This window comes from Mya arenaria, chromosome 6 (genome assembly GCF_026914265.1).
Source record: "Mya arenaria isolate MELC-2E11 chromosome 6, ASM2691426v1".
NCBI classification, from domain to species: Eukaryota; Metazoa; Mollusca; class Bivalvia; order Myida; family Myidae; genus Mya; species Mya arenaria.
In genome coordinates, this window is record NC_069127.1 from 41,407,718 (window position 1) to 41,479,806 (window position 72,089).

At 32.5% G+C, this 72,089-nt stretch overlaps 2 protein-coding genes across 2 annotated transcripts in view; both read left to right on the top strand.

Moving 5' to 3' along the window:
- The first annotated feature begins 4,226 nt into the window (after positions 1-4,226).
- Positions 4,227-53,487, top strand: LOC128238333 (sushi, von Willebrand factor type A, EGF and pentraxin domain-containing protein 1-like). The gene is made up of 19 exons (XM_052954155.1): positions 4,227-4,471; positions 14,646-14,793; positions 15,179-15,336; positions 19,716-19,892; positions 27,639-27,815; positions 31,049-31,193; positions 31,718-31,884; positions 32,728-32,875; positions 33,247-33,413; positions 35,078-35,254; positions 35,721-35,888; positions 37,439-37,615; positions 38,082-38,249; positions 39,799-39,975; positions 40,442-40,609; positions 43,427-43,603; positions 45,545-45,712; positions 48,812-48,943; positions 51,741-53,487. The coding sequence occupies exons 1-19, from the start codon at positions 4,402-4,404 to the stop codon at positions 52,031-52,033; spliced, it is 3,162 nt and encodes a 1,053-aa protein (XP_052810115.1). The 5' UTR covers positions 4,227-4,401; the 3' UTR covers positions 52,034-53,487.
- A 15,062-nt stretch (positions 53,488-68,549) lies between these two features.
- LOC128237798 (deleted in malignant brain tumors 1 protein-like) overlaps positions 68,550-72,089 on the top strand; it is a 24,731-nt gene continuing 21,191 nt past the window's right edge. Inside the window, 2 exon segments of the mRNA XM_052953384.1 lie at positions 68,550-68,762; positions 71,902-72,049. Coding sequence (XP_052809344.1) covers positions 68,693-68,762; positions 71,902-72,049 — 218 coding nt within the window. The 5' untranslated portion in view covers positions 68,550-68,692.

A 72,089-nucleotide genomic window follows, 5' to 3' on the forward strand; every position in this document is an offset into this window, starting at 1 on the left:
ATGGTTATATGTTAGGTAGGTCGAAAGGTTAGACTTTCATCTTTACAGTAAAATTGTTATAGTTTGTATATTTGTTCTTTGATTTAGCTGATATTGGACGACAAAACGGCGTGTTTGTTAAAATGTATGAGTTTAGGTATAATGTTTTTGTTTTCTCTGTGTGCACATAAAATCGCTTCAAATAATATCAAACTATTATGGGGTCACAAGGCATCCAAATTTCACATTTTCTTTTTATAGGATATCTTATAGAGCACAGCTTGCTATTTAAGAATTAATAGAAAAATGCGTAAATATCTGATTGACAAAGAGATCGCAGCGTGTATGTTTATGCACGTGTAACATCGTGCCAATAAGAGATCATAAGTATAATGTTTTAATAACCTATTCTACATTCAACTGAATGAGATATACCATATTCAAATAATGTAGGTTCGTTATCTTGAAAGCAACAACTTCATACAAATACTTGAATAGTTCAATGGTCTTAGCAATATTTACAAGTGCGAATTATGCAATGATATTTCAGATAAATTCTGAGATACTCTTCCAAGAAAGAAAACAATCGTATCCATATGTTCCTTTCCAAGAAGGCAATACGAATTCTGTATCATTATATTTCCGTAACCCGTACGATATAGGCCAGATGAAATAAATCCTTGTATAGCGGTATATTAAAAATATTTATTCTCGGAAATGATTGCAGTACCATCGCTATCATTTAAAAAAAATGCAGATGAGTTTAACCCTTTTACTTTCAAGTACATTACGTAACTGTTTATTGTGAGTTTTGATAATGCTTAACGGTTTGCCATTGTTGTTTAAATTTGAGCATTTAAACCAGTCTTCACCATGAGGACAATGTATTCATCATGAGGACAAGTGTTCGCTAATCAGGCGGTATATAAATGGTGAGCATGAAGACTGTGTATTAATTCTTAGGACCAGTCCTTGTCATGAAATCAATGTATTAATGATAAGAAGTCTTAACTATGAAGGAAGGTACAAATATATATTCACCAGGAAGACCATGCTTCAATTCCTAAAACCATTCTCCATCATGAAAACAGTGTGTTAATGATTTAAAGGTCTTCGCCATGCAGGCATAGTAATAATGCTTACCTCACCGAAGTCTTCACCGTGAATGCAGAGTCTTGAATATCACCATGAAGACCGTGTATTAAAACTTTTCATAACGACAGTATATTTATGAGCACCATAAAGACAGTGTTTAAATGCTTAAAACAAGTATTCACCACGAAGATGTCAAGATTAGTTTATACCATAACAACAGTGTATTTGTGATTAAGACCATGCTTCACAACGAAGTCAGTGTATTAATGATCACCACGAAGTCAGTGTATTAATGATCACAGTAAAGGCAGTGTATTAATGATCGCCGTGAACACAGTGTATTAATGATCACCACGAAGTCAGTGTATTAATGATCACCACAAAGACAGTGTATTCGTCATAAATATACTGTTTTCATGGTGATTATCACTACACGAAGACAGTGTATTTATAATCACCAGTAAGACAGTATGTTTATGATGAAGACCAGTCTTCACCACGAAAATGGTGTATTAATGAATCCGACCAGTCTTTGTCACGTAGACAGTGTCTTAAAAATAAAACAATGAAGACAGTGTATTAAAGATCACCACGAAGACAGTGTATTAATGATCACCACGAAGATAGTGTATTAATGATCACCACGAAGACAGTGTATTAATGATCACCACGAAGACAGTCTATTAAGGATGAAAACCATTATTTGCGTACAAGACAGGGTACTTATGATTAAGACCATTCTTACCATGATACAGTATATAAATGCTTATGCCAAGTCTTAACCGTGTAAACAGTGTCTTAATGAATAAAGTCCTCGTCATGAATACAGTGTATAAATGATAAACACCATTGTTTGACACAAATACAGAGTATAAATAAATATAAATGATTTAGACCACACGTAGGCCTCGAAGACGTTGTACTTATGCTTTTGACCAGTATTCACCATGACGACAGTGTATTTATGATGTATGCAAATGATTTAGACCAGTGTTTGCCACGACAACAGTGTATTAGTGAAGACCAGTTTTCGCAACCAAGACCATTTATTTATGATTAGGACTAGTCATTATAACGAACACCGTGCATTTACTTTTAAGCGCAGCCCGCTCCATGAAGACGGTCTATTAATGCTTAAGACCAGACTTCACCATGAAAAAAATGTATTCATAAGTGTCAACAACTTTTCATAAGTGTCAACAGAAAGCAAAATTATAATCGTATTACCAACGACAGCAGATGTTTCAATCAATAGAAACAAATATGATCGTGATTAATCAAATCAAAATTATCTGGGTCAAAATAACAATATGGGTCGTTAGATATTTAGAGAGAAAGGAATCTCATCTGATGTACAAAAAGAGGCGAGAAATGAATTTAACTCTGTAAATTACATATTAGCAACAGTTCATTCTTGGCCTAAAATTTAAAAAAAAACATAAAAATGTCAAAATTATATCAAATTATTTAATGACCTGCCACAGCGCAAAAGTGGTTGAGGAAGGCCGAAATTTAAAATGTGTCGAAACGTCCATGCCAAATTTAGTTTTGAGGAGAATTTATTTCAAGAGTCTTTTGCGACATCTGTTTGGGTAATAAGGAGATGAACATATTGTAGGAAAGAAGATTGTACAAGATTTTGGATAAAAAAAAACATTTGCATTCTGTCGGAAATATCTGTCGAAAATATAACTATGTTTTTTTGGTGTCAAAATGGCACAGACAACCTGCTCAACAATGGAAGCAAATTTCTGTTTCTCTAATCTTATCGGCGTTGAAACACATCCTCCTTCTTTATCTACAAAAATGGTGACAGCAAACAAATCTCCATTGATATTTATATGACAATACTACATAAACAAGCTCAGTAGCCAGAAGTTTAAACATAAAACACGTTTAATGGCAAAACATAGACTGAAAATGGAAGTTTAAGATGGGAATCTGGAAACGATATTCACCAACCTTTAGATAAAAAATGTGTGTAATTTATGGGTTTTTTTATGTTATTAAAGTATTTCACATTAATGATAATCGGGCAATAAGATACAGTGGCACTTTTTCTTAGATATTTCGGTTAAAAAAGTGTTTTTTAATTGAATAAATAACATGACAAGTATGCAGCTGGGGTCTAGTGCGTTCACTCCAGCATCCTTTCAAATTAACTTTTGATGCCCCTCTGGTAATACATTTAGAAACTCTAATCCACTCGACTGTGACCTGTCAAATGGCATCGAACCTGGGATAATCGACACAATGATTGGCCGTATTTCAAAGCGGAACACTGAATCCTTATCGTTCACTTTGATCGTAAAATATTTAAACATGGGACAGACGTTGTTATTTTAGAATATGAATCATGACTGTTGTTCACATGAAACTAATGTCAATGAGATCGACGTTGCATGGTTTTTTCAACAGCTACCATACAGTGAATGGTTCTTAACCTGTAAATTATTTCATTTTTGAACAATTCGTTTCCCACAAAATTACAATTCTTTAGCACCATAGCCTATTTAATGGCACCACAAGGTTCACAAAATCGAATCTAGTTCACCAAGTTTTGCAAACTTTTTGTTAATTAAAACCTTTAAATAGGTGAAGAAATTGCTAAAAACTAAGGTTATTTTACTTTGTCAACATTATGTTTTAGCAAGTCGTGCAAGTTAAAGACAATCATTTATTGATTTTTTTTCAGAACTTTATTTTAACTTCAGTTTGAAACAAACCAATGCCAATCAGATGTGGAATTACATTCCCTGATTTATTTTATTTTTGCCCATTAAGACCGTTAATAGAAAAAAATAAAACTCATTGTTTACGTCCATTTGCCCTCATTGGCACTTCAACAGAAGACGCATTGAAGCATTTTTAACACATAACAAAATGTTATGGCTCCAATGATTGCCCGCTGTTATGTTTCAACAAATGAATGTAGCATGCTTGCCAAAATATGGAACCTCGAAATTAAATAAAACATATTTAATAATTTTATGTTTTGGTCATCTAAACGACTATTGTACCCCAGGACATGGTGGCCATATCATAACTACCTCATTCACTGTTCGACGTGATGGAAAGAAAAAAACTTCCTCATTTGCATCCTATTAGAGCCAAGGTTGAACGCAAAAAGCGATTGCATCACTTTTATTAAGAACGTACAGGGCTAGTGTGAATGAGCTAGACAATTTCTTGACTAATTTAAGAATCATTAACATCATATTCAGTGATATATATCTGAAATAATTATATATCAGATCCATTATCTATTGGATTTGTGTCATTAAAGTGGTGTGATACTGCTAAAAAAACTGCAGATTGTTTGCCACCATGGAAACTGGCCCGTTTTGGACGCTTTTCATGATAGAGCTTATTTTTATTCCGTGTACAAACTGTCAAGGTAAGAATATTAATCTACTTTCAAAAACTAATCTCAAGTATTATTCCACAGAAAATCATGTAGTATTAAAGAATTAAAACCATAGCTCAGTGCACACTTTATGCCGATACTACAAAACAAAAAAGTTAAAATGCAAATTAGATAATTATGTACTTCATATATCTGAAAGTGACGAATGTAATTTACAATAATACAATATTGTTTGTGGAGCTAGCTAATTGTTTACTTTTAAGCTTGGTCATCATAGATATGGCGATTTATTTAAATATATAATATGATGAAAAACCTGGTACTTTTATTAACTTATCAGCATTGAATCATACTGTCAATGCATACGGATAAAAATCATTATTGATCAGGGCGTGAACCGAGGTTAATAATGATTCTGCGATCCATATGAACATCGTTTTTTACAGCTAATAACTATTCACTGTTTTAATTCATGAACCATAATTTTTTATTTACACACTCGATTTTCCCTTTCGATACCCAAATGTCGAACAGTCTTAATAAACAATTTATGGCTAGAACATAAAAATCTCGCTAACGATTTCCTCACATGAAATGGTTGATTAATACATAAATATTTTTTCTGGATTTAACAAAGTTTTAAATTGCTTATAAGGGTCACATCGTGTGAGTTTCTCATATTTTCGAACCATTTTTCTCTTTAACAATCAACTAACCTTTGCTTAAATAATCACAAACATCACAAACATTTCCAACTTCCTTACTTAGTCAAACAAAAGCAAAACCATATTTGTATAATAAATTCTTTACAGAGGTAACCAATTTTTCCTTCCAATGTCATCATGTCGTTTAAGCATTAAATAACAGTTTCTTGGATAACGTGCATTGGACATATATAGTAGTGTGCACTAGGACTTAATACATATGATGATCAATACATAGAGGAAACCTCCCGAATTCTTCCAATGCAACACAATCGTTAACATAATAATTTACCCCGAGGAATTCCTAACAATATTGAATGTGTACTTGTTCAAGAATATCAAATATTTCCGTACCATATTATTCAACACCGTAAAAAAGTATAGGCTTAACTATAGAATCAAATATTTTAAATATTCAGTTTGAGAAACGTGTCCAAATTCCCTCAGGTAAGCCATTATAGCTTGAATTGACTATGGGCGTGTGCAGCTAATTTTGATTTTGCCAGGATAATTTGGGCGTGAAGATAAGTCCCATGTACTTATATACTGATGTAACATTTACCGGTATGCCATTGAAATACCAATGATCGTATGACCGCAGAGGCCCGCCATTCCTAAACACTATTATGTCTGTCATCTTCTTATTAATAGTCCTACCAGTATTTTCGCAGAATTTTTAATTAAAATTTAGATGTTATTGTACTTCACTAGCAGTGTCAGCGCAGTTCGACACACCATCTGCAAAACATTATGCATATTATATCCGCGATATGCCCAGTAATAACAATACCCGTATAGCCCTTGATTGTAGGAAGGAAGATAACTCATTAATATATAGATTAAAAATTATTGTATTGGTTACGTTCCCTTGTCTCCTGCTAACCCGCTAACAAATAAAGGGTTGTGTAACTGTGCCGTCGCCAACTCGGACGCACCCGCGTAGATTTGAATACATAGACGTCAAAATACGGAGGAGCTTTCCCTGAACTCCTATTTTATGCAAACTGGTAAACAAGTTATGGCGTATCAGTCCATCAAACGCCTTTTCAAAATCGGAAATATAAAATATTATCTGTTGTCGAACAACCAGTCCGAAATCCAGCCTTTGCCTCATCGATTTTGCTAAAGTGTTCTGCCCATGCACATAATCTATCATGTATTTTATTTGAAAATATTTTATTCATAAAATTTATAAGAGAAATACCCCTATTATTTGATGGGTCTTCTTTAGAGCCCAACTTGTGCACTGGGACTATGATACTATCGCTCCAAATATCTGGAAAACCCTTTTAAATAATTGACGCGACACTGGATTTATGGATTCTCTTGTACTTTGGTAAATGTTTTTCATTTTGAAATACTTGCAATAACCTCCCCGTCGGTAATATCCAAATTTAAAATATATTTATATCAAAAGCTATATCGTTCAGGTTTGGTTGATCATCATTAAACAATAGTCCTCAAAAATAGTTCCACAATGTAGCAGAGTCTACGCGCAGAGGTTCTTTTTTCTAATACGTTTGGACATTTTTAATAAATTCCAAAAGGATTTTGGAATACAACTAGACAATACTAACTCATTCCTTTTAGCTTGCTGTTACAATTGCCTTTTAGTGAATTTTGAAATGTCTATGCAGTGAAATATAGTTTTGAAAATCTAGTCAATCGAAATCTTCATGATGCAGCTGACTTTAATTGTTTAGCTAAAGCACAGTCTCTGTCCTACCAGGATTGAGTGTTTGAAATAGCATCTCGATTGTTGAATTTACGCGCATCATATATTGTCCATGTGATAGCAAAAGTATTTTTTATTAAACACTCAAGCAAATTGGGAAAAAGCAATTTCTCGGTGGAAAGTAATTTCATCTTAAGGCCACTACTTTTATATAAATTGGTTTACAAAACCGGCGGGTTTACTTTTCCGAAAAGTACAAAAAAAATAAAAAAAATGAATTTCACTTCATTTTCAAAATGATTTTCCCGACCGTATTGATTTTGATACGAAACGAAAGAAAAACAAACAGATAAGAGTACGAATGCAGTACTCGACTGGTTTGTTGTTCCGTACCCGTATTCGCTTATTAATGGTGATAGCATGTGAGCCAGTCAACTGTTATGGCAGCGATGTGGCAATGGCGGAATTGACGATAACAGTCATTCTTTGTATGAAATAATTAATCAAAATATGCAGGAGTTGTTAAAATAACAATAGCAATAAACATTGGCAAATTTAACAGCCGACACAAACAATAACCGTCACGTGATTGTTGTTTTCCCCCCGCCAATTTAGGTCATGAAAATATTGTTGTTTATAGATCAAAAATAAAAGTGTCAGCGGCTTCCATCGAATAAGTAGACACAAATATCTGTAAATTATGTGTGAGAAAAACATTTAAAACATTTTACGGTTAAATATCAAATAACAGTGCACTAAGTGTGAGTGGTGAAATCGAAAGTAAAATTTCTAAGTTGACACCGGCGACCTAGTTTCACAAGTTTGGTCGGTGGTGTTTATGGATTTTAAATCACAGAATGGTTTGGAAATGCTTGTCATTGAGTCAATGTTAAGCTTGTGTTTATTCTAGATTACATGTTTATTCATGTTTGGGTTAATAGTAGAGTAAAAACAATGAAAAAGTTGAACACATGTGTCAATGACATTTACTTATGCCGGGAGTTGTGTGCAAAACATTTAGATAAAACAACACCGAAATTTTTGAAGAAGTCCATTTCAATTTGTAATAAATTTGATATTTCACTATACATGTGATTTTTTGTAGTAACCAAGGAATACTCTTTAAAATGAAAAATCAACAAGCATGAAGTATAGATGCCCTGTGAACGCATGTATACACAAAATGGCGGAGTTGGGAGAAGATGAAAATATCTGATACATTATTATGGATTTCTCTGTCAGTTTACTATCATTGGTATATAAAGTTAAGTCACATGCTAGATTTATTATTTTGCTATGTGATTTTTATGTACTGAAGTGGTAGTTTGCTGCAAGATTTGAATTTGAAATAGATCTGGTGAACATCCCATGGTAAATATCCCGGTCCGAAAATATCCGGACTTAGCATGGATCGGGTTACACACAACTAGGACCCCGCAATACAGTCCAATTTCTGTGTATTTTAATGCGTTAAATTCGCATTCTCTTTTTTTTCAATTTAATATTGGTCAGTTTTTAAGTGTTCTGCATTCACTTTTGCTTTAGCAAACCCTTAAAGCTAAACAAATGTCTTGCTGAGTGATATTCAATGTATCTTTGATAAAAAGAGTAGTTTATACATGTAAACATGTTTTATAGTCAATTTCATTGATGTTTTATGTGCACAGTTCGTAAGATTTAAAATGTGTGTTTAATTAGAACTTTGACTCTTTGAGTGTATTAAACATGCATTAAAGCTGCACTCTCACAGATTAAAGATTTTAACAACTTTGCGTAAAAATATCTGCAAACAAATAATATAAGATTGCTGACAAAACAAATCAGATCGTAGATTTTCATATTTCCGTTCAAAAATTAATAATTTATTGCTTAAACCGTTACTAACGGTTTAAGAAAAACACATTAAACATCAATTTTTGACCTTAAATATAAAAATCTGCGTTCTGTTTATTTGTCAGCAGTCTTATATAACTGGTTTCCATGGAAAAAATGGCTCGTTCCAAGACAAAAGATAAAAAACGTTCAATCTGTGAGAGTGCAGCTTTAATAGCAGTAATAAATTTTAAAATGTCAAGTAAATGATAAAAGCTTTCAATGTTTATATGTTGTTCTCTGATTTTCACCCTGTAAGAGTATGTTTTGTGACTTTTTTCCTCTTTTTTTTCGACCACCCGGTGGACATTTTTTCCAAACATTCTTGTAAACCAAAAAATAAAAAAGGAGTGGCCTAAGTAATTTGGCTTTCATATGAAATAAATTGCCAAAGGTACATACTATAAATTAACATATTTTCTTTTGATTACAACTAAAACAAGCTAGACATATTATCTATACAAGTGTATGATATATTTTTTTCGGTGTTATTTTTCTTTCAATTCTGCAAACAAAACCGATTCAAATCAAATCATAATAATATTTGGTCACCAGGCATTAAACATACAAAAGAATATGGATTCGCCCGGCATTATACAAAACAAAATAATATGTGGTCACCAAGCATTAAACATACAAAAGAATATGTGGTCACCAGGCATTAAACATACTAAAGAATATATGGTCACCAAGCATTAAACATACTAAAGAATATGTGGTCACCAGGCATTAAACATACTAAAGAATATGTGGTCACCAGGCACTAAACATACTAAAGAATATGTGGTCACCAGGCATTAAACATACTAAAGAATATGTGGTCACCAAGCATTAAACATACTAAAGAATATGTGGTCACCAGGCATTAAACATACTAAAGAATATGTGGTCACCAAGCATTAAACATACTAAAGAATATGTGGTCACCAGGCATTAAACATACTAAAGAATATGTGGTCACCAGGCATTAAACATACTAAAGAATATGGAGTCACCAGTCATTAAACATACAAAGGAATATGTGGTTACAATGCATTAAACATACAAAGGAATATGCGGTTACCAGGCATTAAACATACAAAAGAATATGGAGTCGCCCGGCATTAAACATACAAAGGAATATGTGGTTACCAGGCATTAAACATACAAAGGAATATGCGGTCACCAGGCATTAAACATACAAAAGGATATGCGGTTACAAAGCATTAAACATACAAAAGAATATGTGGTTACAAGGCATTAAACATACAAAAGAATATGGAGTCACCAGGCATTAAACATACAAAAGAATATGGAGTCACCAAGCATTAAACATACAAAAGAATATGGAGTTACCAGGCATTAAACATACAAAGGAATATGTGGTCACCAAGCATTAAACATACAAAAGAACATGGAGTCACCAGGCATTAAACATACAAAGGAATATGGAGTCACCAGGCATTAAACATACATAGGAATATGGAGTTACAAGGCATTAAACATACAAAGGAATATGCGGTCACCAGGCATTAAACATACAAAAGGATATGGTGTCTCAAGGCAATAAACATACCAAAGAATATATAGTCGCCACGCATTAAACATACAAAAGAACATGGAGTCACCGGGCATTAAACAAACAAAGGAATATTCGGTCACCAGGCATTAAACATACAAAAAATATGGTGTATTCAGGCATTAAACATACTACAGAATATGGAGTCGCCCGGCATTAAACATACAAAAGAATATATGGTCAACAGGCATTAAACATGTAAAGGAATATGGAGTCGCCCGGCATTAAACATACAAAAGAATATGTGGTCACTAGACATTAAATATACTGAAGAATATGTGGTCACCAGGCATTAAACATACAAAAGAATATGTTGTCACCAATCAATAAACATACAAAAGAATATGGAGTCGCAATGCATTAAACACACAAAAGAATATGGAGTCCCCGGGCATTAAGCATACAACAGAATATGGAGTCACCAGACATCAAACATACAAAGGAATATGGAGTCACCAGGCATTTAACATACAAAGGAGTTTGGAGTCACTAGGCATTAAACATACTAAAGAATATGGAGTCACCAGGCATTAGACATATGAAATAATATGTGGTCACCAGACATCAAACATACAAAGGAATATGGAGTCACCAGGCATTTAACATACAAAGGATTATGGAGTCAACAGGCATTAAACATACTAAAAAATATGGAGTCACCAGGCATCAAACATACAAAATAATATGGAGTCGCCCGGCATTAAACGTACTAAAGAATATAGAGTCACCAGGCATCAAACATACAAAAGAATATGGAGTCGCCCTGCATTAAACATACAAAATAATATTGAAGTTGCCCGGCATTAAACATACAAAGAAACATGGAATCACCGGGAACTAAACTTACAAAATAATATGCGGTCACCAGGCATTAAACATACAATGGAATATGTGGTCACAAGTGTCTGAAGTGTGGGTATTGAAAGGTGCAGCTCATTATTCATGTACAACGAATTTGTATGTATATACAAAGTTTCTAGCTGTATTTATAAATTAGATAACATTAAATAAAGACAAGTACGTGGGCTGTTCGAAAAGAGTGTGAACAGGAGCAAATACTTTCCACACAAATGATTAATGTAAGAACTATACTATATGCGACACGTCGGATATTTTGAAGAAGTATATAATGTTCCATTTAAAATACTGATAGTATGTCTTTCTTCATTTGGGCAGTGTTTAACAACCACCTCTTTCGGCACGGAACACTTTGACTCGTTCTGCCCTTGGACAACACGAGATATTCAAGTTTTTGTCCAAAATGGCCGCTAGTAGATTCAAATGTAAAATATTCGTACACATATGGGCATGAATAGTATCATTAATGTTCAAATTAATGTGTATGACATGTGTAAATAACAATCTTGATGTTAAGACCACTTTTGAAGAACTAAGTAACATTTTGATGAACTAGGTTTCTTCCAACCCAATGCATGCTAATCCTGACAAATACTTAGCAATTTCAGTTTGCTCAAACGTTGTTTAAACATAAAACAGTTCGATTTACCTAATCACATTATTGTTTTGGAAGAGTAAGTTAAACATTTAGGCGTTTGGGTGGACATTTTTTTTTAAATTATAATGCCTAGATTTCTAAAATGTGCATAGGAGCAGCTAAGCAACTGAAATTCTTCAAAGACTAAGCAAATTGTTGACAGTCAATACTAAGCTTAGTATCTGTAAATATTTAATCAGATCCAATTTCAACTACTATCCTATGGTTTGGCATTTTTGTAGCAAGACAAACATAAGACAAATAAAAAAGATTCAGAGCCTTAAGAACTGAGTTTAATGATTACACCTCAACTTACGAAAACTTTCTTCATAGAGTTCAATTGCCAACATAACATGTGAGCAGGGAAAGATGTATCGCAATTGAAACATATAAATGACTGTACAGGATCTCACATGAATATGTTCAAAACTATGTATTTCTTAAAATGTCATTTTAATCTCAGGTATTTAAACTGTGTAGATGTGCCACAGTACAGACAACTAAATATGTGAAGAAATATTTCTGCTTTGAGGTCAGGTATGGAACAGCCTCCCAAAGGAAATAAGATGCTCTCAAAACAAGCTGAAATTTAGAAAGGTGATCCGCATCTGTACAGGTTCTTCTTGTAAAAGCTTAATGTGCAAATAATCTTATATAACTTAAAAATAAGAAAAGAATAAGAATTATTATTTGTTTCACTGAATATCTTTTATCCTATGTCTCAACAAGAAAGAAGTGTATTTTCAGTGGGATGGCCTACACCCACTGGTCAAGATGTGGCATTCAAATATCAGAAAAAACAGAGGGCATTTTAAGTATAAATACGAAAAATATATAATAAAAAAACAAGGGCCGTTTAATAATTGCGATTGTTTCAAATTTATATACTTTTAAAATATGTTCAACTACTTGTGGTTTGTTTTGGGCAAGTATTTGTTGAGGTTTTATTATTTTACATGTTTAAATAAAATTCGCACAAAGTGGTAGGTTCTGATGTTGTCAGGACGGTGCCCGAGGAAAGATTTGGATGGTAAGTTGTAAGTAGAATTGACCCAATCATAGGAGCAACAATGCCTTTGTACGCTACTGTTTCTGATAATATCAGCAAAATCTAATAGTATTTAAATTACATGATAAAATCAAGTATCTCCTCTTAGCAATACTTCCCTAAAACTTTTACTAGAAAGCTAAATTATTTATAACATTTTAACTAACTACACATCACTCTACCATGCTGTAATGCCCAGGTACATAATACTACTTACAATGTTGCTGTTTAAAAATAGACGATGTTCCTTAATTTGCACTGTTATAAGAACTAAACATTTTAAAGTAGTAGGTCAACATACGGAACCTTGCGCGTGTCGACTGTCCGTACAGCCGCAAAAAACTATTTTATTTATCACAGTGTTCTTATCTTACGTTTTGTAAATGCATTCATGATTATAACAAGGGACAGCTTTTGTAAATATTGGTTCCAATATAGTATCTATTTAAAACCATATCTTCGTGTTGTTTTGATTGTATGTATGTTCGTTGTTCATGTCGGAAAATAGCTCATTGTAAGCATGTACTCGGCTTTCAATAATGGTTCTTGTATCTTGTATCCAGATGGTAGCCAAATGTTTGAAAAAGTCCGATCATATATTAACTTCCCACTTGCTTTGATTGTTTTTCAGAAATTATCTTAATGATATTGTTTTGAATAAAACAGGATAGGGCAACATTTAAATTTTAACTGTTCCTTTTTCAAATAAAACTGTTAACTTACTGAATTCATTATTGATTGTTTTAAATCTATTTAAATTGACTGAGTTATGCAAAGTGTGATATCTAAAGTTGTCCTGTAGTAAAAATGCATCAACACAATTATCTTGAATACTCACGATGTCAAAACTTCTTTTATAACACATGTTTTCAGTGTGATTAAGACATTCCATAATTAATAGATAAATGTGCTTTAGCTTGCAAAGAAGTTTGTTATTTGATTTAAAATGTTCAGTTCATTTTACGTATAAGTACAAATCAGAATCTCAGTTTTCTTTAATGGTTCAAATATCATTTCGGGCATGACAAAAATCAAGTTCTAAGATGGCCGCCAATTAACCCAAATGATGAATTTCATTCAAATGTATATGTGGTCAGAAATTATCGCTTTGTTCCTGTTAACGTCGAAGAACATGTTGACCATACCAAGCTCAATATTGCGTCAAAGATGGCATCCAAAATTGAACAAAATGAACGTAATGAATAAATGTGCACTAATGTTAACCACGAAAAGTCGGCGAGTAAATTTGGCTTCTTCGGACTGAAAGTTGGCCGTGCATTGAGCGATAGTAGAAAATATTCCATGTTCGGAGATCTAAAGCCAAGGCCCCACTTTAAGTGTCATTGTTAAACCATTATTGTACTTCAATTGTTTGACATTCTCGTTATGGATATCAATCTGGTTGCCTTGCATTTATGTTTAAAGCACACTGGTAATAAAACGCTACGAGTTCCATACACATAAAAATACTTTGATATTTTTCAACAGCCTTTTATTCATCTGTTGAGAGTCTTATGGCAAAGTGTTACTTTTGTCAATTTGTATTCCTATTGACCACTCGTTTCATTTGCAAAACCCTTCTAAAAGCGCAACTTGAAAACCTCGTCGCATTGCAGGATGTCTTATTAATATGTTTTCCTTTCATCACATTGGTTGCAAGAGTTCTATTAGAATTTGAAACTGTCATAGCTATACTCAAATTTTATTTCCATTTTGCAGCAGAAACTATTAACACCAGTTTTATTCGACTACCAAACGGCCAGTGGAGGATCTTGCGGTAGCTTTTCACAATGGAATGTTGACATTTACAAAGGCACGATATGATTGAAATTCATTTTTTTTCTTTCTTAAGGTGCACATGCTATTAGACTACGTAACGGTGAAACGCAATATGAGGGTCGTGTTGAAGTACTCCACAAAGGAACATGGGGTACAATCTGTGATGATCATACAGACATAAACTTTGCCAAGGTCGTATGTCGACAGCTCGGATATAATACGTAAGTTATTTTGCTAAATCAGTAAGTGATAAAAACAAAACAAACTTGTTGAATTTTGTCTAGCTATAAAATTTAATATTTATTGTTGTTTTTTTAAACCATTTTGTATTCGCTTTAAGCATTTATTTATGTTAAGGTTCAAATTCAATTAGGAGTTTGGGATACACAAATGAAAAAAATAAAAAGACATCAGCATTTATGTCAATCAAAAATCAGAATCAAGTGTGAGTTTTTATATTTTTAGCATTTGTATTGATTCAGTAGCAAACTAGTTTTTATTAATATCAAAGTCAGCTTCATATATCATGAGTAAAAAGGGTAAAAAATGAAAGCAAATGCAATTTTATCAGATGATTATTTATTTAATAACCTTGTTTAATTAAAGGGACAACGTGACGAATGCCTATTTCGGTGCAGGTAATGGCCAGATTTGGCTGCACAATGTTACTTGTCGGGGGAACGAGACTGTGATCGACTTGTGTATGCTCAGACCATGGGGACAGCATTACTGTGGACATGGAGACGATGTCGGAGTTATTTGTAGTAAATATCACCTTTCAATTCTCCGTTCCGGTATAATAAAATAGAAAAATGCATAATATAAAAGTTGTGTACATATATTAAACGCGCATTAAAAGCGTACATACATAATTTAGCAGTTAGATTCAAAACAGTATAATCGAAAATGTGTATGAATCTAAAAGGGAAAATACAAGCCTTACATAGTAAATACTTAAGGAACATTTATAACAACTCGAGGATCAAAATAATCTCTTATAAAACATAACATATTCACAAAAGCGAAAGCAAAATGTTTGAAAGTATGATTTCTAATAATATCCTATGACCTAGAGGTCTTAGTTAAAGAATGTATGCACACCTGATGATGGCCAAAAGGAAGTAGTAGTAGTAATAGTAGTAGTAGTAGTAGTAGTAGTAGTAGTAGTAGTAGTAGTAGTAGTAGTAGTAGTAGTAGTAGTAGTAGTAGTAGTAGTAGTAGTAGTAGTAGAAGTAGTAGTAGTAGTAGTAGTAAATGAAATTTTATTAATGCATCTATGGTTCAAATTATAACAGTAAATGCACGAAATCACTTTTAAACTAAAAAGGGCACGAATACATGACCAAATTACTATTTATTGAATGAAAGTTTACTATTGAATCATTTACATTAAATAGCTTTGTCTCATATTAGTGCTACACATCACTCCAAGATGAAATATAGTTTAGACTTAGAGTGTTTTGAAAATGATTTGAAAATGAAACTTCCAATAAATCAAACAAAACACCACTTGATGAATTTCATGAATATTTTGAAACATCGGAACTAATGAAACACAAAAAAACGGTCTTCCGATGCTTTTTAATAATTGAAAAGGTGTAAATCTTTTGTCAATGATAAATTGTTTAATGAAAATTATATCGAAACTCGCATCAATATTTGTTTTCAATACTTGCGTATTGAATTATTGTTACATACATAAAACTGGAGTAAAAGGTATTACTATAATTACTTAAACAAAGGAAAATATTCGACTGAAGAAGTTATGTTTCTTCCAAATATAATCATACAAGCTGTAGTGTATAACAATAATTAGAGGTAACATTACATGCAATTTATGAATTACTAGTGGGCTACATGGCATAATGGTACAGTGGGCTACATGGCATAATGGTACAATGACAATCTCTTATATAATTGTTGATATTTACTTTAAGTGAAGCACAAGGAATGCTTACAATCACATACTATTTATTTTCATAAATAAACACCGAACATGAATTCTAAGACTCAAATTAAGGACTCAAGGTGGTAATATCATATTTGAATGTAAACTCTATTAAAAGGATATCAAACATTTGTGAGGTCAAAACATCTTTAAATTTGGGACAGGTTTATTAAGAAACAAACCCTCACACACATAAGAAAAGTCATTATCGGGAACAACTCCGAATTTAAGTGTAATAATGAAACAATATATTACAAAGAATGACACGAAAAGGGGATACTCTATGTGGAACATATCTTCGACTTAAAAAATTATATAGGGTTAATACACCTTTTTGAGGTCGTTACCATCTAAAGGCCCACAAAATGGTTTTCAGCCAGAGTGCGAGAAAAGGTGAATAATCGGTATTATTGCATTAAATACATACCATGAGTAACTTTTATGTTTTAAAAAACTGTTAAATGTCACGAAAATGCAAAAAAAAAATGAGTTCAAATAGCATGTATGTGTGTGACGTCACAAGCGATATCATTTAAGAGTTTTACATTAAGCTCAACATAACTCAACCGTCGCATTTTTGTTTCGACGCCAATTTTTTAGCGTTCAGTCGATTGGAAAGTGTGTTTTTTTAATTTACTGGATTACTTGGAATATTTACACACAATACCTATATCTGGTAATCGATTTATTACCGATGTATTCAAAAATTAACATTTGGTTTTTTTTGGGCAACTAATATAAGTATACTATAGTAGTAGTAGTAGTAGTAGTAGTAGTAGTAGTAGTAGTAGTAGTAGTAGTAGTAGAAGTGGTGTTAGTAGTAGTAGTAGTAGTAGTAGTAGTAGTAGTAGTAGTAGTAGTAGTAGTAGTAGTAGTAGTAGTAGTAGTAGTAGTAGTAGTAGTAGTAGTAGTAGTAGTAGTAGTAGTAGTAGTAGTAGTAGCAGCAGCAGCAGCAGCAGCAGCAGCAGCAGCAGCAGCAGCAGCAGCAGCAGCAGCAGCAGCAGCAGCAGCAGCAGCAGCAGCAGCAGTAGTAGTAGTAGTAGTAGTAGTAGTAGTAGTAGTAGTAGTAGTAGTAGTAGTAGTAGTAGTAGTAGTAGTAGGTGTAGTAGTAGTAGTAGTAGTAGTAGTAGTAGTAGTAGTAGTAGTAGTAGTAGTAGTAGTAGTAGTAGTAGTAGTAGTAGTAGTAGTAGTAGTAGTAGTAGTAGTAGTAGTAGTAGTAGTAGTAGTAGGTGTAGTAGTAGTAGTAGTAGTAGTAGTAGTAGTAGTAGTAGTAGTAGTAGTAGGTGTAGTAGTAGTAGTAGTAGTAGTAGTAGTAGTAGTAGTAGTAGTAGTAGTAGTAGTAGTAGTAGTAGTAGTAGTAGTAGTAGTAGTAGTAGTAGTAGTAGTAGTAGTAGTAGGTGTAGTAGTAGTAGTAGTAGTAGTAGTAGTAGTAGTAGTAGTAGTAGTAGTAGTAGTAGTAGGAGTGGTAGTAGTAGGAGTAGTAGTAGTAGTAGCAGTAGTAGTTAATGTTTTTCGATAGTTTTTAGAGATTTATCAGTGAAATAAAATTGATTTTTCATTATTTGAAACAGTGAAATTATCGTTCTTTCATTGTTTTTAAAGTTTAACCAGTTCTGAAGTCAAGTGTAACATCAGCGCAAACAGGGCTTACCACAATATCAACGACTTAAATTCCGAAATGACGTGTACGTTCGTTATAAAGATAAAGTATATTTTTTTAAATGGTAAAAATAGTTAGGAAGCTTCCATTTATAGGCATTAAGGCAACTGCTTATGAGAAATCTGATGCACAGAGGTTAAATTTGAGTGACCGTAAAACTATTGATCAAACTATTTTCGAAGAATGAAAAATGTGTATTATAGAGAAAGAATGATGGATATTGAAATCTTAATGATAAATAGGCATGAGAGTTTTGAAAATGTGTTTTATTTAAAAAAAATCAATAAATAGAATCAATTACCACTTGATGAATTTAATTAATATTTTCAAACATTGGTACTAATACATTTGGTGGTTATAATATTCATGCCGAATATTTGAATGATACATAGCCATAAGTCTACCACATACGGTCTTACCAGAACTTGGTAAAACTACTTCTGTTAAAATTATAATAAATTATTTTAAATTGTTTTTTCTACTATTTAAACCATGTCAACCCCTTGACAATGATTATCTTTTAAACGCATATTTTATCGAAGCTGTATATATTATATCTTCGCATATATGTGATTCATTTAATACTACTGAATCATGGTTACATCCTTTTGTTCATCCTCTTAACTTTTTCATCTTCTCATTTATATAACAAATAATTTATGATTTTGTTGCATAGACAAGTTGACGTAATTTATTGTAAACACATGAGTTGTTGCGATGCGATGTACAGTATACATGTCATAAATAAATATATCCATCTATGCATCAGTCCATCCCAACCATCCATCCATCCACCCATCCATCCATCCACTCATCTATCTATACGTATATCTATCTTTTATGGTTACCAACACCAAAGAATACAATAATCAGATTAACTGACTGACGCCACTTGGCGTATTAAATGTAAAAGTAATGGTTTTAGCGACGGAAGACCCCTAACAGCTCCCGGTATGAATTCCATATAAATGTGTCATTCAAAAGCAATGTTGTATTATGACATAAATTATAAATACGTCGCATACTGATAGTGTTATGTTTTTCCAAATATGAATTTAAGTAACGTAGAGTAACAACAACCGAATATAACATCAAACAAAATAAATGTAGTAACATGGCATAATGACACCAACACATGCTCTGAAATTTGTATCGCAATTCACGTTATCTGTAGCTCTTAAGGTTTGTTAACAAACAAATTCAATTAATTTTGATTCTCATTTCAATAAATAAACACAGAACATGTTCTAAATTTGACATGTTATTAAACACTAAACAAGAAATTCCATCCAGAAATAGTATTTAACATCATAAATTAAACAGACAACAGGCGGTGCTAACTTTAAATAAAATTAATGCAGTTCAAATTAAATCATAGAAAGCTTGATTGTATGATATTAATGCAAACACATAAATTAAACAAATCCATAAACAATGTTGTCAACATGCAATCTGTTAAAGTCCTTGTAAGATTTGAAGTGTAAGTACAACGTTGCAATCAAGGTGTTATTGTTTGTTGTATTTTTTTTTCACAGGGGCGTGCTCTGTACCGGACGTAAAAGACGCTTCCAAAGATTCTGGGGCAGCGATTGCTTACACAACGATAGTTACGTATACATGTGCAGTAGGTCACATCCATACTAATGGCGATTTAGTAAGGACATGTCAGGATGACGGCCAATTGGACGGTATTTCCCCAACTTGTACTCGAGGTTTGTTAGTATTAGGTTTAATAATTCGCCTACTGGTTACGCTACTGTGTGATTTATCGTAGACTAAACATTCTCGTACAATAATTGAAACCTAAGTCTAAACATTCGCATTTAGTATTGTATTTAACTTATTAACCTTATCAATTTGAATTCGTGTGTCTCCTTTGGCGTCTTTTTGTTTTGTAATATGATCATTGAAACGATGTTGTGCTTATGTCAATGATAATGGTTAACATACATATCGTAATAAGAGGTTATGTGTATTTTGTATTTTTATATGTGTATGTGTATTTTTTTGTTGATTGAATAAAATGATTTGATACCCTTTATAACAGTTCGAACCATTTGTGTTTAAGTATTTACAACTGTTACAATGAAATATAAAATATGAATCTCTTCAACCATGCCTGTTGGGTTTTTTTAACATTCGATGTATAATTTTTACAGTAACTGACGTTTTAATAGCCGTGCTATTTCATTTAATTGATTTAATTTCCAACATTCATATATTGGTCGTTCTCAAGAAGAAAATAACGCGAAAGTTTGTCTGAATAATGAGTATCATGCAACAAGATTTGTACCTGAAATAATATATGTTGTAGGAATTAAATATCAGAGCTAATATTTGAATTATCTAGGTATATCGGGTAAAGATGTGTTTCATCTGTAGGAGGTATATTCAAAAAGAGAACTAAACGGTGAAAAAAAAATCGCTTCCTTTGAAACGCCCATATAATTATTTCAAAAATTATACTTGATGATTGTCACTGCAATCATTCATTATATCTCGATGCAAATTATACCAAAATACGATGTTTTTAATCAATTAAGCACAATGTCACTAGTAAGGATTTCACATTTTAACCCTGCAAGCATTTTCAGGAAAACTTATATTCTATAAAGTATATCACTCCATCAAGGTTTTCAAACATTTCTCGTTTCTTTTGAACGTCTATAAAAGTTTGGTTTCAACTGTTTCATTATTTTTTAGCATAGAAAATGAATTAAAACAAACATTTATCGTTGCCCACCTGTATGCGTATTCATCACAACTTCAATTTGCCGAAACCTTTCAATAGCAATTGAAAACCTAGTGACATATTTGCGTGTCTAGTAAATGTGTTTTCCTTTAGGCACAATTGTTGAGAGTTCTAGTGCATAGTGTTACTCTTGTCAATTTGTATGCCTATTCATCACTCGTTTAATTTGCCTTCTTAACGTGAAAATAGCAAACATGGCCGCATTTGGCATGTCTAGTCAATATGTTCTCCCTTAGCCGATGGTTACGAGTCCTATTTAAATTTTCAAATTGTCATAGTTATGCTTGAGTTTAATTTCGATATTTCCATTTTTTAGGTTCTATCGTCACCATTTCTGTTTGACTATCTTACGGCACATTGAGGGTCTTGCGGAAGCTTTACGCAATGGAATGTTGACATTTTAAAAGCCACGTTAGAATTGAAATTAACAATGTCATCATACATAATCAATATACATAATCAATTATGCACTGTGTATATACATGATAGAGCATTTAGATACAAAAAAAGGAAAGTAAAATCGAGCATTTATATCGACAGAAAAAAATGAAAAGGAATGCGTATGATTCATACAACAATGTAAGCCTTTAATAGTGAAATCAAAATAATCCTATATAAAACATAAAATATTGACGAAGCAAAATGATTGATTTATGATAGTATCATGTTCTTGTCGGCATAGGTTTAGATTGTATATAATTCTTATGATTGTCAAAATGTACCGAAATAAATAATGTTAAAAATATAAACAAAATGAAAGTTTACTTTCAAATAGGCGTCTTTCTACGGCGTACAAACTAATTTTAAACTTTATTTTTTTTTATTTTTAAAAACTTTGAGTAATATTGACGAATCACATCTTCTGAAATGCATTTAAAGATTTAAGGTAGGTTATGTGAGGTTATAAAACTAATAAAGATTGGAAATCTTAGCAAATATCGTCAATCTTACAAAAATTCTGATTTAATGGCGTATAAGCAGGCTAAATTTGTTTTAAATCTTGCGTTTTAGCAATAGATTACAATACCATGGGGCAGGTTTTGGCTAATTAAAATTCGTAGTAAGCCCAATGAGTTTTGGAAAGTACTAAAAGGTTCTACAAGATGCAATTTAAACGATAAGATGTCTCCTGGTGCTTGGTTTGAGCACTTTTCGAAACTTTCGGCAGATGTAAATTTGAATGATCACGGTTACGTTTTGAAATAGAAAATGAGTTAGGAAATCGAGGGGAATTCAAAGATGATACATAAAATACACCGTTTACCGGAGAAGAAATTCTTCAAGCTATTAACGCCCTTGCCGTAGATAAAGCTCCAGGGGCAAATGGTGTACTTGCTCAAAACTACTAATGATTTGACATAACCGTTTTTATCATTTGATCCTGTCTTTTATTCGGGTCAATTTCCTTATAAATGGTCTAAGAGTATTATTTGCCCTATTCATAAGTCTTGCTCAACGTATTACCCTAATAAAACCGATGTATATCATTGAAAAAATTACCCTGTAAAAATTCTTACTTAACAGTAGGCTATACAGTTGGGTAGAAAACAATGGTAAAAAAGATGAGGCCCAGGCAGGCTCCCGATCTGGTAATTCAAGGATTGATCATATTTTTACTTTTAATGCACTGATACAAAATATCTTCCAAAGGTAGAGTTTATGTTTTATACGCTGACTTCGCCAAAAACTTTGATAATATCCATTATCCAGATCTGTATTCATGATTAGCTTATGTTTTACTGGCAATGTTTTTTAACATTGAAAGCTTTGAATGGAAACCTCGCTAGTCAGAACATGGTCTCACACAAAGCTTCAGTTGTTTAAAAGGGACGCGTCAAGGTGACATTTGTAGTCCTCTTATTTGTGTCTTGTATATATGTATATGACATCTGCACATATTTAAGAGACCACAGCAATTCAGGTATCTTTGTATCAAACGAAATATCTGACATACGAACGCTAATGTTCGCTGATGACGTTGCAACCCAAGCGACAAATGAATGCAATTAAAACATAATGTGTAGGCACCGGGATAACAGTGAACATAACAAAACTGAGATTATAGTATTCTTTAACGGTAGACATCTCCGAGGCACTGAAAAGTGGTCATTCGATGTCATGAGAATTATTGTTGATTCATTTTATAAGTATATGGGCTTGATATTTACGCCCAGCTTGTCAAGGTCCAAAGCCTTAAATAAGTTAGCTATGCCAGCTACCAAATCGGTCAATTGGACCCAAGGAATTTAACGTAAATTTGGAAGTATTTACAATGCTAAATCTTTAAGATATTTGACTCTATGTCGAAACCAGTATAAAAAATGTTTAATTGATCCGAAATATGAGGAATTAAATATTATCCTTTGAAAGAACGCGCTCAAAATCAATATTGTAAATGATTTTTAGGCGTAAATAGGTTTGTCAATAATGATGTTCCTTTTGGGAAATGTGGTCGTTGACCACTTTTTAGACTATACATGCAAATTTATGAAGTATTGTTGTAAATTAACTATCATGCCGAATTATCGATATCCCAGGAGCTGTTATCGTATGCTAACACAGCATAGGGAGGCGAACGTGAGCGTCCGAGGTTAGAGAGGTCTTGTTTAAATTTTGGTTTGGTTTTGTATGGGTAAGTCAGGAAGTTGATGATGTGAAGATAAAATTAAATACTTCAATGACATCTGTGCATGTCCAAGTAATATATTTATCTGAGCAATCATTGGTAATAAAAAGCTTTTTTATCATTAACTCACATATAAGTAGTTGTCCCCCTAGCAAAAGGTTTTTCGATCAGAGGAGTCAATTTGTTTGTAACTAAATATTGTGGAATAGATGTATAAAGCGTTGAAAAGTCACAAGTATTTAGCACTGAGACCTTATATCGTCTTCTTTCAAAATCATTTACTAAATGCATGTATAAAGAATTATTGATAGACCAAAAGAGATTATTTTAAGAATTCTCATAAACTTTGCTACAATTTTTTTCACATGAAACTTAATAGCAAATTAGCAGAATGTAATTAAAATTGAAAGAGAATATTCTTAAAATAGTCATGAAAATGATAAAGATAAAATTGTACAACATTGATGTAAATATGTTTTTGTATTATGAGCCGGTGGCCGTAAATTACTTTATAAACGTGACTTGTAGTTGTTTGTTAAAAAAAATGGAAACCTTACCGTATTAATAGTTCTAGTCTGAATTTGTGATTTTTGAAATATTACTAGGTCTGAAAGAAAACTCAGGTTATAAAATGTGGTTTTGTTTTTTGTTTGTTTTTTTTGGTGGGTGTCTGGTTGGGTGGTTATTTAGGAAGAATCAGTGTTGTATCATGGCTGTACCTTCAAAGATCATGTCGATTGCAAGACCGTAGTAAGTAAGTCAAAGGTCAATACAACACTAAATTTACTATTTGAACGCTCAAAAAATACTTGTACTTTGGTTTGTCTGGGCTGTAACATATCCGAGGATTAAGGGATTTTTCAATAGATCAAAGCCAAAGGTCCTACACATTACGGTCATTGGTAAAAAAAGCCTTGTATTTTAGCTTTTCCGAGCTATAACTTGGCCGTGTATTTTACCTGGAAGACCTATGTAAATACGTAAAAAGTAAAGGTCAAATTTTAAGGGTCAGTGGTAGGATTTGCTTGTATGTCACCTGCTTGTCATCTTTGATATGCATAACCATCAATCTGTCAACAATTTCATTCCTAGTCAAAGCACATGTCAATTTGCCAAAATTCAAATAAAGCGATATGAGTTTCATATCAATAATAGCATTTTATATTTAATTCAGCAACCCTTCGATAAACTGTTTTAACTATTCAGAGGCGGATTAGAGATAGATGCGTTTCGACAAATCACTAGTTTTTAAAATAATAAAAGCAAATAGAGTATGACGTTACTCTTGCTCATATGCATTCTTATCCAACATAAGTTGAAATTGCCAGATCTTCTTATCGCCCTAATAGAAAACCTCTTTACATTGCAGTGTGTCTAGTAAATATGATTTCCTTGATGTACAATGGTTTCAAGTCATGTTAGAGTATTCAAATGTCATAGCCATTTTAGAATTTAATTTTTCTTTCACTATCATAGACCATGGGGACAGCACAACTGTAGACATGGAAAAGATGTTGGAGTTACATGTAGTATATATCACCATTACTTTCAATGTTCCATAATTAATTAGGAAAATGCATAAAATAACACAGTATATAATATATATCAATCAAACATAAAAGGCGTACAAAAAGATAAACCTTTTAATAAGTTAGTATAATCGAAAATGAATTAAATATTATAGGTGAGTAAGTAAGTAATAAAAGGAAATGCGAAAGTTTCATATAACAATGTAAACTTTTAATAGTAAATACTTAAGGAACTTTTATCACCACCAGGAGATCAAAATAATTGTAAAACATAAACTATCAACAAAAGCGAAGGCAAAATGTTTGAAAGTAGGATTTACGATATTATTATGAACTAGTAGTCTCAGATATAGGATGTATGTAGTCCAAATGATGGCCTCCAAGTTGTACCAAAAGGATGAATGTCTTTCAATTTTGAACATTGGCTTTGACATTTTGTCCGACCTCATCATAGTTATATTGTTAACATTGAAAAGATATATATAACGGTTAAAACCACATTTAAGATCTAATGGTAAAATACTCTATTGTATTGGTTTTTGGATTAGTGCTTTTCAAGAAAGGACAAAGAAAAATGTCACAATAAGGACATTGGCCAAGGTTCCTTGGAATTAACTCTATTCTCTCAAATATTGAAATATCAACTGTACCTATAGTTAGAATACCCGAGTTTTAGGCAATGGTCGCTTGATAATCCCATAAGCTGTCCGGTTCATTAAGAGAGTTTAAGCTATGTCGTGCTACTGTTGAAAAGAACAGAATTTCTCCATAGATTCTTGATGAAACGGATCCCTGATCAATATTTGCGTCCATTAAAAAGATATCAAGATATTATAATTTATTTGGTCTTGCTACAACATCCAATATCCGAAGTTGAAGTAGTAGTACATGTATTAGTAGTAGTAGTAGTAGTAGTAGTAGTAGTAGTAGTAGTAGTAGTAGTAGTAGTAGTAGTAGTATTAGTAGTAGTAGTAGTAGTAGTAGTAGTAGTAGTAGTAGTACTAGTAGTAGTAGTAGTAGTAGCAGTAGTATAGTAGTAGTAGTACTAGTAGTAGTAGTAGTAGTAGTAGTAGTAGTAGTAGTAGTAGTGGTAGTAGTAGTAGTAGTAGTAGTAGTAGTAGTAGTAGTAGTAGTAGTAGTAGTAGTAGTAGTAGTAGTAGTAGTAGTAGTGGTAGTAATAGTAGTAGTAGTAGTAGTAGTGGTAGTAGTAGTTGTTTTGCATATGACCCATTGTCTTCTTATAGAGATGAGGTCTTTTTTAAAAGTTGTAAAATTCGTAATCAAGTTTGTATTTACAGGCTCTAAGACCACTACTAATGACAAATCTGATGCAAACAGGTTAGATCTATCTGACAGTAAACTACTTATAAGACTAATTTCGAAGGGAGAAACATGTGGCTGAAAAAAAGTATTCCAATTTTCCAATTGCAATAAATCAAACAAAACACCATTTGATGAATTTTATGAATATTTTGAACACAAAAGTAACTTTCGATGGAAAAAATTATGATGATTTTAATGTTACTATGGATTTTTTTCAACCAAATGTGGTCTTCCCAGAACGGGGTGAAACTTTTTTGTTTAAAATAGAATCAATGCTTTTTAATCATAGAAACGATGTAAAGCTTACGGCAGTGATTAAATTGGGAAAAGAGATTATACGTCATATTTGGTTCGTATATGTAAGGTTTTGATATTGTTTATGTAAATGCATTATCTAAAGATTAATAAATGTAGAATACAAGGAAAAGTACTTAGAATTAAGAGTGAAATGTATCTGAAAGTAAACTCTTGTCTTTGTCGGAATACTTCTGCCGTGGAAGATGAATTATACTTTGTTTGTGTAAAACCTGCTGCTATAAATATAAGAAAGAAATATGTAAGTAAATACTAGTGCGTCTGACCATATGTGTTTATGTAGCAAACTACCGAATATTGCCTGATGTCATTCCAATAAAGGTACTTCCTTTAGAAGCAATGTTGAGTTTTGAGACAATTATACATAGGTAGCATACGGATAACGTAATGTTTGTTTTTTTTCAAATATAATTTTATAACATACAATCAACGTATTACTTTGGAGTTACATGGCATAATGACATCGTGACAAGCTTTAATATTAGTCTTGACATTCATGTTATTTGTAGCGTTAAGGATGTTTACCAGCAAATTTTACAACTTTTGATACACATTTCAATTAATAAACACTGATAGTGACATCAAAGACTCAATTTAACACGTTTATTTAACACTTAACAAGTAATTATATCCAGAAATTCTTTTAACATAATCATTTGAACATACAACAGGCCTTTTTGACTAAAAAAATAAATAACGAAATTTAAATTGAATGATGTAATAAATAAGCTCAATTGTAATTTAAATGAGACTTTCTGTTGTCGAGTGGTGTAAATGTATAAACATAAATCAAACTAAAAAAAATAACAAAATAAGAAAACAATGTTGTCGACATACTATCTGATTAAGACCTTAATTGATTTGAAGTGTAAGTACAAAGTTGCAATAAAAGTGTTAATGTTTGTTATCACAGTAACCTGCTCTGTACCGAACGTAGATGGCGCGGTCAAGGATAATCGGGATACGATTGTTTACAACATAACCGTATCGTACTCATGTGCAAGAGGCCACGTCCATACTAATGGCAGTTTAGTAAGAACATGTCAAGCTGACGGCCAATTGGATGGTATTTCACCAACTTGCACTCGAGGTATGTGGGTATTAGGTATAAATATTTGGCTTCTGGTTTATGGAAACCATTTTCATTGTTAATCGTATTTAATGCTCAAAACACTGCTTTCAGTTTCATATGTAAACATGAAAAAAAACGTTTTTAAATTATAATAGTCAATTTAACACATAATATCCTTACATCTACCTGTAATTTATCATAGGCCCACCATTCTCGCAGAACAATTGTTAACCCAAGTCGAAACATTCGCATTCAGTAGTTTTATGTAGTAAACAAATCATTTGAATTCGTCTGACATCCTTGTCGTCGTCTTTTTGTTGTGTTATATGATCATTGAAACGATGTGTAACCTATGGCAATGCATATCGTTTACATAAATATTTTAGATATACTTTCTTTCCGTATATGTGATTTGCTAATAATAACATAATGATATGAGGTTACTAGTATCATCATGAACTATTTTAATGCAATTTATACTTATCATTTTTTCCATGGTGGACATGAGTCTCGGCTCACTAGGAGGCGTTATATAAGGTCTGCTAATTGCGAAATATTTGAATCACTGTGTGATTTACAAGCCAAATATTAACACTTTTGTATTATGTGCTGCTTGATCTTCTTGTAATGCCTTCCTTCCTTCCTTCCTTCCTTCCTTCCTTCCTTCCTTCCTTCCTTCCTTCCTTCCTTCCTTCCTTCCTTCCTTCCTTCCTTCCTTCCTTCCTTCCTTCCTTCCTTCCTTCCTTCCTTCCTTCCTTCCTTCCTTCCTTCCTTCCTTCCTTCCTTCCTTCCTTCCTTCCTTCCTTCCTTCCTTCCTTCCTTCCTTCCTTCCTTCCTTCCTTCCTTCCTTCCTTCCTTCCTTCCTTCCTTCCTTCCTTCCTTCCTTCCTTCCTTCCTTCCTTCCTTCCTTCCTTCCTTCCTTCCTTCCTTCCTCCCTCCCTCCCTCCCTCCCTCCCTGATTATTTTGACCTTTTATGAAACAATTTTTTTGAATAATTGAAATCGAGTTCTTATGTTTCTATAAATAACTGTTTTATCACCACGAAAAAAAAGTTTTTTTTGCATAGCTCTGCAAAAAAATCATAATTTTCTAGCCCCGATTGATGGCCTCGTTCGGCTCTTGGGTAACGCGAAGCATTCAAGGGGTGCTCAAAATGGCCGCCAATGGATTCGAATGTACAATATTCGGACAAATATGGGCATAAACATAGACAAGTGGTCGTTAGTCATCCATGTTGAGTATAAGACATTTGTAATTGTATATAAAGATATTATTACATCTCATGTTTACTCAAAATGATGTTTAAATATTTGTCACATGTTAAAGTTCATATCACTTGGCATTTGCTTTGATTGTTTTTCAGAAATCATCTTAATGATATTGTTTTAAAAAATGATTGTGCAACACTTTAAGTGTTCTGTTTTAAATTGAAACTTTTAACTAAATAAATTTTTGGAAATCTTCTTAAATTTAACGGAGTTATGTCATTTTTGAAATATTTCGCCCATATCATTTATATGCATGATTTATTACAAAAATATAAAACAGCCATAGCTTTTAATCGTTTGATGGATTAAACAAAACATAATTCAGGTAGACAATCTGTTCGATTCGAGTATCACAACAAATCAGAATTGCAGTTTTCTTTAAGGGTTCCAATATTATTTTGAATGAGAAAAAACTCAAAAAATAAGATGGCCGCAAAATGTACCGAAAGTATGAATTTTTTTCAGATTTATTTTTGCTCAGAAATCATATTATTATACAGTAATGGTTAACATTAAACAAATTTACATTAACGTAATTCTAATGCAGTTTGACCATACGAATCTCAATATGGCTTCGAAGATGACCATAAAAATTAAACAAAATGAACGTTAGCTTTCAAATAGGCGTGTTTTCTACAAGAACTAATTTTGGACTGTTTTTGATGATTTGGACACATTAAGAGATAATAGATATCAATTCAGAAATGCATATAAACAAATTTATTGGTTAAAACATATCCACTAAATACTTAAAGCTACATAGAATCTCAAAGCCAACATTATGTCAAGATGGCCCTTATAAACTAGTGTATTACAATACAAATGGAAACTTTCCCGTATTGATTGCGCCGGTGGGCAGTTCTAAATCTTGTTTTAGATAATGTCATGTTCAAGATATTAAAAAAGTAATAACATATTACCAACGCCGTAGGTCAATCTAGTTTTTGGGGGGTATGTTGGCATTTGTGCGAGCGTTTGGACGGGTGTTTCGCAATAATATGTGTTGTGTCCGTGCAGAAACTTGGCCATGCAATGGTTGATTATAAATCAAAAGTATTCTCCTCGAGAAGCCACCGTGTCACGTGCAAGACAGATGTCAGTAGGTCAAAGGTCAAAACCACACTAAAGAGTCGTTGGCCAAATTTCCTTGTATTTTGGTTTTGGCGGGCTGTAACATGTTCAAGGGTTAGGGTATTTTAAAAATACTTAGAACAAATGTTTACCACAGGAAGTCGGAGCGTAGTGTGTTTGACTCATGGCAGTAGGTCAAAGGTAAATGTCACACTTAATGGTCATGGGTAAAAAAATCCATGTATTTTGCTGCTACGGGCTGTAAGTCGGCTATGCATTGGGGCAAATTGGTTACATTTGATTGTATTTCGCTTTTTTGAAATCCCCATAATGAACAGCCATCAGGTTGCTACCACTTTCATTCTTAGTCAAAGTACAATGCCAATAAAAAGCATTGTTGAAGATTTGACAACGATCTATTCTTAATATATACAACCTAGAAAGCGTGAAGTTGGCCTTGCAAAGCTCTTGTTCAACTTGCACAAACCTTTTATAGCGCAAATTGAAAACCTGGTCGCATTTGGGAGTGTCTAATAATGTATGATTTCCTTAAGGCACAAGAATGAGAGCCCTAAGGGCATAGTGCTACCATTGTCCTTTTGTGTGCATATTCATCACTCGTTCAATTTGCCAAAACCTTCTAAAAGCCCAAATTGAACACCTGGTCTCATTGCAGCATGTCTAGTATTTTTTTTATTCTGTTGGCAGAATGGCTGCGAGTCCTATCATGTTGTTTTTTTCAAATTGCCATATCCATGCTTGAGTTCAATCTTAACAATTTCAGGCACTATCGACACGACTTCTATTCGACTACAAAACGGCCTGCGTTTTGCCATAAGAAACCTGTTCACCATGGAATGTTGATATTTAAAAAGTAACATTAGAATTTACAATCAAAATGTCTTCTTTAGGTTCAAGTGCTATAAGACTACGTAATGGTACAACGCAATTAGAGGGTCGTGTTGAAGTACTTCACAATGGAACATGGGGTACGGTCTGTGGCGATGGTATTGACACAAACTTTGCCAAGGCCGTGTGTCGACAGCTAGGATATCCGTAAGTATGCGTGGGTTTTATTGCTAAATAGATAAATAATCAGGACAATAAAATATTGAATTATTTCTTGATCAGGCATTTGCTGTTAAGCCATTTCTTCTTCACGTTAATCACAGATTCTTGTAAAAAGTTCCAAATGTCTTGGCGGCATAGAATACACAAATGAAAAAAGTAAGAAAGACAATTTCGTGTATTCAGTTGCAAATATCATGAGTGGAAAGAGTCAATAAAAAAATGCATATCTGAAATACAAATATGTATTTGTTAAACCCCCAGTATATTTACATTTTACTGACCGTTCGGTACCTAACAATCCTTAATAAACACTCCTAGTTTTTATAAAGTATATATGTACTGTGTTGCTTATGGAGTTCTGTTGTTCCATGTTTATGGTTTGTGATTGTTTGTTTTTGTGTTCTATGTCTTTGGCGTTGACCCTGTGCCATTAAACGGGGTTTATGTTTAAACTTTCGACTACTTTGCTTGTTTCTGTAGTATTTCATATAAATATTGTTCAATTGCAGGGAAAATTCGACGGTACGTTCGAGTGCCTATTTCGGTGCAGGTAGTGGGCAAATTTGGCTGAGCGATGTTACTTGCCAAGGATACGAGACTTTGATCGACTTGTGTATGTTTAGGACGTGGGACAATCACAACTGCGGACATAATGAAGATGTCGGAGTTACATGCAGTATATATCACCTTATATCACCTACAATAGAAAAATGTATAATTATGATATAGCAATTTATACGTAAATTAGACATAAACATTGCACATACATAATACAGCAACTAGATACAAAACAGAAAGTATAATGAACATCGATTTTAAAAGAAAAAGGCAATGCGAATGTTTCATGTAACAATGCAAGTCATAAACATAAAATTCTTAAGGAATTTTGATGACTATTAAGATATCAAAATAATCGCATGTTTATCATAAGATATTCACAATAACGAAAACATGATCTTTGGAAAACTATGATTTATGAAAACATCATGACCTAGTAATCTTATTTATGGAATGTATGTAATCCTAATAATGGCCTCAAAAATGTACTAAACTGTTAAATGTATTTCAGATGTGTTTATTGGCTTTGCCATTTAGTTAGAAATCATGGTAGTTTTTTGTTAACATTAAAAGCATGCATCAATGTTATTGCAAAGCATTTTGACCATACCAACCACAATAAGCCGTCCAAGATGGCTGCCAAAATTAAACAAAATGAATGTTTTCTTTCTAATAGGCGTCTTCTTTACGATATACGATTATATTTAGACATCTTTTTATATTTCGAACACATTTAGTGATTCCGACGATATATCACTTCTGAAATGAATTTAAATAGATAAATAACTTAAAACCACATCCAATTTTAATGGAAACTTTACCGTATTGAAAATGTTCACATTCTACTATCGTCATCAGTTCTATTTGACTAGATCACGGCAGGCGGAAAAACTTGCGGAAGCTTTTTGCAATTGAAAGTTGACATTTTAAAAGCCTTAAATTGAAATTCGAAATGTTTTAGGACCAAGTGCTATCAGACTGCGTAACGGCTCAACGCAATCAGAGGGTCGTTTAGAAGTCTTTCACAGTGGAACATGGGGTACGATCTGTGATGATGGTACAGACATAAACTTTGCCAAGGTCGTATGTCGACAGCTTGGATATGCTACGTAAGTTATCTTGCCAAATATGTAAATGATTAAAACAAAAAAATGTTAAAGAATTTCTTGTTCATGAAAAACGTTTTCCTTCGCTTTAATCACTAATTTAGAAAACGATGTTTATTGGCAGTATATGATACACACATAAAAGAGTGAGAAAGACATCTGCATTAATTTCAATCCAGAAATCGGAATCAGGTTGTTGTCTTTATGCTTGGAGCATTTGTAGAGAGAGATTTATAAAAGTTCATTTTTTAGATATCAAAAACAAGTTATCTTAATGAGTAACATTTATCATGAGTGGAAAGGGTCAATAATCAGAAAAACAATGTTGTTTTTTTGTCTAGAAATATGTATTTGTTTGTCTTGTTCACTTCCAGGGACAATGTTGTTGCTCCTAAGGTGGCCTATTTTGGTGCAGGTAGTGGTCAGATTATGCTGGACGATGTTTCTTGTCAAGGAGACGAGATTGTGATCGACTTGTGTATGATTAATAGATGGGGATATCACGACTGCTCACATAATGAAGATGTCGGAGTAACATGCAGTATATACCATCTTTTATTTATCAGTTCCAAAGAGTACAATAGAAAAATGCATAATATGATATAATAATACATACATCAATCAAGCATATACATGTTCAACCCATGAAACACCAGAACTGCAAACACACTGAAGATGTCGGAGTTACATGTAGTATCTTTTACTTCTCCATTTCTGGAAAGTACAATAGAAACATGCATAATCTAATAGTATTCTTCATTCATAAATCAAGCATACAAAGCGTACAAATATAACCAAAAATTTAGGTACAGCACACCAGGTACAATCGAGAATGTATATCATTATTTAGGAGATAAAGTTAACAATAAAAGGAAATGTGTATTTTGTTATAACAATGCAAACCTTCAATAGTTAAATCCTAAAGAAACATAATGACCTTTCAGAGATCAAAATAATTGCATATAAAGCAACATATTCACGATGCCAATAGCAATATGTTTAGAAATAAGATTTTTTAATCACATCAAGAACTAAGAGTCTTAGTTATAGAATGCTTGTAGTCTTATTGATTGCCTCCAAATCGTACAAAAAAACTTTTTTCTTTTAATTTTGTGCAGTGGGTTTGACATTTGTTCAGAAGTCACATTATTATCTTCAAACAGTACGCATTAATGTTCTTATAAAAAACTAGATCATACCAAGCTCAATAAGGCGTCCAAGATGGCTGCAAAACATCAACGTTTACTTTTAAATAGGCGTCTTTCTACGAGATAAGAACTAATTTTAGACCATACCAAGCTCAATAAGGCAAAAATCAACGTTTACATTTAAATAGGCGTCTTTCTACGAGATAAGAACTAATTTTAGACTTAACTTTTGATAGTTTGGACATATTTAATGAGTACGACGAGATATCAATTCTGAAATGCATTTAAATAGGAAAAATACTAAAAACCTAATAAAATCATTGTCTAATCAGCAAAGGTTAATATCAAAATATTGCATATTCCCCACGAGAAGTTGGCATGTCGATTGCAAGACCGATGTCAGAAGGTCAAAGGTCAAACCATACTACAAATTGAATGGTATACATACACATGTCTTGGCTTGTAAAATTTTGGCTTGTTAAATTTTTAAGTAATGGTTTTGGCGACGGAATCTCTCGAACAGCTCCCAAAGTCATTCAGAAGCAAGTTTTCATTTGATAACAAATTATGAATAGATACATACTGATCAGGTACATTAAACGTAGCGTTAGTAATTCTATTGAGATATATACACATTTGAATTAAGAAAAATATATTAAACCTGAATTACGAAACTTAAATTATCTTAACATGTTTATTTAACACTTTACTTGTAATTCCATCCATACATTTTATTCAACAAATCCCTATGAACATACATCAGGCGGCGCTTACGTTTACTAAAAAAACTACCATTAATTACGTTATTAATATTGAATGGTAATTAGCTAGACTGTATTTCAAATGAAAACATCTGCTGTCGTTTGGTGGTAATGCAAAAACATAAATTAAGCAAATCAATATATTCAAGTGATAGCAAAATGTGTCAAGATACAATTTGTTAAAGCCCCTGAAGGTATTTAAATTTGTACTACGTAAAAAGTTGCGATTAAGCAATTAAGTATAATATAAAGGTGCACTCGTAATGCTATTGATTGTTATATACTCGTTATCGTAGTAACCTGCTATGTGCCGGACGTAGACGATGCTTCCAAAGATTCTGGGGCAACGATTGCTTACAACGCGACAGTTATGTACACATGTGCAGTAGGCCACATCAATACTGATGGCAATTTAGTAAGAACATGTCAAGCTGACGGCCAATTAGATGGTACTTCACCAACCTGTACTCGAGGTATGTGGATTAAGGTTACCAATATGGTTAGTGAAAAAATGTTGAACATGTAATCGCATTTGCCTTCACAAAACACTGCTTTCGGTTTCAAATGCCAACATGAAAAACCACCGGTCTGAGAGCGCATAGGTTTAGATCATGTTTCCTTACAGTATCATGTTATTTATCGTGGGTTCACCATTCTCATAGAATTATTGGAAACCATAGTCTTAACATCCCATTTAATATTTGATTATTTTTTTAAGCCAAGACATGTTGCCGTAAAGATACTGAAACCGTAAAAAATTCCATTTGATACAAATGGACCGCTCAAGGTCATTAACGGAAATGGTTACTATTAACATCATAAATGCGTTCTAATATTAATGTTAATCAGGATGAGCTTTCTGATACACGAAATCGTGATTTTATTAAACAAATCTTACAAGGTTATTAGCTTTTATTCAACAATTGTTTTTATACACAGACTGTGGCACCGTACCAGTGGTGCCAAACAGCACGTATACAGCTCATATAAACACACTCCTCGATGCACGTGTAACGTACTCGTGTAATTCTGGATATTCGGCGAGGGGTGCAGAGACCATTGTATGTTTGACAAATGGTTGGACCAGACGACCATTATGTCATCCAGGTGAGACGCGAATAATCGTCATCATCGTATTATTATATCGGATTGTTATAGTAAAACGCAATTAAATGTACTTTTTGTCTGATAAGGGTTGTTTTGTGATTGATTATTTGTAATCAAGTGAAAGTTATTTGCCCAAGTCCGTTGGATTATGCATTTCGTAATACAGCTTGAATTGAGAGGCCCTTGGGCTACTGAATAAGGACAAGTTTAATGCAAACGTATACAATCATGTGACTCAACAAATCTTCCAAAAATTAAATCAAATACCACATGGCCCCAATATCACGAAAATACTTAAGTCAAATCTCAAACTCAATCTCAACTCGTTTTACCATATATCATCAAAATTCATTGACAAAAATATATGTTTTTACAATTTTTTAAACCGCAGTCTATCATTGAATATGTTGATTGAAACCTTTGGTCTAGATTTTAATGGAAATAATTCTACAGCCAAAAATTTCTTGAGTACAATTCCTTGCCTTTTAACAATTACTCAAGTATATATATTTTTTTTCCTCTAGAATAAGTTTCTTTGAACAATTGTCAAAAATCTTCAATAACATATTCTATGAGAAAATTCATTTTCAAAAAATATAAAAGCATACAAGATTTTGAATAAAACTATGCTTTTATGTTGGAAAATGAGCTGAGATTGAGTTTGAGATTTGACTTAAGTATTTCGTGATTTTGGGACCTGATGAATGATATAAATATTTCGAAAATATTAGTACCAATATTTTTGGTGGTAAAAACTATGTTGCAAGAAGTTTTAATGATATTATCGACTTTTGTCAATCAAATGCTGCATACCCAGAACTAGATGAATCATTTATGCCCCCATAATAATAAATCATGTTAATCATAAAAAAATATTGAATGTGGCAATCAATATTTATTTATAGAATATGTTTTTGAAACTTTGGATATACCTAATTCGCATATTTTCATATGTTTAATAATAAAATGTACTAAGTTTTAAGTAATGGTTTTGGCGACGGAAACTCTCGAACAGCTCCCAAAGTCATTCAGAAGCAAGTTTTCATTTGATAACATATTATGAATAGATACATACTGATCAGGTACATTAAACGTAGCGTTAGTAATTCTATTGAGATATATACACATTTGAATTAAGAAAAATATATTAAACCTGAATTACGAAACTTAAATTATCTTAACATGTTTATTTAACACTTTACTTGTAATTCCATCCATACATTTTATTCAACAAATCCCTATGAACATACATCAGGCGGCGCTTACGTTTACTAAAAAAAACTACCATTAATTACGTTATTAATATTGAATGGTAATTAGCTAGACTGTATTTCAAATGAAAACATCTGTTGTCGTTTGGTGGTAATGCAAAAACATAAATTAAGCAAATCAATATATTCAAGTGATAGCAAAATGTGTCAAGATACAATTTGTTAAAGCCCCTGAAGGTATTTAAATTTGTACTACGTAAAAAGTTGCGATTAAGCAATTAAGTATAATATAAAGGTGCACTCGTAATGCTATTGATTGTTATATACTCGTTATCGTAGTAACCTGCTATGTGCCGGACGTAGACGATGCTTCCAAAGATTCTGGGGCAACGATTGCTTACAACGCGACAGTTATGTACACATGTGCAGTAGGCCACATCAATACTGATGGCAATTTAGTAAGAACATGTCAAGCTGACGGCCAATTAGATGGTACTTCACCAACCTGTACTCGAGGTATGTGGATTAAGGTTACCAATATGGTTAGTGAAAAAATGTTGAACATGTAATCGCATTTGCCTTCACAAAACACTGCTTTCGGTTTCAAATGCCAACATGAAAAACCACCGGTCTGAGAGCGCATAGGTTTAGATCATGTTTCCTTACAGTATCATGTTATTTATCGTGGGTTCACCATTCTCATAGAATTATTGGAAACCATAGTCTTAACATCCCATTTAATATTTGATTATTTTTTTAAGCCAAGACATGTTGCCGTAAAGATACTGAAACCGTAAAAAATTCCATTTGATACAAATGGACCGCTCAAGGTTATTAACGGAAATGGTTACTATTAACATCATAAATGCGTTCTAATATTAATGTTAATCAGGATGAGCTTTCTGATACACGAAATCGTGATTTTATTAAACAAATCTTACAAGGTTATTAGCTTTTATTCAACAATTGTTTTTATACACAGACTGTGGCACCGTACCAGTGGTGCCAAACAGCACGTATACAGCTCATACAAACACACTCCTCGATGCACGTGTAACGTACTCGTGTAATTCTGGATATTCGGCGAGGGGTGCAGAGACCATTGTATGTTTGACAAATGGTTGGACCAGACGACCATTATGTCATCCAGGTGAGACGCGAATAATCGTCATCATCGTATTATTATATCGGATTGTTATAGTAAAACGCAATTAAATGTACTTTTTGTCTGATAAGGGTTGTTTTGTGATTGATTATTTGTAATCAAGTGAAAGTTATTTGCCCAAGTCCGTTGGATTATGCATTTCGTAATACAGCTTGAATTGAGAGGCCCTTGGGCTACTGAATAAGGACAAGTTTAATGCAAACGTATACAATCATGTGACTCAACAAATCTTCCAAAAATTAAATCAAATACCACATGGCCCCAATATCACGAAAATACTTAAGTCAAATCTCAAACTCAATCTCAACTCGTTTTACCATATATCATCAAAATTCATTGACAAAAATATATGTTTTTACAATTTTTTAAACCGCAGTCTATCATTGAATATGTTGATTGAAACCTTTGGTCTAGATTTTAATGGAAATAATTCTACAGCCAAAAATTTCTTGAGTACAATTCCTTGCCTTTTAACAATTACTCAAGTATATATATTTTTTTTCCTCTAGAATAAGTTTCTTTGAACAATTGTCAAAAATCTTCAATAACATATTCTATGAGAAAATTCATTTTCAAAAAATATAAAAGCATACAAGATTTTGAATAAAACTATGCTTTTATGTTGGAAAATGAGCTGAGATTGAGTTTGAGATTTGACTTAAGTATTTCGTGATTTTGGGACCTGATGAATGATATAAATATTTCGAAAATATTAGTACCAATATTTTTGGTGGTAATAACTATGTTGCAAGAAGTTTTAATGATATTATCGACTTTTGTCAATCAAATGCTGCATACCCAGAACTAGATGAATCATTTATGCCCCCATAAAAATAAATCATGTTAATCATAAAAAAATATTGAATGTGGCAATCAATATTTATTTATAGAATATGTTTTTGAAACTTTGGATATACCTTATTCGCATATTTTCATATGTTTAATAATAAAATGTACTAAGTTTTAAGTAATGGTTTTGGCGACGGAAACTCTCGAACAGCTCCCAAAGTCATTCAGAAGCAAGTTTTCATTTGATAACAAATTATGAATAGATACATACTGATCAGGTACATTAAACGTAGCGTTAGTAATTCTATTGAGATATATACACATTTGAATTAAGAAAAATATATTAAACCTGAATTACGAAACTTAAATTATCTTAACATGTTTATTTAACACTTTACTTGTAATTCCATCCATACATTTTATTCAACAAATCCCTATGAACATACATCAGGCGGCGCTTACGTTTACTAAAAAAACTACCATTAATTACGTTATTAATATTGAATGGTAATTAGCTAGACTGTATTTCAAATGAAAACATCTGTTGTCGTTTGGTGGTAATGCAAAAACATAAATTAAGCAAATCAATATATTCAAGTGATAGCAAAATGTGTCAAGATACAATTTGTTAAAGCCCCTGAAGGTATTTAAATTTGTACTACGTAAAAAGTTGCGATTAAGCAATTAAGTATAATATAAAGGTGCACTCGTAATGCTATTGATTGTTATATACTCGTTATCGTAGTAACCTGCTATGTGCCGGACGTAGACGATGCTTCCAAAGATTCTGGGGCAACGATTGCTTACAACGCGACAGTTATGTACACATGTGCAGTAGGCCACATCAATACTGATGGCAATTTAGTAAGAACATGTCAAGCTGACGGCCAATTAGATGGTACTTCACCAACCTGTACTCGAGGTATGTGGATTAAGGTTACCAATATGGTTAGTGAAAAAATGTTGAACATGTAATCGCATTTGCCTTCACAAAACACTGCTTTCGGTTTCAAATGCCAACATGAAAAACCACCGGTCTGAGAGCGCATAGGTTTAGATCATGTTTCCTTACAGTATCATGTTATTTATCGTGGGTTCACCATTCTCATAGAATTATTGGAAACCATAGTCTTAACATCCCATTTAATATTTGATTATTTTTTTAAGCCAAGACATGTTGCCGTAAAGATACTGAAACCGTAAAAAATTCCATTTGATACAAATGGACCGCTCAAGGTTATTAACGGAAATGGTTACTATTAACATCATAAATGCGTTCTAATATTAATGTTAATCAGGATGAGCTTTCTGATACACGAAATCGTGATTTTATTAAACAAATCTTACAAGGTTATTAGCTTTTATTCAACAATTGTTTTTATACACAGACTGTGGCACCGTACCAGTGGTGCCAAACAGCACGTATACAGCTCATACAAACACACTCCTCGATGCACGTGTAACGTACTCGTGTAATTCTGGATATTCGGCGAGGGGTGCAGAGACCATTGTATGTTTGACAAATGGTTGGACCAGACGACCATTATGTCATCCAGGTGAGACGCGAATAATCGTCATCATCGTATTATTATATCGGATTGTTATAGTAAAACGCAATTAAATGTACTTTTTGTCTGATAAGGGTTGTTTTGTGATTGATTATTTGTAATCAAGTGAAAGTTATTTGCCCAAGTCCGTTGGATTATGCATTTCGTAATACAGCTTGAATTGAGAGGCCCTTGGGCTACTGAATAAGGACAAGTTTAATGCAAACGTATACAATCATGTGACTCAACAAATCTTCCAAAAATTAAATCAAATACCACATGGCCCCAATATCACGAAAATACTTAAGTCAAATCTCAAACTCAATCTCAACTCGTTTTACCATATATCATCAAAATTCATTGACAAAAATATATGTTTTTACAATTTTTGAAACCGCAGTCTATCATTGAATATGTTGATTGAAACCTTTGGTCTAGATTTTAATGGAAATAATTCTACAGCCAAAAATTTCTTGAGTACAATTCCTTGCCTTTTAACAATTACTCAAGTATATATATTTTTTTTCCTCTAGAATAAGTTTCTTTGAACAATTGTCAAAAATCTTCAATAACATATTCTATGAGAAAATTCATTTTCAAAAAATATAAAAGCATACAAGATTTTGAATAAAACTATGCTTTTATGTTGGAAAATGAGCTGAGATTGAGTTTGAGATTTGACTTAAGTATTTCGTGATTTTGGGACCTGATGAATGATATAAATATTTCGAAAATATTAGTACCAATATTTTTGGTGGTAATAACTATGTTGCAAGAAGTTTTAATGATATTATCGACTTTTGTCAATCAAATGCTGCATACCCAGAACTAGATGAATCATTTATGCCCCCATAATAATAAATCATGTTAATCATTAAAAAATATTGAATGTGGCAATCAATATTTATTTATAGAATATGTTTTTGAAACTTTGGATATACCTAATTCGCATATTTCCATATGTTAAATAATAAAATGTACTAGTGTTGCTTCCCTGAACAATGTAGTATTATTGCCCTCAACAAACACATGCTATTACTTTCAATTACAGCGTCATGGTCCCTGTTTATTTAGAAAAGTTAAAAAAAAGTAATTTTAAAACGCGTTCATGTACGTACAGTTCCGGTGGGCAATACCCATTGTTCGGTTTATTTCAAAACAATTAAATGGTGTATTATAAAAAACGATACGGGAATCTAAACAAAAAAGTTGTTATATACACTTGAAATAAATAAACTTACTTCTTTTGGAATCCCGACAAAACCACGAACATATTGACTATATGTGTTTAACACATGCTTATCAACTTAAATTTACATTTCGACAAGCAACGCGCTCCGTGCATCTTCTTTACAATCATCATACGTTTGATATTGTAATGGGATTAATCTTAACATATACATCGGGTAGTGTTTATGCATCCGGTTAAAATCAACACACACAGGACACTTTTGAGACTTTAAAGGGGATTAACTTGGACTTTTCAATGGGCTATTGTGTGGGTTTTGCTGCTTCAATACTTTCATGGTGATTATTAAATACTGATACAAAGATATGATTTAAAGATAATACAATGAAAACTACAGGGATAGGCTGAGTCACCGATGGAGAAATTAAATTGTATGACCATTTAAGCTCAAATGTTAAGTTTAAGATCCTTGTCATTCTGAGATTGAAAGGAAATGATCCTCAATGTCCGCTAATAATTCTCAAATTGGGAACGTGAGCCACTAATGCGTTCGGTTACAACAGCTCGAAAAACAACAACAAACGCTATAATTATGGTAAAAACACGTTGCTTTGGTTGTAGCTCTTAACTGTCTTATACATGTGTTCTCCATATTTTGGAAAATTCCCGCAACACAAAGTAACGGAATACCTTTGCGCATGCGCAGAATAAGGTTGTTGTTGCCCATTTGACCGGTATACTACTTATATGTTTGTATGTAAACACGTTTGATTTGAATTTAATATATTACATAAACACGTTGACATGATTTATTGTGAACACATGTATTGTTGGCGATGTACATTGTACACGTAATAAATCAACTATACATACATCAATCAATTAATACTATCTATCCACCCGTAGATCCATCAATTTATTTATCTATTTTGGTAACATACACTCTGGAAAACAAACCAAAAAATGATTGCCTTCTGTCACCCGACGTGTTAAAATTTAAAGTAACGGTTTGGAGGACGGAACACTCCGAACAGCACCCGATATCATTTCAAGATAAGTGTGTCATTTAGAAGCAAGTTTGAGTTTTGAGACAAAGTTTGAATAGGTAATATACCGAAAGGTAGTGCTTCTTCCCAACGTAAGTTTACCTAATAACATAAAACAATCACCGGATATAAATTACATAACATTAATTTAGTGCCATGGCTTTGCATAGCATAATTGCACGTTCGAAAGCTTTTAAGATATGATTGACATTTACATTATATGTTTACTGGCAAAAACTATCAAGTTTGATACACATTTCAATAAATAAACATTGAACGTCAAATCAGAACATTTTTTTTATACTATTTTGTTTATTTACCACTTTACAAGAAATTTCATCAAGAAATTATATTTAACATCACCATATAAACATACAACAGGCGACGCTTACTTTAACTGAAAATCATCATTAATGCAATTGAAATTGAATATTTTCTAGCTATGATTGTACATAAATCAATCAAATCAATTTGAACAAATTAATAAAACAACTTTGTCAAGATGCATTCTGTTAAGGTCCGTTTAAGGATTTGATGCATAAGTACAAAGTTGCAACAGTTCTAAGGTATGTAATATATTTGTTATCACAGTAACCTGCTCTGTACCGGACGTACAAGACGCTTCCAAAGATTCTTGGGCAACGATTGTTTACAACACGACAGTTACGTACAAATGTGCAGGAGGCCACATCCATACAGATGGCAATTTAGTAAGGACATGTCAAACTGACGGCCAATTGGACGGTACTCTCCCAACTTGCACTCGAGGTATGAGGGCTATATGTATAACACATTCGGGTACTGGTTTGTGAAAAACATGTTTACACTCTTATCGATTTTACATGCAAAAAATACTGCTTTCCGTTTAGAAACACTGCTTTCAGTTTAAAATGTGTTAGACCTTATTTTATTAAATTAACATGTGTTGTTTTAGTGTAGGCTTACCGTTGTTACATAATAATATACAACAAACCCTAGTTTCAACATTGACATTCAGTATTTTATTCATTTGATCAGCCAAATCATTTGCAAAATTCAGTTTTAATAAAAATGGACCGCTCATGATTTAAAACGAATATTTGAATCGTATAGCGGCCCAAAACATATGTTTGTTCGAATCTATATACCTTGAGCAAACCTCACAAAAACACAAGAACTAATATTGTGTCGATATAGTCTACTGTTATCAGGCAGTATTCTAATAAGGAATTTGTAATGAAATGCTTTTATTTGGTATCAATGCAAAGTTTGAATGATTGGGTATAAATATTTTTCCAATTAAGATCATTTACACCTAGTTCTGCCTCCCATTTCAACTGTTTTGTTCAAAGTTATACAGATACTCAATATATTGTACACCTTTGCAGTACCAAATTTTATAGAAAATGTCTCATCGTTTTGTTGTCTAATGTAAGTATTGTTCCAAATAGTTTCTTTAGCTATAAAGCTTACTTCTTTGCTAAACGTTACACTTGTCCATGGTTTAATAATATCAACTTAAGAAGAAATTTCGACTTTATTTCAAGCATATCAATTTTATTTGGGTCTAGATAACATTTGAAGATAAAATCTTTTCAAAATTTAATCATTATCTTTTTATATACTTTTACCCATTTGGAACCGTTTTGAAACAACAATCGTTTAACCAACTTGATTTTATTGCACATTCGAATTTTAGATTGTCCGGCATTTTTAAACCTCCATTTTCATAATTCTGCATAATTTGATTTCGTGAAACTTCATCAGGTTTATTGTCCAATGAATGTTTCAGTATTTTTGTTTAATATCAGTTAAAATCTATTAGAATGTGATTAAAGTACTGTTAATGGGTACAATAATTTTGGAATTGCAAACGTTTTCAAAACTGTTCTGTTTCCCAAAGCGTGATATTTATTTATCTTCTATTTGTAATTGCTGTCGCAGAATCTTATTATGTTATCATTCAGTGATCATATGCCTTGATTGAGCACTTTGATTTGTTTAGAGAGAGTTAATCCTGATATATTTCTATAATTATCTAAAGTTTAAACTAGAGTGTCGAAAGAGTTTTTGATCCATCTAAAATGAAACTAGCATCGCCCGCAAATAGCTTTGTTTTAGATTAATATTGTTAACCTTAATACCTTTAATATTCTCTTTTTTATTTATTTCAATAGACAATACCTCGATGCAACAAATAAATAAATACTGGGAAAGAGGTCAGCCTTGTCTGACACCTGAAAACATAAAGGTCCAATTAAGACTGTGTCCAATGTACTAACCTATTTCCTTTATCGCTGGCTCAATATTTTGGTTAAATACATGCTACTACCAAAAGTCTAAACATTCGCATTTAGTATCATATTTATTTATTAAAACAAATAATTTTATTTCGTAAAAATATTGAACCCGTGCAAAATGTCCTTTTTATAATTATAGAACGCTCAAAGTTTAAAACAAATTAATTGGCCACCATTTAAATTTATTTTTATTCTCATCGTAGCTTAGAAAGTGAATATCATTTGTTTTATTTCATAACGAATAAAGGTTTATTAGAGTGAGCTTACTGATGCATGAAATCTTGTGTTTATTTTTCACATCATAATACACTTGAGTTGTTAATATACTATAATAAGAATATTAAAAGCAATATTAAATATATAAATAAATCATGGGATATAAGCTCAATAGATAGATTTTTCTTTTTTAATAAAGTTTTTTGATACACAGATTGCGGTACTGTACCAGCGGTGCCTTACAGCACGTATACAACTCCCACAAAAACACTCATCGGTACACGTGTAACGTACTCGTGTAATTCTGGATATACGTCGTCGGGTGCAGAGATTATTTCATGCTCGACAAGCGGTTGGACCACACCACCAGTCTGTCATCCAGGTAGGATGCGCATAAATAGAGCTATTAATCATCATTTTCATATTTAATTTATCGACCTGTTTTAGCCATTGCATCGTATAGTTTGATTGTCTCCACAATGTAAAATCTGTTTGAAATTGATCCGACATATGATTTCATTCCATACATATATAGTTGCAAATATAATCGTAATAATAGTTTGTTTCTAGTTGTATGCCGCTAAATGTTTTGCCTTCTACAGATATACACTGTGTTTACTGAAATATATATTACTTGTTTGGTTTTTCAAAATAAAAAAAGTTAGAAGATATCGGCCACTTTTTGTAATAAACTGTACTCGCCAGACTAGTGTTTATTCATCTGTCAATACCTCACCGTCATCTAAACAGAAATTAAATTACATCAAGATGACGTAAAAGTAGGCTGTGGAATTTCACTCTCAGGATGGTGTCGCAAAGATACACCCATGCCATTAAAGAAAATACAAACACAATAGCTGTCCGGGAGGTTGTCTAAGATAAAAAAAAATCAAATATTGTAGACAATGTGTGTGAAGTGTAGTATGGGGTATGCATGTGACACGCCCGCGGAAGTGACTATCACCTTTACAGCTGGTAAAATGTTTTAATAGTGCATGTTTAAAATCAGATACACTCATACCATTCATTTGGCATTTATATGTTTGAATTAACATCAAACTGTCAATGAGTTGAATGTTTTATTTCATATGCTAAAATAACTGTTGATAAATACTAGAATATTTGTGAAATTGAGTTATCATAAACTGATTCAAACAAACAGTAAAACCCATGCTTCCGCCGGGCGTTCCAAGACTGTAAATCTAGCATGTATTTATACAATGATCTATGAAACTTATGTGGTGACCATATTGTCTTGCCACTGACAGCAGTTATAAACAGTAGTATATCTGCATGGGTCGTACCAGATACGTTAAACGAAGCATTTGTTTTACCTATATACGTATAACACTCGGATAGAGAAAACCAGAAAGTATAGACCCATCTCGTTCCCGCAACAATATCGAAAATATTTGAAAAACATATAGTTTCTCAACTGAGAATGTACTTGACAAGTATTAATATATTACAAAATAAATCCGACAAACCCATTCCTATCAATCTGCACCTTTTAGAATAACTAATGATAGGCTGAACGCATTTGATAATTATGAAGCAGTTGGAATCTTATTTCTTGTTTTAAGAAAAAGTCTGTAATCCATTTTATCATGATATTCTACTTCATAAGCTGAAAGTATTTCACTTTTTAAAAATAGCAATTATGGATATCGTTACAATAAATAGAAAAATAAAGATTCAATCTTAAAATTGGACTATCAAAAGTTGCTCCGACCACCAGAGAAGCAGAAACCAGCAAAAAAAAGACAAATTATACATACTTAAAATTTCAAAAATAATTTGAAATGAGTACTGCTAAAATTATCTACAGAAAAGAATAATTTCTAACGTCCAAATTCATAAATATCTTTACTGATGTTAGTATTTCAATGGCCAAATAATGAAGGCTACAACAAACAATAGAATTACATTAATAAACAATGAAATACTGAATATAACATACATATCTAATCAGCAAAGTCAACTGCCAAAGGGCACCGTACTGGGTCCTTTGGTATTTTGTAAATCAAACATAATATGAATATGATTGATAACTTCAATTACAAAATGTTTCCAACAGCTTAATTTCAAACAATCATTTCTAAAGCATTTGTCTATCCTCTGATTGAAGCTATTTTGTTTTATTTTCACCACTCATATATAATGTCCGGTAGGGGCAAACAAGAAGCATAAACATGTAAGAAAAAGAACACTACATTGAATAAAGAGCTGGCAAAATATTCTAAATAAATCAAAAATACTTGTACGACTTAAATGAATGACTTTTTAAAATCGAATCAAATACAACACAGGCATTCTTGTGTATAACACATTAAACAACCAAATACCCTGATTATATGCAAGATGTGATTGCTTTCTCAAAAATGAAACTTCTAAAAGAGGATTTCGCCAAAAATATTTTTTTAAAACACAACACATGAAACGCTTAAATTCGTTTATTAAAGCCGACTCTTCTGGTCAGGAACAAGTTACCTGAAAATTTGCAATCTGATTTGACGGTACAATCATTCAAATCAAAATGCAAGATACATGTTCTTAACATAAAATATGTTTATTTTAAAAGATCCGGCAATAAGCGTAGGCACTGTAATACCAGTATGCCTATGGCGGCTAATTTGGCTATTTGTTTATTTGTTTGTTAAATTGATACTGGTATGACTGTTAAATCCAAATAGGAACTTTTATATATTATTTTATTTCTCGCTAGCAACACATTTAAACGCAACAGAAGAAGAGAAACGAAACCAGCAACATATTTGAAACAACAATATTTATTAACTAACAATTTTACAAAAGAAATTTCAAATAAGTATTGTTGAAATTAAATACTTAAAATAAAGAATAATGTCCAAAATATATAATATCTTCAGTGATCCTCGTGTTTTTTATATTAATCCACATGAAATAATCAACAGACTAGATGAGAACTAGTTAAATCCAACAACACTTTCAGAATTATTCCCTCAAACGGTTGAAAATGTAATCCTCAGAAAATAATCAAACTAAATCAAAGATTTTACAAAAAGAAATTCATAAAGACTTGATAACGTTTTACAGAAACTTTAACAATAACAACAACAAAACTTCACAGAAGATTGCCCGTAGACACAAATGAAAATGTTCCCGTACATTCCATATCCTTATCAACATTCTCTTAATAATTATAAATATCTTGTCTATTCTAAAACATATATACTTTCACTAAACAGAACATTCTAGCATATTTAAGACAAATCTTGACAACGTACATCGTGCAAAAATATCATAGGGGAACATATAGTAAGTTGAAATGAATCTAGGTCACCGTTCATTTAAAACTCGATTACTATACAATAAGATACTGAATTGAAAATGCGTATACAATCGTAACATGATGTTAACCAAACTAGTTCTGAATAAAAACATAAACATCTATACTTTTTTTTCATTTTTAATTGGTTTGCTTCTTGAAAAACTGTTTCAGATGTAGGCTATGATTGTTCGGACATTACCTGCACTGACCCACATGCTGTTTGCGATGGTGACACCCTACTGTGTTCGTGTCCAACCGGGTACTTCGATAGTAACGGAGCCACTTCTGGTGGGAAGTGCGAAGGTACGTGTTGTTGCAATGCATGGAGACTATTTATAGATTAAACTCATTTATTTTATGTTTAATTTGCATTTCATTCTTAAGTCTCTGGACCTGTTTGGTGTAAGTAGAGGCTGGTTTTACACAAAGAACTGGACAGCAGATCACTGGAAACATGCAGCATGTAAAGTTTGTTTCAAGTCTTTCGATAATGTATTTACAATCGTGTGGCGATGTTCTTCAATGATAGAACACAACTAAAACGAAGTGATTTATCTTTAAACGAGGTAAGACAAGGATAATATGTAACGTCTTAAAGAAAATTGTCTTACAACTCATATTATATTAATTCTATCGTAGGCATTTACTGTGAACACGTACCTTTTTGTATATAAAGTTTACAAAGTGTTGTGTTTCAAAACACAAACCCTGAGGTTTTGTTCCGAGAACAAACACACGCCTTTTACCTATGTACATATGTACAAGTATACATTCGTATTGTCTCAATACCATTCTCAAAAAGATTTAAAAATATTAGCGAAGTTATCCTTGCTTAATTCATTTGTTTTACACGTTACTTAACTTTCCTATATACATTCAACGAGAAATTTCAAACCTTCCCTTATATCACTTCTTTAATAACACCTGGAGCAGTCCACGTTCGCAGCGTAAACCCTTTTTCATCCAAGTACATTGTTTCTAGATTAAGTAAAACAAAGATCGCATCAGCGAATTAATCCAATCCATCTTCAATCTTGCTGAAAATATCCGTATCATACTTCATAAATGCACGATAATTTTCAGGGAAGGGTGGGAAAGCATTGTGTGTATACCACGTGATAAATCACTTCATAAATGCTACGTCGGAAGGCAACATTTTGCTTCAAATGAGGACTTAAAGCAAAGATTATAAGTATCTTCCATGGCCGAGAGTGTTAGATAGGTTCATTCCGACCCGAGCGTAGGGTGTTTTGCGGAAACGAAGTTTACCGAGTGTTCTTCAAAACACCCTGCGCGAGGGTCGGAATGAACCTATCTTACACGAGCGGCTATGGTAAATGCTTTTTCATCAATATGCGCGCAGTGATTCAGATTATGTTTATAGGCAAATCGGTCTAAGAAAACTGAAGCATTATTTCTTGAAAGGTGCGTGAAAACTGTTTTATGGTGACATTTGAGGCGAGAAATAATTAATAAGCGTTCTAAATATTGCCACAAGACAAGGTTTCTATGATGCTACAGACGACAGTCTTCAACAAGGGAGGTAATTACAATATGGTGACCATATAAAAGGAGTTCCATACGGGCATTTTATCAACGCCCGTGGGCAAGATAATAATTTCTAACATGGTTAAATCATTTGATCTACTTATCTGAGGTGGGAGAAAACGTTTTCTATTTCTTCACCATTTTAAATGAAACATAGCGCAGTCTACGCCGCTACGGAGCCCCGCATTCGGTCTATCACCAGAGTTTAATTGTGAGTATAGTTTCTTTAAACACTTTGAAAAACCATTTCACAAACCCGCCGCCTGTTGGAACACTGTCAAAACATTATTTTGGAAACACGTTTGTCGAAGTGTTTGAGGATTCTCATCATCTAATCAAACTCTGGTAATAAAACGAAGGCGGGACTCTTAAAGCGGCATAGAATGCCCTTTGTTTCATTTAAAATGGTGAAGAAAATAAAAGTCCTTGTTTTATTCTAAGCAAATTGTTGCCTTCAGACAGCATTTATGACGTTATTTATCACGTGGTATATACACCCGCTGGAAAGTGGGAGCTGAATATGACACTGCAGTATACCACTCCACGTCAGTTAGGAAAACAATGGATATCTTATTTTATTCAAACAATACTCTCATTATCGTTTTTGATTACTTATATAAAAAATCCGAATTTATATATTTGGTGTTAATCCATATTTTATGTAAGTAAATTATTAGATATGACATATATGATCGTTCTTAGGTAGACGTATCCTTAAAAGGTGCAATCCAACAGGGTTTCAAGAAATAAATATATTAAACAACACGATTGAATCATTAGATAAAAAAGCTTATTTATGGGTCGATATCTTAAATAAAATGGGTCAAAATGATAGAAAATTTTGATCTGGAAGTTTTTGAGATTCGATAATCTTAAAGTTACTATAATTTAAAGGATTATAATTTATTTTTGTGTACGATCGCAATATATTTCAGAGAGTGAGCACGAAAAGCTATATTTCACGAGTTTAGTTGTGTAAATATTGCAGCGTAAATGCAGTTTCTTCGCTTAGGTATGCGAACTATCCATTAAAATTAAATTAATTGAAAAAAGATGTAAAAAAGAAATATTACAAATAAACGTTTTTCTGACGACCTGTATCAAGTCTCGTTTGCTGTATTAACATTTTACGCTGTCAAGACTGATACTTATTATCACGCAAATTGATGGATTGATAGATAAGTCGTTGTTTTATTTCCCCCATACATGGCGAGAATAACATATAAACAGCAGGTTCAGTTGGTACCAAAGAACAATATCAATGTCAAATAATGCATGTTTCTATATACACAACAACGATAAAATATAAACAAACAAAGTTAATGAATTAAATTCGAGAGATAAATACACCTATACTCAAAGATAACTACTCATTTATCAAAACTAAGATATAAATGAGTAATTGCTTAAGGTGTTTGGTTTATTTGTTTACAATTGCAGGATTTTGGAACCTAGAAGCGAAAGCAAATTTATAAATCCCAAACTGCATAAGAAGAATCAAATGTTAACATTTATTTTTCTTAAATGATTCGGTCAGTTGAAAATATTTCAGTCGAACCTACTACAGTATCACTGCTGGTGAAAGTAGCTGTTCCAATTGCATGTGTGTTGGTTGTGATTCTGGCTGTCACCACCGCATACTTCATCAAGCAACGAAGACAACGACGAGAGGCTGACCACGGAAATATTTACACAAGTGTCAGGGACAGAAATGTCACAAGTCTGCAAACGTTCGCAATTGCTCAAACAAATACCGATGAAGATGAATACGAGTCACTACAGCACTCACTCTACCAGAACACAGACACTAATTGTGAACAATGTAATGTTTACGACGAGATTTAATTTCGTTGTCCTGAAATTGTAAATCGATGTTTTTTACGAAGGACAATGTGCATGAATATTTTTCGCCATGATAATTTCATTTTATTTTCATAATTGTTCAAAATCAAAATTGGTTTCACATTTGATTGTCCTACACTATTACACAAATATTTAACGGGCTTTATGAAATATTGGTTAAGAATGGACCTATAAGTCATGTTAGAATAGTTCATTATTAAATGTGTTTAAAATATTAAGACGATAATTCAAATTTGAAATCACGGTTCATCAAACATTAGAATATAATCCTGTGTGTATGTATCATGATGTCGGAGCTGTTATTGTTGCAATATTACATTGCTACAGAAACTGTATTGCATTTAATGAGTCAGATTATGAAATTCATTTTATTCAAGAATGACATTTGAATGAAGATTATAAAAAAACAATAATTTCAATTAATTGCATTACTCTAATTGTCAGTTTAAATATATATGTTGTTGTTTACGCGTATTATGCCATGGAAGTAATGGAAAAAATGTTTCAATGTATCATGTAATACTGACGTCATTAAAAAGTAACGCTATAAGATAAATTGATGTGAGAGTTTTGCTGTGTGATTTGCTCATGCGATTTATATTCATTTTGTACATTGACTATATTTTGAAATATGTTTGTCATCATTAAGTGTTTAAACACGGGCATTTTGCCTTGATATGTTGTGTTAATAAACTGTGCACTCGATGAGAAAACACGCCCAAAAAACGTGAAAGAATATGCAATAGCATTGAATTTGAAAGCGTTATAACTTTCATAAAAATGTGTAATTTCCGAAGCGTACAACATTTTTTTTTCTAAATTTTCACAAATGAGTAACACATGATTTGCATCAACCTATATTGTGCGCCTTTAGACTTTTAAATATTTTGAAATCTTAAAAGAGCTATTCACCATTATATTAATACCCAATCTGTTACAATTATGATAATTAATTGTTTCATACCATACCATCCCTAGTACTTTTGCAAAATGATTATGAAACATCTTTCTTAACCATTTTTACTTTCTTCTCACGTTATACATGTTCATGTTGCAAATAGTGCAGTTCTGAACGTTTTTTATGTCTTGTGCTGTGCCATTTTCGTTTTTTAATATACTGGTATATATTTTTAAAGTGTTTTTTTTTTCTTTAGTATTAAAATTATGCATTCCAAAACATCTGACTTAAAATGTTAAGATAACCTAATCTCTTTCCATTATGCTACTAAGATGTTTTAAACTAAACCGTTGTATTAATTTACACAATATCGTCTTAGCATTAGGTAACTTCAACACTGTTGTTGAAATGCATTTATAGCCGGTTCCCATTGTTCATTTGATGTTTATTTAATCTGCTTATGTTCCCGGTCTTGCATCCAGTACTTTGCATATCTTTTTAATAAAATGTATTGTACACGCTATAATAAACATATTTAATCAACAAATCTATAGTTGTTATGTTAGAGCAGCTTTGCTAACAAAACAATCATACAATTTGTCATTTGCCAGCAAAGTGTCGCATACACAAATACAGCGTTAAAACTAACATAGGGGTAATAAAATTGCCACACCTTATCCGACTACGCAAAAAACAGCTAAATGTTCCGATATTTACCAAGTAAATGGTGTCTAGGGAGACTTTATCTTTTCTGATCACGCAGAATACAACCTCAGGTTCATATGCCTTCGATATCTTAACAAACGGAGTATACGAAGTCGATATACTTTCCGACCACATGGAAAACGACCTCCATGCAGGTGCTGATATTCACCATACAAACGGGGTCTACGGGGACTTTATTATACCACGCAAATACAACCTCCGTATATATGTCTAGATTAACTTAACAATCGGAGTATACGAAGTTTATTTACATTGCGACCACATGGAAAACCAATACCCTACAGTTGACGATATGAACCAAGCAAATGGAGACGATGGAGACTATGTCTTATCTGACCACGCAGAATACAACCTCCGTTCATATGCCTACAATAACTTAACAAACGGAGTACTCGAAGTAGATATACTTTCTGACCACATGGAAAACCACCTCCCTACAGGTGCCGATATTTACCAAATGAACAATGCCTACGGGGACTTTATTTTATCCGACCACGCAGAATACAACCTCCGTGCATATGCCTACAATAACTTAACAAACGGAGTACTCGAAGTATATATACTTTCTGACCACATGGAAAACCACCTCCCTACAGGTGCCGATATTTACCAAATGAACAATGCCTACGGGGACTTTATTTTATCCGATCACGCAGAATACAACCTCCGTGCATATGCCTACAATTACTTAACAAACGAAGCATACGAAGTCCATATACTTTCCGACCACATGAAAAAAGAGCTCCCTGCAGGCATTTTTGATGAATTTAGCTGTGCTGTAAAACTCTTTCTGCCCATACTAGATTAGTCACGCGCTGTGTCGCAATACCTTTTATTTCTTTTATTATGTAGTTTAAGTAAGCATACTTATGATATTTCAATATATAATTTCCATTAACACTTGCTTAACAAAAATATAGCTTCAAAACGAAACAAAATAACCCTTCAAATACGTTATATTGAAGGATAATATCAGCGCACGCGCTTTTTGGTGAAATGTAAGATACGCTTGAAAAAAATATCAATTATGTGTGTCCGGTCCAAAAAGAAAAATCCTACCCCCGGTAACTCGGCAAGCCTGGTTACCTGGCAACGCCGGTGCACTTGGATCGGATATTGTTCTATCCGGACCCGGAAACATATGATAGATAGTATTAATCAAAAAAGCACATCAACAGCTACACAATATTTAGCACTCAGTGGATCTGCACAATAATAATTATCGGCGAACATTTAGTTAGACGCCAAAAACGTCACGGCTTTCGACTTTTTTCCAAATTCCAATAAAATTATTTGAATGAGAACGAAGGAAGAAACATTCGTTGGTATGTTACAATCGATTATGTAATTGATTTCTACTGAATGCAAACGAAAGCGTTTCTTCCTTGACTTGATCAATTGTACTGGTCAACCATTTGCAACAAACCTTCTTATTTATCTGCGTCGGTGGTAGCTATTCAAATTGCGTGTGTGTTTGTGGTGATTCTGGCTGTGACAACCCGATGATTTGTCAAGCAACAAAGAAAACGACGGGAGGATGAAAACGGGAATTCTAACACATTTATCTAGGAGTCTTGTATCACAAGTCGGCATCAGAACACATTTATTATTACATGAACAAATCAAAGATGATTCTTAATTAATACAACACAGGACCACACAACATAACGACCAATTCAGCCAATATTTACCCTAGTTCCGATTCGCCCTAAAATTGCCGAGCTTGGCATTGACATAAGATAGAAAGAAAATATGCATTTAATACTGCATAACGCACCGTTAAATCCTTAAAATAGCCAAAGAAGACTACAGGGAGAAACCCGAACCCCCTTTACATGTAAAGATCCCATGTGTATGACTGTTTGAAATGGACACACGTCCTTAGTTGTAAAGTACATTCACGTTTGTATTCTAGTGTATTCAGGTGTTATTAATGAATTATGTTTTCTATCATAGTGGCATTGAAATGTCGATAACTTTAGGGTGGATGGCCACCGAATGCGTCCCCTGAATCCACTAGAACGATATTAAATGGCATCAAACGGTTGTTATTAATGTATACTGGATAACAATATCTATATGATTTTAAGATTACCCAAAGAGTGTGTGTAGCTTTAAACTAATATGACTTTTACATAACAGTTCAGTTAGTATTATACTTTAGAATACAATAACAATACATTTGCAATCCATAACGCGTATTCTAAAAATCAAGTTGATTCCAAGTGATGTGTTAAAACTCTGGTTGAGTGTTTTGCATAATACTGACCAACCGTTAAAGGCTTCTGGTCGGGTGCCAGCTTGGAGTCCAGCCTGGTTGAGTTCCGAATGGAATGACATTTAAAGTATAGGATGTAGCAAAACTGTCTTGTATAAGGAGTCTGACTTATTGCAGCATGTGTACAAAGTGCTGTTTAAATATCATGGGTAAGGAATCAGATGCGCAAATATGTGAATGTAGAATTCTAGTTGTCTTATAGCTCCATAACCATAACGTTAAATGTGTATGCTTGGTGACCCCAAATTGTGTTGGTATCATTTAAAAGAGTTTTGTGCGCACACAAGAAGTGTAGTATACGGAAAAGCAAGATAAATTGACTATTAGAGATTGCAATATATGTCATTTTGCGTCTAGTTTAAGTCAAACTATACTTATCTTACGTATTCTTTACATTTGGTCATTTAATTTGCATAATAGTATTCCGATTGAAATAGCGTTCGAATGATACCACATTTGTATTAAATTCTCCAGGCCTAAAACTGTTCCATTATAGTTATGAAGCTCTCAGAGAACAAGCTTATGTGTGGGTCAGATTCCATAACTTGTTTGCACGCCGACACTTATTGATGTGTGTCTTTGAAAACAGATTAGATAACACTGTATAATTTGATACCTACCATATTTTTGTCTTTCTTTAAGTATGTTAGTCTTTTGTACACAGTGCCAGTATGATATTGTTACATACATGTACTATCAATACTTTTACATATCAATTTATTAATTAACAACACTAAACACTGAATTGTTATTTTAAGAAACACATATAAGCTCTCCTGGGCTGAGACAATGTTGAGGATATAAATCTTTATTATTCACATCATGTTAGAAACAATTCTAAAATAATCAGATTAAAATCATATTTTTAAGAGTTTCTGCATTTTTCTGCGTAGTCATATAAATAAGATATTCACACCGTTAACTGGATTTATACATTTTAATTGTAAAAAGGGATTTTTTGAAGATATTTGAAACAGGTCTGCTTTTGTTATAATCTTTGAGAATAAAGAAATAAATATTAATTATTTATTTTGAGTATCATAGACACTGACAACTGTTCTGGACAGTAAAACGTAGTGGTTAAAATAAATGCCATTTGCGCCTTAAAACTATTTCTCGTAAGGTTTAATGAAGAATACAACAGGAAATATGGCCACTTAGATGTATTTAAATCACCTAGTTATCTACATTATGACACAATTTTTCCAATAGTGAAACATAACCTAGCCCTATATTTCATACTAGAGACAAACAGTATGACTTAGTTTCATTGAAGCCATTAGTATGTTAACCCCGGGCGAGTTGTGTAGGAAGATTGCTCATTCGTAGGACAAAGAAGAGCAATGATTAACTGTTCAAACTCGCTTCCTGTTAAGATTAAGTTGACTAATCAAAAATATATCACCACAGGAAATTACGATGAGTAGTATTGTAACGCTACATTGCATAGCATTTGTCAATAAAGCGGTCTTGGCGAACTACTTAAGCAGCTCAACTATGGCCTAACGTTATGTCTTACCAGCTTGATCCATGATTTGTCTTGATCTAGACATTAAGACAAGCAATCTAACCAAGTTTCGTACAAATTTGTTGAAACGATTGCCCTCTGATTTAATCGTGAGTTGATATGTTAAATTATTAATCAACTATTACGTATTTGACGAGATACAGAGACAATTGCTGTACCAATACCAGACAATTGAAGACAATATATGCTAGAACTCGCTCAATATCGACCCAACTCGGCCAATATCTACCAAACTCGCCTAATACGAGTTTCTTCCGTTTTGATTGGCTACAAAACTCGCCTTATATGGGATTTGAAAAATGGGCCATTTTCATTGGCTGTCGAAACTCGTCAAATATGAAAAATATGCTGGAAGTTATTTTTAAAGGTAGCCATTTCGTTTTCCGTGTTCCGACTGTTTTGAAAATGTTGTGCTTCGCATAACTCTTATTTGGAATACTTGAACCTATTGAATGATTGAATCACTGTGTACGGTTTGATATAACAGTTGTATTTAACCCCTTGGTGTATTTTACGACTATTATGATTTTGTACACCAATGACATGGACGACGAAGGTGAAACATTTGACGTTTTAGCAAACGATTTACGAAATTAAGACGAAAAGACATGCTTCCTTACAATGTACAGTGCTTTATTCATAAGTATGTGCAATGTTACTTAAAGGATGCATGTTAAAACCAGCAAGTCGAATTGTTTTTATTTTCTTAACTTTATGTACCTTTTTTCAGCACTGACTTCAGTACATTTCACAAACATATGTAGCATAATCCCGAAAATATGACACAAAGACAAAGACTACAAATGGGTTATCAAGGGGTTATATTTCATGTATTTTGACGATGGAATGATAAACCCCTTTCATATATATAGATGACAGTTCCTTAAGAAACAGAGCATATTGCATGTGCAAGACTGGCCATTTAGATCGTGACGCTGACAATATGTTACACAGATGCATGATTAAGGCATCATTTTCAGTAACATACTTTGTTGAAATAGCTATACAAATAGGGCAAAACAACAGCATATGTACTTCTTCGAAATATATTCATAAACGGTTAAACATACGTAAACTGTATACTTAAATGAATGATAAAGTGGTAAAGGTCCTCCACAAACGAACATGTGTACATAAACACGCAAGAAAATGTTTTTGTTGACACCACACAGATCAAACATAGACATAGAAATCATGAAGTCGACATGTGAATAAACGGTCATATATTTTAGGTATGGCGTTATGTCAGAGGGTACTGTATTTGTGGAGACCATCCTTTGATTAGGGCGTTAATTATAAACAATTTTAAAACAATGACATAAATAACAAGATATAATGAATACTTGTAAACATTTTCTGTCAATTGTATGTCCATCAAACTGTTAACATTGTGTGCTTTTTAAATTCTTAGTTTTGAAACATCGTGTTTCAAGACTTTGTACACAGAATTGGTTATTTGAGAATGATGCAATACTTAAACATATTTACGGATAACTTTAAAGGGTTACATCATACTTTACTCATCATAACAGGTTGATGTTTCAGTTTTTTAGAACCTTCAAACATGCGTTATTTAACATTCATTTCTTAGAAACGCATGTGTTTGTCTTTTGGTGGAAAACAAGACATCAGTGGCTCCATCAGTACTGCAGAAATACATTTGTTTATCGAAGAATGGTGATTTTGCACAGCGTTTCGAAGGAAATACAGTATAGGAACATATTGATTGGTAAGATAAAACATATAATCGTTAGAGTTTTCTTTTTTTAGTGAACTGTTATAAGTCAAAACAGTAAAAGCGATACGAACCTTACACACTTGCCATATCATTGAACGTACATTACACATCCTCTACATTGTGTTAGTCGACAGTCTATTGTATCAAGATCATCTTAATTACAGAATAGTTTGCTGTCTTTATCAAAACGCGTCCGTTATCTTGAGTCATTTTAAAGTTTGCTGACATAATGTGAAAAATACACAACTTTGAAAACATTATAGAGACACTGAAATGTCCACTTTAGGCTACCTTTGTATGTTTAAACAAAGGATTTTTCCTGATCCAATCAGACATTTGTATATGATATCACAATTATTTCATGAAACTATAAATACTTATCAACAATCTAAGACAAGGACTCAACATATCATTTTAAATATGAGTTTTAGCCATTGGCAATTATGTGTATCGGATAACGACCGAGTATACGGTCATTCTGCACAAAAAGATACATGTGCACTGTATGGATATTGAACTCACACACAATTGGTATCACTTGAAAAGTACTTAACGCCACGCCGGTAGTGAATTAGCCACTACGCATACAATGCCACGTGACCCAAAACCAATGCCCTCCGACATGTACGCTGTAGCAAAAGATAAGTCAAGTCAGGTCTAACAATTTTTATTCACTCATTTTAGTTGTGCATAGCAAACTCGATCATATACACATTTCATATCTTACTTTATCAATTATGATAGGGAACCGTTTATAATTATACGTAGTGATACCAAGTGGAGTATCGGAGATTCATTCATTATGAACTGAACTATCATTGAGTACAATAGAAGACGTACAAAATAGTATTTAAATCAATTTAAAATAAAAGGTATTAACAATGTATCATGTTATGTTATAAAGACAAATAAGTACACAAAAACAGTCCAATTCATTTAAGTACCAACATTGCTAGACAAAATGAATTGTGTGTACATTTAAACTATTATATTGACTGATATTTCTAAAAACTGATAGCTTCTTCTAAAATTTCTTAAAAACTTCTTAAAATTAATACTTATATTTATGCCGATTAAGACATTCAGCATACAGAAGAACAAAGAAACATCTAGGAAACACATGGAATATATGTGCGATGATATAATTTATGTATACATTACGGAACATAACATTTGCATGGATTTGTACTATTCACAATTGTTTATACACCTTAACATACATATACATACACAAACTCTATTAACTATATATATATATACACGCACACGCACGCGCACACACACGCACACACACACACACACACACACACACACACAAACACACACAAACTCACACACATACATACAACTTACAAACATACATAAAGCAAACATATGTGCGCCGGAAATAGTGGCATTGTTATAAACGCATTTTGGTATAAACAGATAAAAATGTATTAAATATTTTCAAAATCAATATTATTCTTATACAGCTAATGAATTGTATGAAGCACTCAACATGATCATGTGATTGTACCTATTAACAATAAATCAGTATACATATAGAATTAATTTTCTATATTAACCTAAATCATAACTTATTACCTTATAAAGGCTTAACATATTAAACCTAGACATTGAAGACAGTCTTGATATTAGTTTACACATTCTCACATTATTTATGTAAGATATAGAGGATATTTGTTTATTTCAGTGTAAGATCGTATTTTATTTCACGAGTGTCATAGAAAAACATATTAAAATGTAGTTTTTTTATGATCACGAGTGAAATTAAATACGATCTTACACTGAAATAAACAAATTTTCTGTTTATTTTATGCTTATTTTCGGAGTTTTATTTGTTTTTTATTTATTTCTGAATTACCCCATATTTTGAAAAGGGTGGGCTTTACGCCGCTACCCGTGGGGCGCCCCTCATGCATAATTATAGCTGTCAACTTTTCTACTTTCGGTTTGCTGAGAAATAGTTCTCTGCTATTCATTCTTAAAGCTTAATATTCGCTCGTTTTTTTATTGCAAAGCTTTATGAACAGTAAAAAATGAAGTATTATTAGTGCACAAATGTTCCAAAAAATAATGAAAACACTTTTTATTTTAACCAAATTACTACGCCGCTATTTATAGAATGAAAATTTGGAAGGTCAAATGTGTTAGATACTCATTGGATTTTAACCATTCTTCTTAGTTTAAGACTGCATATACGCGTGTTTTTATAGTAAGTTAATATTCAGTCATCTTACTGTCAGAGACCAGTCTGTTTCGCTTTAAAATGTTTGTTTTCCAGAAGAGTAAATGACACGCTAGTTTGTTGACACAATGTGACGCGTCATGAGACTTTTGAGATGTGGGTGGGGTAAAAAATATCGGATCTATCTGTAAATTGTTGTGTGAATTCTCCAGGAAGCTCATTTTACGTACTACAACGGTTAACAGTTCAAAATACATTTGAACGATGCTATAAAATTTTATTTATGTTCGAACAGTTGTTTTTGTCTGTAATTTGTTTGGAATGAAAGCAAATGTTCGAACATTCAGCTTCAAAGATCAGTAAAATGTTTGATAAACGGGATAACCGGTAATAAACGGTAAGTTGTTAATTTCCAATTATATATTTATTTAAATTTATAAAATATTTCTTTATTTTTTTAAACATTTTTTGACATAATTTACTGAAGTCCAGTGTTATGTTTTGACCAAGGCAAGTACATGTAACAACAAAGGATTTTAAAAGTAGTTCTGAAAATTGATATTTTCACTCCTTATTTTGCAGTGAAAATATCAAATTGATATTTTCACAGTTGTTATTTCACTGTTAATACCCCATATTTCATCGTAAAGCATGAAAGAAATATTATAAATGCTTTCGATATAATATCATGCCATAGTTTGTTTTTTCAAACATATTTTTATGACGATGAGCTTTTTATGTTTAAGACTAATAAATGTTCTGTTCTGTTCTTTTCTGCTTACAACTCAAATATATTTTGCTTATAATAAGAAGACAATATTTTTATTATGTCAACCAACGACGATAAGAAGCCTTAAAGAGATATACATACATCTTAAATAATAAGTGTTCTTATTTTTAACACAGTTCGTTTCAGCGATAGCAATTTATACATTAGTTTAGAGATCGTAAAACTCTTTCGAACTTCTTTTACTTTGCAATATATCAAAAACATAATAAAGGGACTCGCTCATGTTTAAGCTGACTTTATTTCTCGTTAAGGCAACTGCAATTACTTTATATATTATAACTATTTTACTTTTTGATACCGAAATTGCAGATAAAATACAGGTTTTAGTGGTGAGCGAACCAACGCCGGTACAGGCAAGGACATTTTTGAAAACTTACAACAAAAGCTCATGCCCAAAAGGACTCAAGACAAACATATGGCTAAGTTGGTCTTTATTGAATCGCCTTACAGACGCTATTAAAAATTGTGGAGTTTAGAGACAATATTTGAGCATATATCAACATTTGTTGAAGGGTTCAATCCGTCAGTATCTTAGTTCAAACACTCCTAATGATTTGCCACACCTTTTTCGTCATAAAAAAAAAACATTCATTTAACAGAATGCAGTAAAATAGTTGTATATATTCAGTCACCCATAGTCGCTTATGTGTTAATCCGATCGTGTCATTGTTCAGTTTAATTTCGTCCCGTCCGGACGTCAAGTATTTGACTTAAAAAAACACATCTCTCCCTCCCTTATTTTTATCATTATTATTATTAGTAGTAGTAGTAGTAGTAGTTGTAGTTGTAGTAGTAGTAGTAGTAGTAGTAGTAGTAGTAGTAGTAGTAGTAGTAGTAGTAGTATTAGTAGTAGTAGTAGTAGTAGTAGTAGTAGTAGTAGTAATAGTAGTAGTAGTAGTAGTAGTAGTAGTAGTAGTAGTAGTAGTAGTAATAGTAGTAGTAGTAGTAGTAGTAGTAGTAGTAGTATTTGATTATTATTAGTATCAATAATGTTATAATATTTATTATAATTATTATAATTATTATTATTATTATTATTATTATTATTATTATTATTATTATTATTATTATTATTATTATTATTATTATTTTATTTTGTTTGTGTAACTTCTATGTGTTATTAAATGCACTGTTTAATGTATACGGCATTTGGCCGCGACGTTTTATTATTTATGTCTAACGACTTAGGCCACTCCTTTTTTATTTTTTGGTTTACAAGAATGTTTGGAAATGTTTGGACCGGGTGGTCGATAAAAAAAAGGAAAAAAGTCACAAAACATACTCTTACAGGGTGAAAATCAGAGAACAACATATAAACATTGAAAGCTTTTATCATTTACTTGACATTTTAAATTTTATAACTGCTATTAAAGCTGCACTCTCACAGATTGAACGTTTTTTATCTTTTGTCTTGGAACGAGCCATTTTTTTCCATGGAAACCAGTTATATAAGACTGCTGACAAATAAACAGAACGCAGATTTTTATATTTAAGGTCAAAAATTGATGTTTAATGTGTTTTTCTTAAACCGTTAGTAACGGTTTAAGCAATAAATTATTAATTTTTGAACGGAAATATGAAAATCTACGATCTGATTTTTTTTTGTCAGCAATCTTATATTATTTGTTTGCAGATATTTTTACGCAAAGTTGTTAAAATCTTTAATCTGTGAGAGTGCAGCTTTAATGCATGTTTTAATACACTCAAAGAGTCAAAGTTCTAATTAAACACACAGTTTAAATCTTACATACTGTGCACATACAACACCAATGAAATTGACTATAAAACATGTTTACATGTATAAACTACTCCTTTTATCAAAGATACATTGAATATCACTCAGCAAGACATTTGTTTAGCTTTAAGGGTATGCTAAAGCAAAAGTGAATGCAGAACACTTAAAAACTGACCAATATTAAATTGAAAAAAAAAGAGAAGGCGAATTTAACGCATTAAAATACACAAAAATTGGACTGTATTGCGGGGTCCTAGTTGTGTGTAACCCGATCCATGCTAAGTCCGGATATTTTCGGACCGGGATATTTACCATGGGATGTTCACCAGATCTATTTCAAATTCAAATCTTGCAGCAAATTACCACATCAGTACATAAAAATCACATAGCAAAATAATAAATCTAGCATGTGACTTAACTTTATATACCAATGATAGTAAACTGACAGAGAAATCCATAATAATGTATCAGATATTTTCATCTTCTCCCAACTCCGCCATTTTGTGTATACATGCGTTCACAGGGCATCTATACTTCATGCTTGTTGATTTTTCATTTTAAAGAGTATTCCTTGGTAACTACAAAAAATCACATGTATAGTGAAATATCAAATTCATTACAAATTGAAATGGACTTATTCAAAAATTTCCGTGTTGTTTTATCTAAATGTTTTGCACACAACTCCCGGCATTAGTAAATGTCATTGACACATGTGTTCAACTTTTTCATTGTTTTTACTCTACTATTAACCCAAACATGAATAAACATGTAATCTAGAATAAACACAAGCTTAACATTGACTCAATGACAAGTATTTCCAAACCATTCTGTGATTTAAAATCCATAAACACCACCGACCGAACTTGTGAAACTAGGTCGCCGGTGTCAACTTAGAAATTTTACTTTCGATTTCACCACTCACACTTAGTGCACTTTATTTGATATTTAACCGTAAAATGTTTTAAATGTTTTTCTCACACATAATTTACAGATATTTGTGTCTACTAATTCGATGGAAGCCGCTGACACTTTTATTTTTGATCTATAAACAACAATATTTTCATGACCTTAATTGGCGGGGGAAAAACAACAATCACGTGACGGTTATTGTTTGTGTCGGCTGTTAAATTTGCCAATTTTTATTGCTATTGTTATTTTAACAACTCCTGCATATTTTGATTAATTATTTCATACAAAGAATGACTGCTATCGTCAATTCCGCCATTGCCACAGCGCTGCCATAACAGTTGACTGGTTCACATGCTATCACCATAAATAAGCGAATACGGGTACGGAACAACAAACCAGTCGAGTACTGCATTCGTACTCTTATCTGTTCGTTTTTCTTTCGTTTCGTACCAAAATCAATACGGTCGGGAAAATCATTTTGAAAATGAAGTGAAATTCATTTTTTTTTTGTACTTTTCGGAAAAGTAAACCCACCGGTTTTGTAAACTAATTTATTTAAAAGTAGTGGCCTTACTTGTATAATGATCAGATTACTTGCGTGGCATCCATTTTTCGGCAACTTATTATTTATTCATTAGATATTATACAATGCCTTGTTTTTTGTGTGTTGTTTTTTTTTTTGGAGTAACGATTAATTACAAATGATAATAGTTATAATCAAAAATCTATTTAATCTTAATTTTAAAAGTTTGTTATTTAATTCATTGTAAGCTATTGTTTTACATAAAACTATGTCATACCCATTTTAAAAATAATCTCGTAGTGTCGGATTTAATCCTTATGCACAACGGGAGTAAAATTTCGAAATATTAAAATAAAAATAATATCGACTAGTTTATACAAGTTGATGCCGTGAATTGAAAATTATATTTCCAATTTTAAACATAACAAACAGTATTAGTATGATATGTACAGAACAGTTGATGATTACTAATATGCATTAAGATGACAGAAAATATTTAACAATGAAGTTGTTACCGTTTGTGTGTCAGTAAATGTGTATATGTTTAGCCCTTAGTAAGGGCCCTTCGACAAATACGCTGAAGCAGACAATAATAACACACATAATAACACAAACGTTATATTTGACAATCAGATAAAAAAGCATGGAACGTGGTAAAACATATCAATAAAAGCAAGTTTAACAATGAGTTAGCTTATCATTATTAATTGAAATTTATGTATGATTCAGGTAGAAATAATAGCATGTCGAAACTGTAAAACATATATGTCCTATATTACATTGAACTTTTGTAATGTAGGTAATCAAAACCTGTATTTTTATTTTCCTAAACGAAAGTCAACAGAAAACGATGTTGGTTTACTAGATCAAATGTTAAAACTCAATGGATTTTTGTGAGTTTTTCTTCCTTTCTCCATTTCGAAACACCTGTTTGATACAGGTTAATGCATTATTAATATTAATATAACTACCTGAATGTTTCTCTCGACGTGTTCATATCAATATTAAATTACATAAAAACTGTTTTAACAAGCAACACAAAATTATACTTTGATACTTTTGCGTCATTTACGAAGATGATTTTGTTTTATCTATACGTATATACTTTTTGTGTCCTTTAGTTATATAATATTAAGTATTTTATCTAAAATTTAAAACAGTTACTCAAATCAACTGAGTTGTCTTTTCCAAACAAACTTAAAAGCAAATGTATTTGCTACGGATTTAAAACGCATGAGAAGGAGAACAAATAGATTGCAAGATATCGTCAATATTATACACTATTATTGATTACTCATAATTTTATTTCCTATTTAAAGACGTATTTAAACGTATATAATTAACATCTTGTTGCACAAATGATTAATACAAAAAAGAATACGATACAATCAATGCATAATTTGAGCAGCATTAAGGGTAAATGTCAGTATTTCGGAATGTTCTTAATTGTCTTAATGTTTTAAGTTATAAGAAACCAATTTTGTATAAAAACAGCGTAATAACAACACTGTTGATAAGTGCAGATTGTCGGAGGTCATGGCGGATAGAGCGGGCAACAGATAAGCCCCGCCCAATCTAAATGCTGATTGGTCAGTCGGGTATCGACTGGCTAGTTTTAGTAACAACCAAGAGGAAAATAAATCGTATTCGTTAGTTCAAATCCAGGAAGGTAATATGAATTTGGTATCCTTATTATCAGTCACATGCAAGACATAGGCCACATGAAATATATCAGTGTATAGTGGTGCATTTATAATAAGCCTTGTCAAAATCCATCTTATTGTCATCGTTACTGTTATAGTTGATCTTAATTCAAAAATGCGATGCAACAATTGCATGACTGCATGTACATATTATTTGTGAAGAAAGTCTAAACTAAACAAAATAATACGCTGTGGTTTGTCACAAATGTATACAGTTTAACATTTTAACCAGTAATTGGCACGAGGACAGTGTATTCATGATTTAGTATTCACCAAATAGGCAGTGTATAAATGATTAGCAGGACGAATGTATTTTAACGCTTAAACCAGTCTTCACCATGAACATAGTATATTAATGCTTAAGTCTTCACCATGAAGACCGCGTATGAATTAGTAAGAAGTCTTCACCATGAAGGAAACGTATCATTAATCACCAGAAAGACATTATAGCAATGCCTAAGGCAGTTCCTTACCATGAACTAATGTTTAAAAAGTATTTACCGTGAAGTACTAAAGATCACCACGAATGCCGCGTAGTATTTATCACGGTGAAGATATTACATACTTTATTAAGGCCAGTCTTTACCAAGAAAACAGTCTAGTAACGCTTACGACTACTCTTCACCATAAATACCATTTATGATTACAACTCAGACAGTGCATTCTTGATCACCATAATGACATTATATGTATGCATTAGACCAGTCTTTACAGTCGACTACAGTGCATTAGTGATTTATACCTGTCTTCGCCAAGAATACAGTGTATCAATTATTAAGAGCAGAGCGCACCATAAAGACACTGTCTTAATGATTTTGACCAGTCTTCACCATGAAGATCTTGGATTCATGAGAACTACCAGTCTTCACCATGATGATCTTGTATTCATGAGAACGACCAGTCTTCACCATGATGATCTTGTATTCAAGAGAACGACCAGTCTTCACCATTAAGATCTTGTATTCATGAGAACGAAAAGTCTTCACAGACCAGTTCTAAATATGTCATACCACTTGGTTAATCAAACTTTTGCAAGATCAACATGATCATCAACGTCATCATCATCATCATCATCATCATCATCATCATCATCATCATCATCATCATCATCATCATCATCATCATCACATACATTACCATCACCATCAACACACTCGTTTACACTATCATCACCATCATTATTGTCAACAAAACGCATCTGAAACTAAAAACATGGGTCGTTCGACCTTTTTTATTAAATATTCAGAGAGAAGGAGTCCCATCTGATAATGTATGAAGAGGAACAAAATAAAACATACTGAGTCAAGTACATATTCTTACAGTTCAATCTTAAACAAGCCTGGCCTAAATGCGAAGTATCATATCGTCTTCATTTGCATAATACTAGAGCAAAGACTGCTGGTACACAAACACATTCTGTATCATTTTCATTGAGAACGCACAAGGCTTGAGTGACTGAGCTGTGCCATTAAGTGTCTCATTTTAAAATCATGAACGTCAACGTCAAAGACATATATCTTAAATAAATTTATTTTAGATCGTCATAAATAGACATTATTCTTTAGACTCGTGTAATACTGCAATAAAACTATATTATTTTTTACCGCTAAAGATTGTTTGGCATCATGGGAAGTGGACCGTTTTGGAAGCTTTTGATGATAGGGATTTTCTTTATTCCGTGTACCAAATGTCAAGGTAAGAGTATTCAATGACTTTCAATAACACTATCGTGATTTCTTTTTTTTCAAAAGTATTGCTTCACAGAATAACTATTGTAGCATAAATGCATACAAGACATACTACAATATACAATGTATTTTGATAATAAATAATAACAGCAATTATTTCATTTTGTATAGTTGTTTTATTTGTCACCTGAAATCGGACTCGCCGATTTTCATATCTTTGAAAATAAACTATAATGATTATATTTATTTCGGTATTTCTTTTTTATTTAATTATTTTTTGCTGCGGACAAAAAACATTCATATGACACCAAATTAATATGGGGTCACCGGACATTGAACATTCACATATTGGTTATGTGATGCGTATTTCTTTGGAATGATTGGCTATGCCAATTGAAATGGGGAAAATTACATTTTATTTCCAATTCCTTTATAAACATTTTTAGTTGGCTAAAAAGTTCTTAACCACGTTTTTTGAAGATTTATTTTATAAATGAATTAAAACATACAGGGACATACCCAGTAGTCGAACATTTAAAAATACCACTGTTTATCATTAAAAATACCACTATTTATCATTAAAAATACCACTGTTTATCATTGATTTACGCAAAACAATCTATAAAGATGATTATCAGTGAGTTTAGTGTTGGTAGTTGTGCTATTAGATGATACATTTTGTTTACAAAATTGGCACTCGAAATGTGGAAAGATATTCCCATGGTATACAATGTTGACTCTCTGGTGCAAGTGTATGTTAATAATAAACATATCGCATAGTAGTTACAATAGAAGCAGCATCAGCATATCGTTCTGTAATTTTAATTGTACATCGACCGGTTTCAAAAGACAGCTTATGAGATGAAAATAGTAACCTAGACATTGCTACCGTCAAATTATTCTATAGGTTGCATCTTAAACTATATATACGAGTTTCGTACTTTCGGTCATTTATTTGGCATATAATTAATCAGCAAGCAAATCTCTATCAAATTATACCACCATTGTATGGGTCACCAGGTATCAACATTTAACAATAAGGTCAATGGAGCTATCAGAGAACTGGCTTATGCGTTGGCAAACTTCTTTAAACCAACTGGAAAGAAATGGGACTTTATATATCTATATAAAGTCCCATTTCTTTCCAGTTGGTTTAAAGAAGTTTGCCAACGAATAAGCCAGTTCTCTGATAGCTCCATATGTATATATATATATAAACTAACTGTGTGTTTATTGTTAAGTACTTCCAGTATATGCTTCCGTTCTTTGCAGAGTTTAATAGCCAGTTTCAACTATAGATTAAAATGTTCAAAAGTATACATAATATTGCAATATTAAGCATCAAAGAAGACAAAAATAGGATTGCTTTTGTGCCATTAAATTGACTTGTACGCAGATTGTTATTGGCAACGTATTTTTTTTTTTAAATTAAGTTGTTGTGCTAACATTTATGGAAAACACAAAATTGATAGATATTCACTTACACTTTGTAAAATCGAAGCCTTATAATTATAAACACATTTGATTTTCAATAGCGTTACGTATGGATGCTTTTCGGCAAAATGGAGCATTTGCACACTTTATGATAACTATTCACAATAAAGCTCTTATTTAAACTGTTAATATTGTTTTAAAACTGAAACAAACATTCGTTCACAATACACAATACACAACAATCAGTTAATTGTATGATTTCTTACCTAATAAATGATAAATAAGTCCCTTTATTCTTTATTAAACATTTTGACACAGTGTATGATACTAGTTTTATATGAACTCGTAATTCAGGTCTAGATAAATTTAAGGCTCTTCCTTGTTATTATTTGTATATATTTCCTTTTTCATAAGAATACAGTACATGATATGTTTTATTAATGTAGCATCCATGATTAATTATTCACATTCATTAGCATAATTCTAACATGCCAATTTATTTCGCATCTTCTATGTCTGTGAACATAAATCTGTCTATCTATATGTCTACATAATTTATTCTTAGGGGTCATTTTTCTATACAGAATAAACATCGGCGGGTTGTAATTATATTCGGAGTTAGCATTCTACATGTGGGGGAGGTCTTTTGTCTAAAAAAAATGATCCACGGTCATAGTCAATTTTGGGGTGGGGGAGAAGCATTGTTCTCATTACAACGGCAACACAGTGGGATATTTTAAATGTGTTTGCATATCCTGATAGCATAGAGCCCCGATTGATGGCCTCGTTTGACCTTTTGGAAATTATTAGATATTCAAGATCCAACGTGGCTGACTGTTGATTCAAATAATCATAGAAATATGGGCAGGAATCTTGACGTTGTTTGTCATCTCATTTTTACTTCGAAGATGAAAACAATGTGTAATTGCATATATGCAGAAATGTCATAGATGAATACATTCAAAATGGCGTCTAGATAGTTGCCAAATGTTTGAAAGGGCATTTGCTGTGGTCGATTTTCTAAAGTCATCTTAATGACATTGTGTTGATGAAAATAGGCAACCTTTAATTTTAAGTGAAATTTGACGGTGTAACGTAAATTATATATCTCTTCACACCTCTTATCAATTAAAATTATCTTTATTAGTCCACATAGAAACACGTTTTCCCTGTGATAAAGACATTCGATATACATACAATAACATAGTGATTTAGCTTGCAAACAAGAGTGTTATGTAAAAAAACGAACATATTAAAACGGATTATGGTCCCAATCCATGCCAACTTCATTAAAAGTACAGAATTGTTGAGGAAATGGAAAACACCTATAGCTTCTTTATTGTTAAGTCAATTGGAAAAAAAAATCAGTTTTACCCTGTGGTAAATTTGATATCAGAACAAAACAGGATTCAACCGCTGCAAAATCGAGTGCAAAACTATGAAGTTTCATTTTTCTGTTATCATCATCGACCAATAAAAAAGCTCGTCGCATTAAGCAAATATTGAGTTCATCGAGTAAAACCTTCGTGTATTGCACAAACCCTCGATACGCTGTTTTGTCTCCTTTATAGAGTTGTATAGAGCTTTTTGTCCCGACACTGTTGCGTTCTGCTGGCTGAAGGGTCATACATCACGGTCATATGTTATAGCTGATTTATGATCTAATAGTCTTTGTTAGAACAAACTTTCAAAATGTATGCATCCTTCTTTAGTTAGACGTGTTATTAGATTACGTGACGGAACAACGCACTTAGAGGGACGTGTGGAGTTATTTCACAATGGAATATGGGGTACGATCTGTGATGATGGAACAAATACAAACTTTGCCAAGGTCGTGTGTCGACAGCTCGGATTTTCTACGTAATTAAATTTCCTAAATAAGTAAATGATTAAAACGAAT

What these genes read in the sequence shown, in the direction of transcription:
- LOC128238333 (XM_052954155.1), top strand. Translation starts at nt 4,402, where the DNA reads ATGGAAACTGGCCCGTTTTGGACGCTTTTCATGATAGAGCTTATTTTT. An exon ending in TGTCGACAGCTAGGATATCC is followed by an intron (nt 31,194 to 31,717) that starts GTAAGTATGCGT and finishes GTTCAATTGCAG; the next exon opens with GGAAAATTCGACGGTACGTT. An exon ending in ACGACCATTATGTCATCCAG is followed by an intron (nt 38,250 to 39,798) that starts GTGAGACGCGAA and finishes TCGTTATCGTAG; the next exon opens with TAACCTGCTATGTGCCGGAC.